Source organism: Homalodisca vitripennis, chromosome 2, assembly GCF_021130785.1.
Source record: "Homalodisca vitripennis isolate AUS2020 chromosome 2, UT_GWSS_2.1, whole genome shotgun sequence".
Classification (NCBI taxonomy): Eukaryota; Metazoa; Arthropoda; class Insecta; order Hemiptera; family Cicadellidae; genus Homalodisca; species Homalodisca vitripennis.
The window spans coordinates 57,565,737-57,637,825 of NC_060208.1; the positions used below are offsets into that span (position 1 = coordinate 57,565,737).

A 72,089-nucleotide genomic window follows, 5' to 3' on the forward strand; every position below is an offset into this window, starting at 1 on the left:
TAATAACAGTCTTTACACTAAGCTACCAAAAGATAATGTACGTGTTAGGATAGTTAGGCTAGGCTTCATGATAATATTTCACATGTTGAAAGCTCATATGATTGAACTTTTGATTGCATTAGTTACATAGAATCAAGAATCAAGAAATCTTTATTGTCTTTAAGCACTTGACAATGCAATGGACAACGTCACTTTTTATTATATCTAAAAGGCTACCTAATCCTATCACACCTTTAAAACCCCATAATACAAGTGTAATGATTAGACTGTAAGTCAAAGTAAATTTTATATGAACATGTGAATAACGCCACAATTTAGTCATTAAAAAGAAAATAAAAGTAAAAATGGTATTAGCAGCATCTCGTTAAATATATATAACATATCTAAAACATTATATACAGAATAAATTAAATAGTAAATAAAACAATAAATATATAACAATAAAACAATAAAAAGTAACAATAAATAAATAAAAATGCAACAAATTAAAATTAACAATGAAATAGATTTAACAACAATAAATAAATAACAAGAGATAACTATCAACAAAATCATAACTATTAAAAAATTAACGTACTAATATCACAGGTTAAGTAGTCATTTAAAGAATAAAATGTGTTATCAACAAGCCAATTACTCACAACATTTTTAAATCTATTAATAGACACATGCCATGCTTTTTCAGGAAGTTTATTAAAAAGTTTAATCTTCATATAAATAAAAGTGCCTTTGGTTTTCTCCAATCGAACATTCATCTGTTCAAGCATATATTTTTTTCTTGTACAGTAGGAGTGTATTTCTTGTCTACTAATAAAACTATCTAATTGTTCCTTGATACTAAGTAAAGTACAATAAATATACAGGGATGGAAGGGTCATAATTCAAAATTTTTTAAAAAGTGGGACACAAGAAACTCTATTGCCAACATTTGCAATAATTCTAATTACTTTCTTTTGCCAAATGAAAGCAGTTTTAGCACTAGTACTGTTTCCCCAAAGTGTTACACCATACCTGAGCTGGGAATGGAAAAGGCATAATATGCTGTGACCAACATTTCAGTACTGATATTATACTTTTAGTTTCCTGATAAGGTATGTAACCCTAGCTAACTTTTTACAAAGAAAACTTACATGTGCATCCCAATTTAATTGATTATCCAAGTATATTCCTAATAGCTTAATAGGTTCTGTGTATTTACTATCAAGGACACAATTTCCATCAAGAGTAAAAATTAAATTTTCTGTTTTGCTATTATTTACTACCAAAAGGTTGGCTTTAAACCACTTAATAGCTTCAGTCATTGCCTGCTCCTGTTCTAAAATTAAAGTTTCCAGATGTTTATTGCTATTTAAAATAGTTGTATCATCTGCATATAGAACAGACCTACAAGGCATATTAAATGAAAAATCATTTATTGCTACTACAAAAAGAAAAGGACCGAGTACTGAGCCTTGTGGTACTCCTAGTAAAACATTTTGGAAACCAGATACATCTTTATTTTGTGAAACCATCTGGCTTCTATTTTGTAAATATGATGAAAAATAAACGTAATTCATTATTTTTTATGCCATAAAAATGTAGCTTTTTTAAAAGCAGGTCATGAGGAATGCAGTCAAAAGCCTTACTTAAGTCAATTAAGGTAGTAGATGTCATTATTTTGTTTTCAAAATTCAGAATAACCTGTTCTGTTACAGTTTCAACCGCTTTTACTGTGTTTAACCGTGGGAGAAAACCAAATTGGTCCGAACAAAAAAGATTATTTACAACAAAAAAGTTATACAATTGTTCTTTGATACAAAACTCAAATATTTTACTAAGAATAGGAACTAATGAGATTGGTCGATAGCTAGAGGGGTCGATAGCTAGTCCTATCTCCTTTTTTAAAAATTGGCACTACTTTTGTTATTTTTAAAGCTTGAGGAAATGTTCCTTGGTCTAGCATCTTATTAAATAAATAAGTAACTGGCTCTAATATTATGTCAATGATGTCTTTCATAATTGCATTGGAAAAACCATAATAATCCTCACTTTTTGAGGTACTCAACCTAGATGTACAATATAAAACATCATTTCTTTCAATATTTTTCCATTTAAAATCATTTTTTAATACACCCTTATTTCTTATGTAATTTTCTAAATATTCAAGAGCAAGGTTATTGTCATTCTGCTGGTCAGAAGTATTAATTATATTAGAAGGTGAAAGTGTAAAGAAGTTATAAAGTCCTAGAATCAATAAAAGTTTCATGATTTTTTTCTTCAACCTTTTTTTCTGTATTAATTATTTTCCAAGCAGCTTTAAATTTATTTTTTGAATTCGTAATATATTTCTCATTAAATAATTTTTTCTGTCTTTTTAATTTCAGATCTATACAGATTTTTTGCTCTGGTGTACACATTTTTACATTGTAGTTCATGAACTGTACCCTTACTGTTTTTAAGCTTATCATACAATGCAACTAATATTTTCCTAATATTTTCCAATTCTTTTGTATACCATTTACTAGACTTAACCTATTAGTATTGTCACTATTGCCTAATTTAATCTCTTTAAAAGGACAGCACACATTAAAAGTGCTTGTCAAGACAAAGTTTAAAATAATCAAATGCTGCATCTACATTAGTAAAACGTTGTAGCTGTAACCAGTCTACATGAGTCAAGTTTTTCCTAAAATTTTGAATAGCGTATGGCGTTAATGTTCTAATGGTTTTAATTGAAATACCTTTTTTTATACCTGAGTTTGGAGCACCAATAGTGTGAAAATTTGCATAAACTGCTGCGTGATCTGATAAATGAGGTTCAATAACATTACAGGTTACAGTACCTTTTTTTACATTAGTAACTATATTATCAAGGCATGCCTCACCCCTGGTGCTTTCTAGATTTAAGCAATGCATGTTATGGAACGCAATAAATTGAAAAAAGAATCTACCTCAACATTACTTTTTTTTATATTGATATTAAAATCACCTGATACGATCAACTTCACATTAGAATATTTTTTATTAATATAACCAAGTAACTCATCAAAAAAACTTATGAAATCATTTATGGGAGAATTTGGTGTTCGATAAATTGTTATAATGATAGCATTCAAACTAACTAAAAATATACCTGAAACCTCAAAAACGAAATCTACACATAAATGTTCTAATTCAATAGTTTTATATATTATATCTCTTTTAACATATATACTACAACCCCCTCTTCTAAGGGGAGGCTTCCGGCAATAAACACTACCTACACAAAAACCTGCTGGCACATATAACAAAGACTCTTCCCCCCCCCCCCCCCACCCCCCCCCCCCCCCACCCCCCCCCCCCCCCACCCCCCCCCCCCCCCACCCCCCCCCCCCCCCACCCCCCCCCCCCCCCACCCATTTAATTAACCTGCATTCTGATTTAATCATCAACTTCTATCTGAAAAACAAGAGGTTGATATTGCAGTCACATTGAAACATGTCTTGAGTAAACACATTTTTATTGAGCTGAGTAATGGTCACAATCTAGTGCAAAGGCTCTATAGTAGTATTTAAATCTATATTCTAACAATAGTAAATTTACTACTCACTCTTGTGTTTTAGAGAGACATTGCCTGAACGCACAAGCGTGGTAAAGTTTCTCAGCACGTGCCACTTCTACATCCAAGCTCTCTGAGAGTCTTGGATGGGATAGGGCTGGGGTGAGTGACATCTGTGGTATACTCTGGTATTTGTTGAGCAAAATCTCATAAACTGCAGGGAGCAGATCGTTTTCATAGCATTGTTCTTTGAATGGAAGGGATGACAGAAGCTCTTTCTCTGCAAAATGACAACATCATTAAAGGAAACAATACAAATTCATTAATAGACAAAAAATTATATAGTGTATATATATATATATATATATATATATATATATATATATATATATATAAAATAAGCAGTAAATAATTATGGTTTCAATTCATTAACAGCAACAAACATTCTTAAGTGTTATGTTATGTAGTGAGTGAATTCAATAAAGGTGTATTTGTTGTATATACGAGTTTTCTAAATTACATCTTCTCCTTGCAGTTTGTATTCTTGTATGAACACAGTCTATTTGAAGACTCCCCCAAGATATTGGTGCAATGTAGGTTTTCCTTTCCTTTATATCTTCAATTTTGTATCATAAGCAGTTTGTTCTATTAATTATTGTTACTAAAATTATAAACTTACTTTTAATACATGAATTTTATTCCACATTCTTGATTTACTCAAAATATTTCTATATAAATGGCTACTAAGTAAGTCTATTGTTCCCTTCTATTTGCCTCAAGTTGCTGGATCAAGGTACTCTTCCATTAGTACCAAAATTTTAAACTTAAAGTAAGGTGTAAACCTTAATAATTTAATTTTTTAACAAACCAGTTATGTGGATTTATGTCAACACTAACAATTTAAAAGATCTTTTTTGCAAATATTATATGTACCTTCTACTGATGTCAACATGTGATGTTGTTCTAGCAAATGGAAGGCTTGGTAGCAGTAAACATCATTTTTAAGAGCAATTCTGAAGTACTCTGCAGCATGAGCTCTGTTCTCGAGTTTCTCGTACACCTGTCCCTTCAGTAGAAGCAAAGCACTCTGCAGCTGCAACCGACATAGATGATCATCAAAGATGTTACACCTATATTTTTTAACAGCTACTATTTTATTGCTCCAAATGAACAATGTTTTTATAAATATTATTATTAAAATTATTCCCAAATAATACATGGAAAAGAGAGGAAAGGAATTTGATTAGATATATTTCAAAGAAATATTACATAGCTTACACTCTGCTGAGTTAACATGATTCATTTGCAAAGTTCAATATGTATAAAAGAAAAAACCTTAAAATTCTTAATTGATATACACGAATTAAATGCAGTTGATAATATAAGTATTTCTAACTAAGTTATTCTGAATGATTGTGGTAATAACATAATCTTGTTAAAAAACCGTGGATTTTTTCAATTGGCATAGTAATGTAAGCAAAATAATAAATTAACAAATACATAAATACACAACAGCAGTAACATATAAAACAATGTATATAAAATAACAACAAAAACAAATTAGAGAAAGAGCAACAATTAGGACATAGCGGGACACTGTAGAGTAGTTTGTTACACTCTAATGATATGAAAGGTATTATTCCAGTAATGGGGATATACAGTGTCTGATGCATTGTGGACCAATTAATGCATTTCAAAGTAAATCTTATTATGAATTTAAAAATTTAACTTACACCTCTGGGTGTGAAGCCCTCCAGAATGCAGTATTCACCGATTGGTGGGATGCTGAAAGATGTCATCGCAACACTCACAGTCTGATTGGTGTCATCTTTAGACAGAATTAACAAAGCATCTTCATATTTTCGAGCCTCCAATAAGCATAAGCCAGCAAGCCACTGACACAGAGGTTGACTCTGGAACGCACAATAGACTGTATTAAAGATCATATTTATTTAATCAATTGTGAAAAGTGGATTAATTTTTAAATTCAAATAACTTAGCAAATATTTATAGTATTTAGTCAACTATCACAAGGCACATTTTTAATGGAAAAGTCATATGGACTAGAAATGAACGTCTGATATCCATATTATATTTTAAGTACAAAGTATTTAAAATTACGAGCTAAAAGAATTGGAACTAGTTTCACCAGAACGTTTCTGAAACCATTGACTTCTTTGGAAGTCCAAATGCCGCCAGAACGATTTAATAAACATGCCAAGGAGTTCTGGTTCTACCTGCTCTGTTAAGTGGAACGACTAAGTTAAGTGAAACAGATTCTTGTAAACCTTTTTTTATAGAGCTAGGCATACTAACGCTGCCAAGTATTTACATTTTGCAAAGCCTGGTTTTTATCAAAGAAAATCTGACTTCGTTTAGCCTAAGAAACTCTGTACATTCTTATAATACCAGATCTGTAAACTTAATTGATGTGAAATATACTAGGCTGAGCAAATCCCAACATAGCTATATCTACATTGGTACAAAACTATTTAATAAGTTACCTCTCAACGCCAAAACAATGAGCACTAAGAACTTTAAGAATATGTTAATTAAGTGGCTAAAAGTGAAAGCCTTTTATTCAGTTGAGGAAGTTTATTTAAGTGATTTTAATAACATTGAATGTTGAATTTTAAACTAGTTTTAAGGAATTTTAATTAGTTGTAAATGTTGAATTTTAAACTGGTTTTAAGGAATTTTAATTAGTTATAAGAAATGTGACAATTGATGTGGCCTAACTCATACCAGCTCTGACATTGTTAATACTTTTAAGTGGGACAACAATAAAGATTCTTGATTTCTTGATTTCTAAGATGCTAAATGTCCCAGTACCAATCTAGGTTACAGGCAATAGCAACATTTCAAGTTGCAACCTGTCACTCTACTGGACTATTTAGAGTAATTTTAAAGGTACTATAATTTTACATTGTCAGTGGTTATTAATCCTTCAAAGTGTTTGTACTTAAGAAATGGATAACCTTTAACATAACAGTTTATTTTACTATATTCAGTTTACTTTCTAAATATTTAATAATGTTTTAGCTTCTGATTTTGAGTTCTATTTGGTGATTTACAGTAATGTAATTTTCAGTACTTCAATAATATTATTTATCCCACTTCTTGTGATGTAAAATATTTGTTTAATTGAATTGTTTAGTTTACTTTAATTACCAATTTTGTCAGTAACACTAAGAGGGGATTTAAAATCTTAATTGATTTGATCAAGATAGGTATCTACAGACTGGATGAAAAGTCCATACACACTGATAAAAGCTTCATCTCCAATGAAATCAACATGTAAACATTCAGCTGCGTTGACATTCCAAGATTCGCAATGAGAGGTTATATTCTAAAGGACTTGTGCTCCAATATTTTCATACAGAAACAAATAAATGTAACGCCTAGTTGTTTCATGAATGTACAGTTTACTGAAGCACCTGTAATCGAAACAAAAATTTGTACTCTTACAAGGAAATCGAGAACAATCCACCACATGTGATGATTTGGACAAGAGTTACAGAATAAAAATCTGTTTAGTATCTGAATAAAACTGTGCATTGAGTATGATGGGATACACACAGACATTTTGGATTCCTAATCTTGTAAGTTGAAAATAATAATAATATTATTTTAATACCAAACAGTTGATTTTTTATTTAACCCCAGCAGTTGTTTTTCATTTATGTGTATCATATTTGTATGCGTAATTATGTAGAAGCACAATAATATTTGACATTATGCCTTATTTATCTTTTCTCTGTTTAAGTAAATAGGGCACTTAATTTCGTTAAAATAAAAAAAATGTTTTTACTATAGAATTTCTATGGTTTAGTGTTAAATTATTATTGTGTATGTATTTTGTTTATGTTTAATCTTTTTTAATGTCACAGAAGCTAAACATAAAAATTCTTCAGATGTGTATATTAAAACTATGAGTAATTTTTAAGTGGCACAGAAGTTTGTCGAGGTTTTTGTTTTGATTTGTTTGTACATTTTGACGGAGACCCCAACACAGGTAATGCCTATGTGGTTCCTACTTTATTTCGTTTTGCAGTTTTTGTTTTGACAATGATGTTATAATTTTGATATAATTTGTAAAAATTTTGAATATTTCTGTAAAACTGTATATGTCTTTGGCGAAATAAAGATTTGTTTAAATTGAATTTGTTTGAATTGTATTTTACCAGAAGTGAGTATGGACTTTTCACCCACCCTGTATATTGAACGAAAACCAATTGTGCAGAGAGAGACATAGCCTCGTAGAAGTCTGCCACCAGACATAAGTTTGACAATAAGTTGCTAAATTATGCATATCCATTCTCTAAGGATGAATATAATTAAAATATACACAAATACATATAAACTGTTATGTTTATGCAATAGTTTTTTTAAGATAATCACATTGAAAAGGTATTCAAAAGACTGAAATATTTAGCGGTAGAGAATATAAAAAAGAATTTATTTACCATCTAAAATATTATTATTTTTAACTTACACATACTTTTGTAAATCATTTGATATGGAATCAGGGGAGTGCTGCTCTCTCAAATGCTATTAGAGTAAAATATTTGTAACAGAAGAGAATCTGTTATACTATATTACAAGATAACCTATAGGAGTAAATGGAAGATCAAGTATAATACACCAACAAACTTTCTATAAAACGTTATTTAAGTATATAATGGATTTTTATTTTGTACATTTTCTTGAATAAATAATATTGCTGTTATGATGGTCAATTATTGCACTGTGGTATTTTAAATAGCCTAGTGAGATTGCATGTGTTATTGGAACTTAGCAGATGAAGATTTAGAGATCAGAAACAATGGAGCAGGCAGCAGCTGCTCATGTACCATTGCAGAGACAATGAGGAGCCAAACTCTGAGGTCTGGCATGGATATAGGTAGGCTGAGTATTGTGTAATGGAATTGAGTATAACTTAATCTGACGGATGCAGGAATCTCTCTTCCTTAGAGGTTAAATATCCCCTATTCGAAGATAAAGTGAGGAGAACTAATAGACATCAGGACTGGTCTTGATAAGAAAAAGAGAGCTCTTCTTATAATTTTGATTCAGTACAATGAAGAGTTAAGAAGAGAAGTCTATAGGGAATTTCTGTGACAATCTAGGAGGATTCTGGAAACTTCACACGGATGGTAGGCTTGATGAGCCAGTGGGAGAGGATATCTTTGATCTTAAGAAGGTGCTGAAACTCACAATAAGAAATAATCCTTCTAAAAGCAAGCCAATCAATCTTAAGGTACAAATTACAAGGGAAAACCAAAAGAATCTGGAATGATTCTTTTTTAAACATATGCATTTCATTTTTGTACAAAAAACAAAACAAACCTTATTCCCTTCAAAACATTCTTTATTCCACTTGATACATTTGTTAAATGTCATTCCATTGTTTAAAAGATTTTTAATGCTCAACTTCAGTAATGGGCGACAGCTTCTTCGTCGGCTTTTTTCTTGATGTCATCAACATTGTCATATCCCTCTTTGAAATGTAAATATTAACATAGAGCTAGGTCACCTAAGTGCAGTGTGTGAGATAGAGGTACCATGTCATTTTAACAAAAAACTGACTAATAGGCTGTATGTGCATGTATGTTGTTATCATAAAAAAACCAGTACATTGATTACCACAAATCTTTTTCACAAACACTATTGCACAATCTTCTTAAAACTTCAATCCGCAAACTTCAATGATCTGTTACCACAATCTCTTGATTGTTTTACTATTCCTGGCTGTTTAGGCAGTTGATGGCCTTCTAGGATGTTTGTCATCAATAAACGTAATATTTTGAAAGAAGAGAAAACCATTTGTTATATTTTAATTTCCTCTGTTAATTAACAGTGTCCTCTTTGTAAGCTGTTTTAATATTATAACTGTTTAAATTGGGGTTTTTAATGAGCGGGAAACAAAATTTAAAAAATGCACATTGTTTACCTTTAACTTGCTATCATACAAAACAAAGAAAAATCAAAATAGTTCAAGGGAAAATAATTACTACAGACATAGGCATATTGAGGGGGGGTTTCAGGGGTACCTCCCCCCCATTAATAAAAATATGCAAGAAAAACTTATGTTAAACTGAAAGTATATTCGTAATCGAACAATGTATTATATAGTTCAGTTTTGTTTTGATACTTTTTACAACAGCTGACATACAGTAAAACACAAGACACATGCTTCGTAATTTGTTGGAATGAAGAGTTTATCTGCAAACCGTGGGGGTTGAAAAATATAATGCAGACCTCACTTCCCACGCTTTAGGCGAGAGAGACAGCGAGCAGTGGCCATGAACACCTAGTCGCCTACAGTCTTAACATAGTCCTCATCACTTTTGTTGTTGACACTAATAGTTTTTTAGTAACTTGTGTTATTAATAAATACAGATAGTGGTAGTTTTTACTAACAAAAATAAAATAAAAGTACAAAAACATTAGATTGCTGATTTTACCATTTAGGAATATTATAATTCTTAGAAGTGAATTAGCGTCAGCTGCGTTTATGCACAATGCACAACCGCTCAGCAGCGATTAAAAAACTCACAATTACTAATTTTATGTCTCAAAATTTATGCAGTTGTATACACAGTAAATATATCCTCTATACAAATACATGTCGATTTATATCCTAATATTTTTTGAAGTAATAAGTATACATGCCTACATTTTCAAGTAAAATATATGTATACTGAAAGCCCATTTTAGAATGTATAAATTCTAGGTAAAAGGTGGAGGATGTGTCTATTAGTTCTTAATGTTTCCATTTTCCGAGCCTGTGTTATTCTCATTAATAAAGCATAATTTTCTTGAAATTCTTTCGTGTTTCCAAAAACGGAAGTTTCCAAAAGGGTAACCTAAGTCAAGTCAGTGACAAGAATGAATTATGCTATACAACCATACCAGGAGAGTTATGTACGATGCAAGTCCTATCTCAGGCACCACTACTCCATTTTATTTTAGGTCAACCTTGTATTTTCATGGTGCTCTTCACACAAACCAATACGAGACTCATCCCAAATATTCTATAATACACTTTACCACAGACTGTTATGTATGAATTTCATTGTATTGTAATTAATATGGCTTTGATTTCAATAATAAAAACAATACAGATTTATTTAAACAATACTTTGTTTTTTAAAATATTTTTAGTGACATAGTCTTACTGCCCTCTGTGAAATTTAGAGGTGGCCCTTAGTGCTATGGTGCACACTAGGGTTCTGGTCCACAAGAAGATATTGATTGATATTCTGTTTCCAACTATGTGTAGAATACGTGTCACATTTCAGCTTGGCTCTGAGTCATACTCCTTCTTTTAGGTGGTTAACAGATGGTCTTTGTCCTAAAGCCTGGATTGGTAATGCAAAGTCATTTCGGCCAATTTCCTTGTTCTCCCTTTTTCAGAAAGGTAAATTCAAGGTATGTGGGCTGGTACAGGAAGTACAAAAAGACCTGTTGAGCATGCCATTGTCATAGTGAAAATCAACGTTCCTTGCTTGCCATTCTCTCTTAAGGCTATACAATAAATCTTTTAGGCTGCAATTCATGACACCAAATCTCTCCATAACTTTTCTCTTAATTCTAGAATGTCAACATTTACATATCATAAAAAGGATTTAAGAGTGTCTTGATAGTTACCTTATCAAGACCTTTGTTCCTGATGAGAGCAGCCGCCCTATGATATTGTCGGGACCGGAACAAACACTGAGCCTGCCAGTACACATCTCGTGCGTCCGCTCCGCTCATGACGGTCACCTTCTCTGCCCAGAACAGTGCAGTCTCATTGTTGTTCTACAATAATAAAACACATATTTCGTATAAAGAATGTTCAACATAATTAATAGTAAAATATAAGATTACGCTTGTACTTTATCTCCGTAATTAGTACGGTCATATATTTCATATTTGCTTTTGTATACTTTAATCTTTTAACAGCTATGACTATTTTTGTTAGTGGTAAAATATTACCAATTCAATTCTACTTTCTGTAATGACAGAATGAGGAGATAATGATCTCCTTGACTGCCACACTTGGGTTACATTCAACTGTCACACCCTTGTTATCATGTTTTCCATTAGCATCTACATGATGCCTGACAGTTGTAAGTTAATATACATGGGCCTCTAGTAGTATTTACTTGAACTACTGCAGCTCCTCGGTAGTGATGTTTCATGGATACGACACTCAACTAAATACATTCAATAATGATAAAGTTTTAACGGGACTTCAGAAACAAAACATTACTGTTTTATACTTTTCAAGTGATTTTTTTTAAGTTACTATTGGAAGTTTTGTATTTATATTTTGATTGTGCTGCAGTCGGTATAGCCAGGAACTAATTGTAATAATGATAAGGATGTTTTATCTATTTAAGATTTGTCTGGATACATTCTGAGTAAGCATTCAGCAGTGTAACGAGCATGATGACAATCGGGGTACAAACCCAATTTATCAACCAAGATCTGACAAATCAGGAGATTCTACAGCATTTTGGTAAATTAATATATCACTGAAGTTGATCATGATGGGCAAGAAACATACTACTTGTGTGCTGACTGTGTAGTAGTAATTTACTGACTACCACTTACTCAAAAACTAATAAGAGGAGTGAATTTTGTTGTAAATAGTGTAGTATAATATGTATTTTATACATTGATCTGACAAGGAAGAGGTCACTTTAAATGCATTTTGTTTTACAATAATTTAGATGTATTTACTTTGATTATCTTTGTATTTTGTTATTTATGTTAGTTTAAGTTTATTATATAATTATTACATTGTTGCTTTGTACAAAACGAATTGCCTTTGGTTCAATGAAGAAATAAATAAAATGGCCAGAGATGTTATTGAAGTATTCTAGCAAAATCTCCAATTTAGTATATTTTTTATTTTACAGAAATTACATAACAAATCACTCACATATGTTTCAAGTTTATCAATAATCGATAATAAAACGTGCTGATAACAGTACCGGCAGTACATAAGGTGGAGTGCTAATAGTAAGGTTATGAATCTACTATCAACACTAAGGTCTAATTTACAACAATAAAATTAAAACTTACTGCATCAAGATAAAATCTAACTTTCTGTCGAAACCTGTCAATATTCACGTAATTGTCTTGTGATGTCATTTTGTAAATAAAACTAAAATAGTATTTAAAACTCCCTCAAATAATTCATATCAAATGGCTTATCTGAATAGAACCAACCAAACCCGAACCACTCAACCCTCTTCTTCGTCAGTGTGGCCACCACATTACTTATTTGTTTACTTTTTCCCTACGTCTTTGGATTGTCCTTACACTTTCAATGTACACTATTATCTGATAACTAAATTAAAAAAAAAGATACTTGTCTTGTAGATCTTAAATTGCCATGTTTAAGCAGAATTGTTTAGTACTTCAGATTGCATTGGACATTTTTATTATGATATTGTGTTAATGGGTTTGTCATATTATGTTTGTGTTATGTTGTCATACGTTTGTGTTTTTAATATAATCATCTTATTAATTTGAAAGAAGTAGATCAAATGGATGAAAAAGGATTTTTGACGTGACAACGTCTTAATTAGGTTGCGGCTCGGAGTCACTCATGAAAAAGTGTAACGCCCGGTAACGTTACGATGCCCGTCAAGTGGGTCCGCCGCACGGGATAAAGCAGATAACGTGGGTCCGCCGCACGGGATAAAGCAGATAACTATGTTTATTCGTGAAAATGTGGAGTGCTTAGATTCGTCATTTACAACAACTACAACAATAAAGGTAAATAATTGTACACTGATATTTCATTATCGTAAACTATGATTGATTGATTAATTGTTAGACTGACACAAAAGTTGAGAAACTGAGTTTATAGGTTATGTCATACTATTGACAAATGTTGATAGTGTTAAGTAAATTATTAGTTTAAATCACTCTGTAATCAATCGTAATTCAGTCGATTGAGAAGAAACAGCGCGTATTGCTAGTCAAACATTTAAAATAACAAATTATAACCTCTAACCTGTCATAACAGTGCGACCAAACAAACGAACTAAACCGACTAATCACCACGCGCGGAGTTAGAATTTAACTGTGTTTAGCAAGAATTTCAAATTCCAATTTTAGTAAATGTTTTATTCAACTTTACCATTTACAATAACAAATTTTAATTAATTTCAAATTATGTACAATGTTTTAGTAAACAAAATATATTTCTATAGTTAAAATTTGTGCAATTCTTATTTTCATTCAATTCCTTGTTCCTATTGTGCAATTTAATAATATTCATATCAATAAATATTCTACCGAGAAAAAGACGTTGTCACGTAAAATCTTCGCCCGTAAAACCGACTTTACAGGCAACCATAATTTTTTATTTCAATAACAACAAAAAAGGCACCGGTTTTTAAACAGATTTTTACAAATAATATCCTCCATATATCCATGAATTTTACGACGCAAAAAAATAAAACAAAGACAACGTAACATATGCGGTTGTGTATTGTTAGCGCCATGTGCTCTGAATTCCTCGGGGACTACCTGGAAGGGTGACAATTATTATCCTTAGCTAATAACAATAAATAGTAGTAGTAGTAGTAGCAATAATAATAATGTTATTCCAGCAGCGAATAACAAGAAATTTATATATTAGTCTTAGGAATTGACAGGATATTTTCACTAGTTGTGTACAGGTTCCAACTTACAAACGGGTGATCTGGCCACTTGCCCAGAGGGCAGTTTTTGAGAAGCGGCGCTCGACGGACGGCGGTTCAGATAGTTGTGGCCTGTGAGTGGGTGCCGGATGGTCAACTGCAGTTGGTGGCTTTGGCCACACGGCCGTATAAGTTTTCTACCAATGTTCTGACTGTCATTTTAGGTCGTGCGTGAGTTTTTTATTGTTTACTTACAAATAAAATCACCTATTCATCTCATTGACTTGTATAATTTTTGTCTGTTTTTGAATATGCTACTACAAGTACAAAGTAAAATGATACTGAATAAAATAAACGCGCTGCTAAAATGTAAAATGGTGAACTTGAGCTTGCCTAAACTAGGAACATTCTTTACTCATTTAACCCTTGACCGTGAATGCCAACATGACTCAACAAGATCATCGACTTCGTCAACGACCTCATCTAATTAATTTTACCCAAAGACTGATCAGCTTTGCGCTAACATTAAAATGAATGATGAGCATGGAGTTATTGAGCTTTGGAACTAGTTTGCGATCACAGGCTAAAGTAACATTACCTAATTCATTTTATGTAGACGATCCTGCTATTAGGAACGTTAAAAACTACTCAGTACTCAGTAGTTGAGAAGTCTAAAGCAATTATAACGGCAGTTTTCTAAATTTCTGCGAACTTACGATGATGGTAAAAGAACATTGACTCAAAATCTGTTGAGAGTGTTTATTTTAAGAAATTAGTCACTATACTAACAGTCAACTGGGAACGTATTTTGTATTCAATGCTGTCTATTTCAACCATATAATACACCGTTAAGCACATTAACGTTCAACCAGATTAAACACAGAGTTTAATGACTGGAAGCACAGCTACGATCTACTCAAACATGAAGGAAACAGGATTTTCCGGACATTTTCCATCGTCAGTGATACAATACAATCAGCAACACTATGTTTCAAGATTTGCGTTTCATTTCTTTCTCAAGTGAATGGCTACCCTAATACATAACTAAAATCTAGGTTAAATTAAAGAAAACATAGCAGAGCGTTGTGACACAACAGCCTTGTTGTATGCATATTCAATGCACAATAATTCCAAAACATGCACTTAATAAAAAATAAGTACTAATTATTAAAACTGAGCTACAGAATAGGGGTCACATTAGGTCTACAGTCAACAGCTAACCAAATAGAATAGTTCGTTGTCCTAGCCTACGTAAAAGGCTGTGAAGAGATGTGAGAATCGTTAAGACAGCTATCCAAAGACTAAAGTGAAAACCTGTTTGTAGACGAGCCAAAAACCTTAAGACCAAGGTTCAGTATTTCTTCTTTTCTTTGTGTGGGAAGACAATTTGGGAAGAGTTCTAAAACTGTTCTAAAACCTTGTAGTGTGAAAATCTTAATCTTGAGATAGGAGAAAAATAATTCAAAACTGGAAGAATTCATTAAATTGAAAAGGGACAAGTTTGACATCTATGAGTAATCTGCTTTGGAAATGGGTGGATGTGATGTTTCTCAAAAGTAAGAAAACGCAAAATATTTGCAGAAGAAACACTATAATTGACGTAGACCAATATCACTCGACAAATTAAACCAATAATTTTAAGATAATGGTTTTACTTCTACTAACTTTACATGGAGGGAAGAAGCACATGGAGTCGTAGCCTCTAGATTTAAAGTGTTACCTACAGTGTAACACCAAAGTGTTTGTTCATCAGAAGTGAAGAACGCTGCTTTGAAACATTATTCGCTGTACCCTCAAGACATTAGTCTAGATCTCGTAAATGAGAGTACACGTATTAAAATGTATGTTGAACTTGAAGGATCTAAGATTTGCATAATGTACGTCCCTATATTAAAGAAAACAATACATACAAACCCTATACAATATATCAAGTACGTTTCGAAATCTTGAGAATTAAAATCTTGCAATTAGGTTGTTTTGACCTTACCTGTAAAAATTGCACCGAAGAAAAGAGTCTTTTTTTTAGTTATAAGCATAGTAATTACCGCTAAGGGAGACTCTCCTAAATCAATAGTTAGCTTCATTAGTCCTACATGTGTACAGCAGAGGATTTAACTTTGAAAACTAAAGTTTCAGATACTGTGCAAGCTAGAAAAAAAAATTAAAACATCTTTTGTGCGTATTAGTATTATTGGAAATGCATAATTATTTATATGTCTATAAAACTATTTACATATATTCAAGTTATCAAACTGAAACAAATATTTATAAAATAAAAAATACAAACAGTATTATTTTATAAGAGAATTAAATTTATTTGCATAATACGCAGTTTTAAAACTGATAATCTAGAACACAGTAATCTTAATTTGTAAACAGTTCTCATGTTTAAGGGAAACAGAAAGGCGAGCGGATGGGACCACCGAGCGTATCCTAGTCTTGATGAGGATCATAATCCGGAGCTTGTGTACTATGATTACGATAACCTCGAGAGCTTGTTTGCGGTAGCGCCTTGCTACTGGCCCTCTTTGCTATAAACGGCTTCGTGAGGTGATAGCCAGACTAAAAAGGATACACTGATACTGATATTTGAGCAATACCGAGCTGGAGATGATGAGATAAATACGATGAAAGGATTCAGCTTCAGATAGCAGGTAGGCGGAGTGGCTGTGTCATGGTACGGCAACCGTACTGCAAAGTAACAAAATTGATATGTTAAAGATTACCATGACAGAAGAAAAGCGATCGGAAGTTGTATCCAAGGTGGGTAGCAGCCTTGGTAAATCCCAACCCTCTCAGCAGGGCCTGTTCGTGCATTCTAGGGAGGGCATAATTCGGCTAGGTTCACAGGAGTGCTGTGAAGGCCTCTCTGCTCCTGGTGGAGATCTGGAGGTGGGGTTGAGTGAAGTGGGCATGTTCTGTTGGAGTGGACGTATACAGCGTTCACCTGTCACTAGACATTCTAGCCTGCTCCCTTCAGAGGGAGTCTTAAACTTATTCCACAGTGCTGTAGCTAATGGCTATATTGGACTACAACCTTTATCGAGGAATGCTGAGCTGCTGACAAACACCTTCCTAAACGACACTGGCATGGAGGTAGATAATACCCAGTCGAAGGCATTAGGTCGAGAAGCTCTTGATTATAACTATAATTTTCCGTCTAGGTATAGGAAAGCAGAGATGATACCTGGATTCCCTGGAATGAGTGGATGGAACTCTGGAATCTCAAGCCTAAGATGAGGAGGGAGGTTAAGGAGAGGTTCTTTTTTGAGGAAGGTGGGTTCAAGCACAAGGATAGTTCCTTGTTCAAACGGGCCCGAGCTGATAAGCGGACCCCTAACACTGCTTCCTTCAAGAAGGCCTAGTAGGTGTGACCAGCATCTAGATGTAGTAGAGAGAATGTCTGGTGAAGCCAGGCTCTCTTTTAAGGATCGGGTAGTAAGCTGGTAAATTGTCATTGCTCTAGAGGCCATTCCTGAGACTAGGTTATCTAAGGAGCAATATGAATCTGTGCAGTTCAAGCCGGTGGTGGAAGTATGTGCTGACGATGACACTCAGGATCTGCTTCAGATCCCTGGAAGCTTATCTTGAGAAGAGGACACTTGTTATAATCTGTGGGAATGAAGTGACTAGATCGTGGCTTATGTCGAAGGCATCTGAGTTGGGATTAAGGAGAAGGTCGAATAAGATCCGCCCTGGAACTAACAAGTCTATTGCCGAAAATTATGTTAAATATATAATAGGCCTGATAGAGGAATTGAACCCTGAACTTGTGTTGTTCATTGATGAACTGTCTGCACAGGTTCTGAAGCAAAAGGTATGGATGATCCTCGTAGGAACCACCAGGTTGCAGATCAGAGTGCTTGGTGGTCCAGATGATAACAAAGATCCTCCAAGCTAATCTTCAGCACTTTAATGCTGTTATTGCATTGGAAACAGTTGATTTTGCACTAATTCATAAGCCCCGAGTCAGGAATGATGAATCACTAGGCTCGGTGCCCTAGACGCCCGAATGATTTCAGCTGCTGTTCCAAATCCTATAACGTGTATTTTATTTAATTGCAGACCGAAAGGTGCACCGGATCTAGAGTTTTGTTACAGATATCTAATGACATAGTCCACACATAGTGTACCTATGGAGGGAAGGGTTGATTTAATGTGGTTGTTGAGTTTAGCTCTAGTTCACATTCCTCTTAGTGCAGCGTCTTAAATACAATTCTGTGATAGCGTCAGATTTCAGACGCTGCACTAAGAAGAAGGTTAACTGAAGCTACATTCAACATACACAGTTATAATTTGTTGTGAGGATACCGGAAAACAATTTCTACTGGCATCAGTCTATATGTCGATGGACAATGCCGGGCAGCCACCTTCAGTGAAGATGAGGAAACTGGTTGAATACGCAGCCAATCAAGGTCTGTAGTAGTTCTTGGCTGTAATTCCAACTCTCACAACATCACCTGGGGCAGCAGGGACATCGATAACTTATTGATTGCAATTGTGAGAAATACTCCCACCTTGAAAATCGCACATATAGCTCCGTTATAGTTATTCACACATATCCTCTTCAGGGTAGCTGAATTCTCACCTGATGTGTCCATCTGTACCCAAGAAGAGTAGATTGGGGACTGTATGGGATCACATTAAGGAATAAAATCGGTTTATAATAAGATTCATTCCACACGGAACGCAGACGTATTGTCTGATAACGGCACAGTGCTATAGTCTCCTCCTTTTATGATAGCTTCCCTTATCAGTAACTAAACGCGGGAGTGTGAGCTGGTGGTCTGCTCAAAGGGGAAAAGGGTCATGACCCTCTTCTGGAGAGCCAACGTATGTGGTACTGGGGCTCCTATCACAGGGAGGTGGCCCACTATAGCGGCGAGGAGGCTAAATATCTATCATGGAGAAGATCCTGCAATGAGTACTTAGGACATGTAAGAATCCTCCAGGTTTTACAAACTTCTGGCCAGACGCTCAATCGCGATGCTCGATGGCCAGGAGGTTGACTGTCCTGCTCCTGCAAAGTGGGTGGATAAGGTGCAGATCTCACGTGCAACAAACCCATGTTCATTTTCGAACTCACGTGATGTATCTTGGGGTAACTCTGGACCAAATACTTCATTGGGACTCTACCTTACTAGATGGTAAGTGAGCTCTGCTAACCTGCAGGCGTCTTGTGGGATTCACCTGGTGGCTGAGGCCTAAGCAGCTGATTTAACTTTTCACCTCTATCGTTAGACCGGCTATGACGTATGGAGCTTTAGTGTGGTGATCCAAAACGGAGAACAGCTGGTAAGTAGTGAATTTGCCAGTCTGCAATGACTTGCATATCTATTCATAAAGGATGCTGTTAGTAGTACTTCCGGAACTGCCGTGGTCTGTCTGTTGGATCTTTTGCAAAGAGGCCTCCAAGTAAAGTTGGTGGCTAGGGAGACTACATATCATCTCCAATGTGAGAAGCTCTGGTGTGCTACAGGTGCTCGAGCTCAGACCAGAACCAATCTTGGTAAGTAGTATTGGTATCCTTGAGGTGCTATCGGGTCACATGAGAATCCTTCTGTAAACCATTTGAGGTTAGAATTCTCTCTAGCGATGATTGGCTCAGTGAAAGGTGTACCTTTCGTCACTTCGATCTGGAATTATATACAGACGAATCCAATACTGAACCGAGACTGGTGCAGTGATTCAGGAAGATAGCTCTGGTGTGTATTCCTATCTTCCCCCACTTTACTTCAGGCGGAAGTCACAGCTGTAATGGAGCACGTCTGTGGGAATCTGAAGAGAGGTTTTAAGAACATGAAAATTGGCTTCTCACATCTAGGCAGTCATTAAGACACTGTCCTCCAGTGAGTTCAGGTCAAAAACCGTCTGGGATTATTACACACAGGTACCAATCAGGGTAAGCTCACAAGTTTCTCTCTGCAATGGGTCCTAGGACACACACAAATGATAGGTAATTAGACCGCTGATGCATTGCCATCCGGTGCTGGCATCATTGACGAAGTTCATTAGGCCTCAGACGTTCTTTAAGATATCCAGGAGAATTGCATGTCAGGTAGTCAATTCCTGGGCAAACAACGAGCATCATAGATTTGCCACCATGCTGAAATTAAGGTGAGCAAGCTTGTTTTGCTCTCTACTTTCAGAGAGGTTGACTTAGAAGCATCAAAGTTGGATAAAGATGTTTTGCGATGGATAACAGGACTTGTTCAGGGCACTGTCTTCTGAGAGAGCAACTTCGACAGATGTGCGTCACCCTGTCTTTACGATGAGACGGCTGAGTACTTATCTTTGACTGTGATGAGTTGGTGGGGTGTGTTAACTTTATTTCTAATAACAATGTTACAAAAGTAAAACCTACAGAATCTACAGAATCTTTTCAAAAACACAAAATTAAAAAATAATGTTATAAAAAAGGATAAAAATTAGCTTTCAAAATTTCTAATAACCTCAACCTCATAATACAAAATAGAAGTATTTCGACAAAACAAAATCCAAATTAAAAATTTAACAATAGTGGAGTTTACAAATTAAAATGCAACGATTGTCAAAACCACTACATTGGACAAACCAGCCGATCCTTCAAAATTTGATTTAATGTACATATAGAAGCATTGAAAATATTAATCTCTGATAATTTCTAAGACCCCTTCAGTGTGCATTCAATTTTGAACACCCGGTATACTCATTTATATGTTTCTGATTCATTTCATTACATTCATTCTTTCCTGGTTAATACAAAATATATATACCAAGGAGTAAATACTTATAAGTGCGAGAAAAAATTGTTCTATTTCATATAACACATGATTTGGAAACAACACAAAACTACATCAAAACTTATTTGAGAGGAATAAAATAACAAGCCAGTAAAATGAATTATCACCTTTTAACTAATGAATAAGTAAAAAGGCTACAATGTAATTTTTTTAATAAAATCTCAATCACGTGTAAAAGATACAATGAAACACTAATATAGAAACTACACTATTAGTGAATTAAACGTAATATGAATTATGTTTATTGAAATCAAAACACTATAATCATTTTATCAGTACATAAAAAATATGAATACTAATACAGATTATACGTCATTAACATTGATATTCCATAATAATAATGTTAGACTAAAATGAATATATTAATTAAAAGCGATTTTATTTACAAAAGAAGTGCAAGTTTGTTAAAACTAATAGTATAGTATGTATCAATATAAGATTTTTATTAACAGTTTCCCAAAGAATTTCTAGTATTACTTAGTTCTGAGTTATTACAAATATTATAATTGAAAGAAAAAATAGAGTTGTAACAACAAAAGTATAATTTATATTAATTTAATGATGCTTCTGTAATATAAAGAATATAATTGTACAAATAAACCAGAAAATTTGAAACATCTACTTAATAGTTATGCTAATCTTTGAACTCTGCAAATTGTACACGGTTACCATGATAAAGAATTCAATGAAAAAATAAAAAAGCTTACTGTATTATAGTAAATTGAAAATACACAATAATTTTATCATGTAATAAAAGTCTAACACTTCTAGATATAGAATTACTAGATGTGTGTCTTCCTCATTCTCCAGTTCCTTAACACAACTGATCACTGCAACGGGATTTTCAAGTTCAGGAAATGTACAGTTGAGACCTCTATGGGGATGTGTGATATCTTAACTGGAACCTTGTACTTTTGTGTTCGTATTTTTGGCATAATTCTTGCTGGGCTTTCTTTCCTATAGGTCTTCTACTCTAATGAATGCAGTTCAATACATTTATATTTAGGTAGGACTTCAATACCTGCAGGAGTATTATAAGTACAGGAAGAAAGGTCACTTTTCTGTGTGTAGGTTTTCAATTGTGACATTATGTCTCCGCTTTTCAGTCTTCATGCAAATCAGGTCAGAGCTATCACTTTCTCCATTTCCTGCCACTGAAAGGCTGATGTCTCCTACCTCCTGCCCTGTCAAGATCTTAGTCACTAGCACTTCTTTAAACAAGTGGTCAGTATTGAGCGTGCAGAATCAGATGTGTTTCAGGAAAGGTAGAATAGTCAGACGCAGATTCTCCGCTGAGATTACTCTCTCAACAGGCTGGGCTGAAACATGGAAATGGCTGTGAGATTTGGTTTAAAAATATTTTTTAATTTAAATTGTTTTATTGACCATTACAGTATTATAAACAGGCAACAAAGGAATGAAAATAAATTTATAACAAATACAAAATATAGTTTTATAATTATAAAAAGTTATATGATAGTTTTATTTAAAAAGGAATTACCTTTCTATAAAACCTTAGACCTTCGTTAAAATTAAACTTGATTTAAAAAGCTCAGTATGAAACTTTCTCTATGCCTATAATTAAAAATGAAAAATACCAATATTGATTATCCATTAATACAGGTTATTAACTCTTCTTATGTAAGTGGTGTTTTCCAAATAGACTAAACATTTTTTTCCATAACAAGGGTTTGAAGAAAGGAGTAACAAATGATCATTCTAATTATCGTTCATTGTCTATATTGCCAAATTTCTCTAAATATATGAATGTGCGATGAATACAGATTAGTGGGTAATTTGTTGATGAGTAGCATGGAATTATATTGGGAAAATCTGTTATCACTGAAGGAAACAAGTTATATGGTAAATTTTTGGATGCTACAGACCAAGGTACTATCTTGAGTATTATAATGGACCTCAACAAGGAATTTGACATTGTCTGTTATGGTACCCTGTGGTATTAAAACACTGGAAGCTTTAAGGATTGTGGGAGTTTCGCTGAACTGGTTTACATCATACCTTGCAGACACAAAACAATAAGTATAACCCCCCAATATAGACATTGGAGAACCAATCTCTGCCATATTAATAATGAAATCAATTAAATATGGAGTCCCTCAGGGCTGTATTCTTGTCCCATGTGTTTTCTGTGCTGTATAAAGGGATGCTGAAAATGTACCAAATTTAAACAGTAAAATGCTGATGAGTACTTCCAGGATTCACTTCTGGCTAGTTTATACTTTCCAGTTGAACCTACACTAAGTACAGAAAAATCGAAGTGTCACGTAAATCTGGGCAATCCTATGGATGTACAACTTACTCTAGGCCCGTGCAAAGAATGGTTTTCCAGATTATTTTACCGGTGCTCGGGCCAAGCCCCGCCACACGTCTGCGAGGTGACGGGGAAGTGGTGGCAGAACATGATCGTGTTGTCAGTGAATTTAATGTTGGCCCAATGAAGTCTTTAGGATATACCTTGTTCTCTTAGGACAAGAAGCTTATAAATTGCACTTAGTCCTGTAAGAACCTATGCGCTGCTTCCGGAGTGACAGGATATTCAGGATGAGTAAGGTTTGAGAGTAGGGTCCGCCTCCTATCGAGATACATGAGGAAGAATTAGGGCACTACATCTCAAAGTCATGTCTCCCCAGAAGAAGGGGAGGTCAGCTCTGAACCAGCCTCTCCAGTCAAAGTAGGCCGGGGGTGGCACACCCTTGTTGTAAAAAACCTAACCATTATCCAAGTTGATTTGAATTTTTATTCTACAAAAAGGATTATTTTAACAGGATTAAAAGTTGTTTATTTAAATTTCAGATTTGTTAAGGAAAAACAGAAAAGAGCTAACAAGATAACTAAAACATTAACATACTTCTACCTCCCATAATCAATTAAATGATGAACATACTTTATAACAATAATAATCAGTTCTGAACTACGCTGGTAAACCCCATGTTGGCTTATGTTATAGACTAAATAAAATACTTACTTTGCTGGAGCTTTAAAACAAATTATTGTCACTTATTACAAATGTGATTTTCATACACAGTAGAACCATATGTTAAAACTCATATGTTTACTCACAATAACGGTACCTATGCTACATTACATTTCACATCAAGGACAATATAACTGTTAAAAGAGTGTCCATGTACTCATGAGACTGATGTGGTTATCCAACAAGGAATATAATTGCAGAAAACCGATAAGCTATAAAAGTGATTTAATTATAGCCTAATTTGATTTATACAATATGTAATAAAAGTTATTTTAGGATCTGACTTAGGTACTCACTACAATGTCAAGTGACTAAACATCCTCTTCAGAAAAATCGTGTATTATAAAAATAATGAAGAGCCCAAGAGATTTTTAAATAGTAGATGTGTAGTTTGAGTTTCACAGGTCAAAATTATATCAAGCATGGCAACAAGATGGTTCAAAAAAATGTTTAATACAAAAAGCAAACTTTTTGTATCAGAAGATATACCTTGTGAGCCCTTGTACAATGAAGAGAATTATCAGAGGGTGTGAAGGTGAGGGTTTCCAATGAATATTTAAAATCTGATTTGTTAACAAACAGCAATGTGACAGAAGGGCTGTCAAAACAAAAGATCAGAGCTTTAATGAGCTTTCTTGAGACAAGTTGGTTAAATTGGGCAAAGGAGATAAATTTCATGACCCATCAATTGTTTCCTACAAAATCACTTGTATTTTTACTTTTATATCATCAATAACATTATATTGATGTCTACTAAATAAGTTAGGCTTATCAAAATATGCATATTTAATTTATATATGAAGTTGCAAAAAGACAACATTAATACTAGTTCTGATCACTCTCCCTACCCCCAAAGCCTTGCAATCCAGACTCTTAGATCTATAATGCTGAGGCAATCACGTTTTTAGCCATAAGAGTATGCCAAATCCAAACCACATCTTACTCCCATTTAGATATTATTCTGTTACTTTGAAGCGTAGATGAGCAACTATGGCCTATATGTATAAGCATGAATAAATAATACAGTATATACGCTTATACATATGTAAAATAGATAGTAAAGTAGTGACTGTATGTTTACAGAGTGATACAGGAAGAATAGACATGATAAATAAAAAAGAATGGCCTGGCATAAACAATTAACTCGCTAATCGCTGAGCTCGAGATAAATTGTGCTACACTAGTTTTATGCACAACACCCAAGTTACCTTGTTTTTCATTTATCATCTGTTTTGCTCTATAAAGTTGGAAATGAATAGTGTTGCTGTCTGAATGGTGCTGCAATCTTGTAGATATTAGTCAAACTACTTGGATGCAATAAGCATTGTCGTTGATCATATCATACACAAGTTTGGGAGGATTTGAATTGTTTCTGCTTGTTCAACAAAATGTTGTTTGATGTTTATTTTTTTACAAATAAGGGAATTATTTAATTATACATTTCTGTTTTCAATCCCTAATTGATACTGAATTACACTTAAGTGATGATATTTCATTGTGAACATGCAACTCGAAACCAACAACTAGCCAGAGACTCAAGGGCACTATCGTTAGTACTATTCCCTGGTCTGTAACTTTACTCTTCCTGCAGATTGCAGAAGTCACCTTGATTCAAATTTAGAGAATTCATCAACTCATTAATTAAAATCTCTCGTTCTTGTATTTTGTATTCTCAAATTGTAAACAAATAAAACTTGAACTCATTATTTACTACGTCTAAGTCAAAAAATTAAACACTTTGTTGTGCGATTATAAAACACAGAATTTTTATTTAGATATGTATACATTTCGTTATAGGAAATCTAACAATAATAGAAAAATAGCCTATATTATTTCGTTAGTAATACAATAAAAATATAAATTTCTACATGGTCAGCTTGGTTACATTTTTAACTAAAATGACAATTTTAGATTAAAAACATCAGCTTAAAATACATTCTTGATTTACTTAAAACAAGTAACATATAACTCTAGAGATTCAAACTAGTACAGTGCAATGCATTAATACTAATATTCTACTTTAAATAAATCTTACATAAAGAAATGAGTTAATAACATTGTGAAAAGAACTAGTGATAAGTACGTTTAAAATTTACTATTCTAATAACACTACTTTCGTTAACATACAATTCAAACAAAAGAACATAAAATAAATTACAGTATACAGCTTATCTTTGAAATTACATTTGAAAAAATGTATATACATTTTTGTATACCATAAAACACTTAGTTGACACATTACTTACAGGTAAAAAACCACAAATAATAACTAGGGTTGTCACAATTGATACCTTAAAAATGATCTACAGTTCCAAGGTCAAATTAACATTTTTAGAATAAAAAAGCAGTAAGCATACTCTATAGTTGGAAGAGTAAAGAGTATGTTTGAATTTACAATTACATTTTTTTAATTGCAAAATGTTTGCTAACTAATTATTGCCAAGTCGGTGACATACTTACACAATGACAAGGATGTTTGAAGATTATCACAACTAGAAGTTTACTGTAAGTCATGCTCTTTGTAATACAAGTTCTTTATAGGACTAAAACAGTTTGTACAGTTGCCAGGGTGCAAGAACTTTATATCAAAACTTTCAGTGACTTGGTAGCTATCACCATTAGTTGCACTGTACCACAATTGAACTTCATTATTACTAGTAAATTCTATTGCGTACAAGTTGTTGGGTTTCAATATAACATTTTTGTAGTCGTGTTCAAGTGGTATAACAAAGTCTGTGTCATACTCTAGCTGCTCGACGTAATTGATCTCTAGAGGGGGGTGCTCAGGTTCAGGATACGTGCTGTTCACACCTTCATGGGGGATATGTTTTATCTTTACTGTTACCTTGTACTCTTGTGTTCGTTTTTTTGGTGTCATCTTCAATGATGGAATCTCACAGGTCCTACATTCAACTGCGCACAATTCAATAGAAGAGTTTTTTGTCAGGATATAAATACCGTCACCTGTCAATTTGCAATTTTGAGCAACAGATAAGCCTTGTTGCGTGAAAGTTTTAATTCTTTTGTCAGAAAGGAGTGAGATTCGTCCCCGTTCTTCAGTCTCCATGCAAATCAGGTCAGAGCTGTCACTCAATTTGATCCCTGCCATTAACAGGCTGATATCTCTCATCTCCTCTGATGTCAAGATTTGTGTCACCTGCACTTCCTTGACAAGATGTTCAGTGCTGAGTGTGCATAGGCGGATGCTTTTTAGGAAAGGAAAAATAGTCAGCCGCAGGTTCTCTGCTGAGATTACCCCTTCCACTGGCTGGGCTGGAACATATAAGAGGGATTCTCAACTTGGCAGCATTAAAGTTAGCACTAAAATAATGGATTACAGGACATTTCCTATAGTTGAAATTTATGTCAATACCGAAATATAATAAATAACTATTTATTAACAATTATAAAAATTAATGAAACTTAAAACTAGTTATGTTAAGTATAATTTCAACTTTCAGTTTACTTCTATATAATAGAACTTTGCTCAGCACCTAACAAATAATCAGTAACAATACATTTATGAAAAATAACTATAATAAAATAACTAAAATGAAAAGTCACTGACAGCAGATACAGAAGAACTATAAAAGGGTTCATTGACTAAAACTAATAAAACTTCAGGTGCGACCCTTCGGACTCTGACTCTAATAAAGTACATTCCAAGAATCCAAAGAGTTTTACTAGACAACCATTATAATCTCATATCAATCTGGTTATGTTGCAGGGAGTTGGTAACTCCTCCTCTGTCGAGAACACAGGCACATGTACTCAATCAGGACATGTTTAACTGTTAGTGTAACACAACACAAAGATGTATGCTAGTGGTTAATTAGAAAATCGTGGGAGAAAAGAGTGTCCTCTCTGGAGGACAGAAAATCACCTGTTCTCTATGGCTGATGTGCTTTGTTGAAGATTTCCATACCACAACTGTTTCTTTAATACCTCACAATTTATTTCCTGTTATTTCCATTCACAATTTTTTTCTACTCTCAGTACCTTCTCAACATTGGTTTTTGCAACTAAAATTTTTTGGTATGGTAAAGAATTGTAGTTCCATCGCATCTCTGCAGCTCTATTAGCTATGTCATTGCCAGGGATTTTAGCACAATACTAATATAGGCCTACAGGGTGGCACATATGTCAGTTTCCTCAGAAGGCACAGGCCAATCGATTGTACCACAGCAACCAATTCATTCATTAAATTTAATGTGTTATCTATAAAATATCGAACATGGGTACCAAAATATGCTGGGGCACCATCTTGTTGCCAGATGAGCGAATGAAAATTGAACACGGATTGTTTCTGAGTTTGGGAACTACTAATACTTGCAGCAACTGTAAGTAACTTTCTGAGTTAACATTTCATTGAAGAAAATAAGGACCAATCAGTGCAGTACTCGAAATACCTCCCAATACCATAACACCAGGCACACTGAGTTCTGCCTGGATTATGTACATCTGACTGGTACACGCAGTTATGCCGATAAACTTGTCCATTTAGTTTGAAACATGCCTCATCACACAAAATTGATTGCAAGAAATTTGGATCAGCCTCTGAGCAGATAATTATTTTCTCACAGAACTCCAATCGCCTATCAGAATCATCCTTGTGAAGTGCTTGAAGTAAAAATGGACTGTGTGGCTTACATTTTAATTGCTTTAACATTGTTTGCACACTTCTTTTTGATATTTCTAGTTCAGCAGATGCCTTACAAGTCGATTTACTGGGACTGACTACAAAAGCTTGAGCAACTGTCTGCAGGTTTTCTTCATTGCAAACTGATTGTGGACTACCACACTTCGGGGCATTTAAAACGCTTCCTGTGTTTTCAAATTTCTTATTTAACTTCCGCATATACTGTCAAGTGGGTATCGTGACACCTGGATATTTACCACTAAATTCTTCAATTATTATAGAAGTATTTTTATTATGCTTCCACCACAACTGAAGGATGTAAACTTGCTGTTGGGTTGTAAATATTTAAAAAACACACGCAAACAAATAACAGATACAAAGAGCGTCACTTTACACTAGCCACTAGAACAGACAACAATGAACTTACTTCGTGTTGCTGTCAACTTAACATTGTTACCAACCTATTGAGACAAAATATCCCAATTTATGGGGAAACTGACATATGCACCACCCTGTATGCTTAAACACCAGGAACAGGCATTTTCTTGGAAAAATTCATCTTCCTTTAGTTTTATAACGCCTTGTGTTACCTTAGATAACCAAGACCGGAGTCTCAGACCACACTGCTCAACTCTGCGAAATAAACCACGCAACATCAGTACCAACCCAAAAGAAGACAATCTGCAGAATACTAAATCAAGAAAACCTAAATCTTCTGAAGGTTCAGCTGGAGCAAGAAGACTGGGAAAATGTACTTAACTCGGACTCAGCGGAAATAGCCTACAACAACTTTCTATCAACCATTATCGGAACCATGAACATGATATGCCCTAGGAAGACCATGAGACAAAAGAAAAGGAAGGCACCAATATATATGGATGAGGAAACCAATCGTCTTAAAGCAACATATCTGACATGGCTCCGAACGTACGAGCTCACAGGTGCACAAACAGATAAAAATGAAATGAGCAAGGCCAAAAAAGAATATGATATCAGGCTAAAATTAAATAAACGGCAAGCAGCAGCAAATCACATAGCTAACTCCGAAAACAAATCAAAAGCCTTATGGCAGGTTATAAATAGTGAGAGAGGAATCAAATGTTTTAAACTATCCCAACCACGACTTAACATTGGAGGAGACGTCATCACCAACCCTCTTCAAATAGCTAACCACCTTAATGAATACTTTGCAAATATAGCAGATCACACCCTAAGTCACCAGCCAAGAATAGGAAAACAGACTGCAAGCCAACCCCAAACCACAAACCACGATTTAACCCAGCTGCCTCTCACTAATGAACATGAAGTCGAGGCCATAATAAAGAGTCTTAAACCTAAAACCTCAGCAGGGATTGATGAAATTTCAGCAAGAATGCTAAAACACTGCAGTAAACCACTGATACAACCTATAGTTAAAATAATAAACCTATCCCTTGCTCATGGCCATTTTCCATCAGCCCTTAAACAAAGTAAAGTATACCCAAAGCTCAAAGGTGGAAGCCACACAGAAGCCACTAACTACAGGCCCATTTCTCTGATCCCAACATGCTCTAAGGTGATCGAGAAAGTAGTTCTGAAAAGACTAATGGACCACTGTGAGCTACACCACCTCTTAACAGACAATCAACACGGCTTTATTAAAGAAAGGTCCATAACATCGGCCATTATTAAACTTGCGGAATTTATCATCGACAACCTAGAAGAGAAAAACATAGTCACAAGTATCATGCTGGACTTCAGCAAGGCATTTGACTGCCTGGGGCACGAGCTGATCCTCTACAAACTCGAACAACTTGGAATTAAAGGACATGCTAAAGAGTGGTTCAAGAGCTACCTGGAGGGGAGAAGCCAGACAGTTGAGATTCAATGCAGACACAAAAATCTCTCACAAACACTGAGATCAAACCCCCTGCCTGTTAAGAGAGGCGTGCCTCAGGGCTCAGTGCTCGGACCAGTCCTATTCATCCTCATGACTAATGACATGCCGCAGTACTTAGGCACACACTGTGCGCCACTGATGTACGCCGACGACACAACACTTTTAATGTCTGAGTCAACACCTAACAATATGGCAGTCAACTCCTATACTGCGCTAAACTTAGCATACCAATACTGCCACGAAAACGATCTGGTTGTCAACACTGAAAAGACCAAACAACTGGCTTTTGGAAGGAGACGAGAGGACGTTCCCGCACTGCCTGATGTATCAATGGAAAGCCAAACCAAATTCCTCGGGATGACCATTGATAACAACCTATCATGGAACAATCACGTTGACACACTCTCAAAAAAACTGAACACATGTTTATACATCTTAAAAAGAGTAAAAAGTGCCAGTGATGACGCAACTACAAGGATCACCTACTATGCTCTGATCGAGTCACACCTGAGATACGGTCTCGTGGTCTGGGGAGGCACAACAGCAGGAAACGTAAAAAGAATCCTACTGTTACAGAAAAGAGCAGTCAGAATTATGTCAGGTCTCGGTCCAAGGGAAAGCTGCAGAGACGCCTTCATTCATGAAGGTGTCTTAACGATCATTAGCCTTTACATTAGAGAGGTCATAATGCATGCTGTCAAAGAGGAGTTACAACGAGGCCACAACCTTCATAACTATAACACGCGCCAAGCTTTAAACTTCCACCTGCCACAACACCGCACTGCTCTGTTTACGAGGAAACCATCCTACATTGGCAGGAGACTATTCAACCACCTTCCGGAGGACATAAAAATGCTACAAGGAAATACATTGAAGACCAAACTAACCAGATGGCTGGCCGGCCGACCATTCTACTCCATGGATGAGTTCATGAACTGGAAAGGAGAAGAACAGGATGGCAGATAAAGAACCAACTTTGTAAAACTTGACGCCATTGCAATTCTTGATGTTTTGTTAATAAAGAGTTTGTCTATTGTCTATTGTCTAATACAGGCATGACTCAGGCTCACACGTAATTGCAGAAACTCCAACATCTCACTGCATACTACATACTAAAGTATGGAAATTGGAATAAAAGATTAGCAATTAAAATGTTTTACTTTTATGAAGAGCGTTCATTCAATAAACAGATATTGCATTTTCTGTCTAATTTTTTGTACGTGTTGATTTAATTAAACATTACCTACTTTTTTAACTTTGTGTTTGTTTATTATTAGCCTATTTTATATTATTTTCATTGGAATTAACCTCTCTTAGTTTTGGTTAAAAAGTTTGCGCGTTTATTACCCATTTACTAAAGTTAATGTACTTGAAATCTAAACAAAGCATGTTTTTCAAGACTGAATTTAGCATATTTTGTCTGATATTTTAGAAATGGGTGGTCTTACAGGTCTGGGACATATTTTATTCAATTTTTCAATTCATTTTACAAAAATTTCAATTAATTTAACAACTATCTTTGTGCCATAAAAACATCAGTTTCGCTTTATTTCCGTCCTTTCCTAGAAAATTGGGTGATATCTTTCACAAGCTGTAGCTCGCTAACTAAGCGTTTCCGAACGAACGTTGTTCATTATTTTGATGAGAGGAAACCACCTGAGAAGTTTGTCGGGTTACTCGTGAAACAATTTGTATAGAGATTAATACAACTTTAAAACTCCAAAAATTTTGAAATAATCCAAGCATGTATAAGAAAATTACACAAGTATTGTGTACAACACATTATTATTCTGTAAATGCATTTTTGCAACTGTCAAATTAACTCTGATTTTGAGGTAATTTAATTTAATTAATTGTAATATTACCCTACTTTTATTATTATTGATTTATACTCTTATTTTCTTTAAATTATGTAAGCTAAAATTACATTGAATGGTTAATTAATTATTATTGCTAGTTATCACTAGAAAGTAATCTTAAGTATTATTAAAATGACAGTTATTAATGTAATTTTCTTTATTAAAAGAGAAATAAAATTTAATTGATTAATTTATGCACATAAATACGAAACAGCTAATGTGAAAATATGCAAAAAGGCAGTAATGCTCTGCCACCTTGAGCTGTAAGATCAATTTTTACAAAGTAGATCTATGATGTACCAAGTTTACATCCATCATCTGAGGGTGAAGATTTATTAAACAATCAAATACAATAATTTAGATGAAACATGCCACTGATCAGGACCTAGGAGATAAGCAAGCGTTTAGCTGAATACCAACTGGGCAATGTGATCACTGTGGTGGAGGAGTGCATATGATGGGCATGGACCAAACAGATTTATTAAATCAGTCACATGTTATCTACCTTACATAACAAATGTGATAATCATCAGGAGGTCTAAAATTAATTATAAAGAAAAGATTTTGTCTAAATTAAAATACAACTATACAAAAAAATTATTAACCCCTTCATACATTACGATAACTTCAATTCTAAATTTGTTTAAACATTACAACATTTTCATAATAGTTATGTTAAATGAATAACAATAACTAATAAGCAAAATCATACCAACAATAATTAGCTGGATTTATCACATTAACACACATTTAAAAATTACGATATTTCAACTAAAAATCATTTAATTACTTTTGAAATTAAAAAAATGAATTAACAAATAACTATAATTACAAATTCATTTTAGATGCAGGCTTTCTTTCCCTAAATCTATAACCTTGACAATTTTGAGATCTGCAGTGTAAGTCTTATTCACTGGATTTTTGGGATGTGTCGTGAAGAAGTGTCAGTCAGATATTGCTAAAAAAACAGGGGTATGTGCATGTGAGGGGTTTTTTTAAACATTAATATCCTTCTGTTCCCTGCATCAAAAGCACATTATGTATGTATATATGTCCATATCTGGCAAAAGAGTTACATTGTGATTGGCCAAGCAATCTACAATGTTTGCTTGTATCAGGATATACAGTATTTACCTTGATGTGTAGCCCGGTTGAGAGCAGCCGTCCAAACATCAATCTCTGGCACACTCAAGCTCTCCTGTTGTACAATATGCAGAAATACTTCCGGGCTGACTGCAGTGAACTGGGTGTGAGAATAGTTCTGTTGTATCAGGATATACAGTATTTACCTTGATGTGTAGCCCAGTTGAGAGCAGCCCTCCATACATCAATCTCTGGCACACTCAAGCTCTCCTGTTGTACAATATGTAGCAGTACTTCCGGACTGACTTTCGGGAATTCAGTGTGGGAGAACACTTGTTCGGTGCGGTACTGAATTATCTGAAATGATAGATTCATAAAATTATTTGGGTAATGTGTAAATAAATGTACTGTGTAATAAAAATGTTGTATTCTTCTCATTTAAATATACCATATTCAATTAAATATTATTTTTGACAATATGAATACAACTATACGAGGTGTGTTCAAAAAGTATTGCGAATTTTGAATTTTCGCGGGTTACGTATATTCGAATTTCGATTATTTTGTGGCGTTATGTTGGTACGTCTCTCACTTATATTGACAATTTCGGCCATTTTGAATGTTCAGTTAATTGTTGACAGCTGCTTTGCTTGCACTTGTTTTGGTTCGTCTTCGATTTTTACCTATTCAAAAAAATGGAACAAAGAACCCGTATCAAATTTTGTGTGAAACACGAAATTAAGTGCACGGATGCATTCCGAATGTTGACTGTGGCATACGGAGAAGCTACTTTGGACAAAAGCAACGTTTATCGGTGGTACAAAATGTTTTCTGAGGGCCAAGAAGATGTGAACGACGAAGAGCGTGCCGGACGCCCGAGCACTTCAACAACAGACAAAAAAATTGATGAAGTGAAGAAAATGGTATTGGCCAATCGTCGAATCACCGTTAGAGAAATTGCCGAGGACCTACGCATATCGATTGGCTTGTGCCATTCGATTTTAATCGATAATTTGGGCATGAGACAGGTCACCGCAAAATTCGTACCAAAATTGCTCAAAAATCAATTTCGATCAAAAACAGCATCGCATGAACATTGCTAATGAGATGTTGGAATCTGTCCGCGACGACCCGAATTTGCTCCAGAGGGTCATAACTGGTGGTGGGTTTATGGTTATGACGTGGAAACCAAAGCTCAATCATCTCAATGGAAGCTGCCGCACGAACCAAGACCGAAAAAAGCACACCAAGTTCAGTCGAATGTGAAAGTTTTGCTTACAGTTTTCTTCGATTGCAGGGGCGTGGTGCATCATAAGTTCTTGCCACAAGGTAGAACGGTGAATAAGGAATATTACCGGCGTCGAAGGAGGAGCTGAACAAGATACAAAAAATTTATTTTTTGAAGTGCTTCGAAGATTCGAAAAAACGTTGGCACAAGTGTAAATATCCCAGGGGGATTACTTTGAAGGGGACAAAATAGATATTAACGAATAAATCAATAATTTTTGAAAATACACAAAATTTGCAATACTTTTTGAACACACCTCGTATATTCTAAAAAAAATCACTTCATGTTAATGAATACAAATATTCAATTTATATAATTGAATGAAATATAGAATTCTCATTTATCATTTCATTTCATTTAATCTTTTATTCCACTAAAGTAACAAACGCTTTATATACTTATACATATACTCAATAGAAATATCTTCCCTCAAAGGCTATCCATATGTATGCGGAGAGTGACTCCATCAGCACCAATATAAAATAAATATGTAAATAATAGAAAACAAAGAGGTATGTTTCTTAAAGAAAAACAAGAAAAAACTGAAAATCGGAATAAGAAAAGACAAACCTAAGTTACATTAAATTAGATTTTAAATGTCATTCAGCAGCAGATCTGGAGCCACAGACATGTTCGAGTACAGCCAGACTTGTAATCATATGTTACTATCTACTGTTAACACTGTTGAGAAACAAACTTTAAAATAGAGAGGGTGCTTTGGCCTGGAAGTTAACGCGTACATTACGGTGTGATTTATTTTGTGAAAAAATAATGAACTACTAAATAAAACAATTTGGATTTTCTATTATTAAATGTAAATGAAGTAAAAATCTATCTATGTGTACAGAGACAAAATTAAACTTTCGGCTTCCACCCAAACCATTTAGAGCAGCTATTCGTCTAACCTACGACGAATAGGTTATAATAATAATATGATACATACCTCATTGACAGTTTCCCACAATTTAGGTGCATTCTCACAGACAAGTGCATTTTGCAGGACAACAAATACATTGTCTACAGTAACTTGGGGCGTGATCACATCGTCCAATCTAGACTTCAGATCTTCCACATCGTACTTCTCTGCAGCACAGAGCAGGGAAACAGCGGCCTCCAACTGGAGTGATGATGTGTTGTCGTGGCCATACAGGAACCTGGACATATGGTATTTTAGGTGTTGATTACAGTAACAAGTGTAATACAATAACTAATTACAGTTAACAGTGTGAGACCACTGTTACACACAAACTGTTACACATACTGGGTACAGTGAAAACCAATATGTCACTTAAATCTGGTCAACCCAACAGATGTCAAGGAGCAGCACATCACTAACTGAAAATATCAAGACAATGGCGTAAAAAGGGCTGGTCGATATATGTAGTTGACTGTAGGAATGGGTAGGGCTCCCTTAACGTTAAAGGAATTTAAAGCTTAAACATTAGGGAATACAGTATCCCCTGCTTAATTTGACTAGATGAGACTGGAACAGAGCTAGCCAACCCTTCTTCCAAGTTGACATGGCTGAGACAGTGTCCACCATTCTTCTTCATGGGATCTTGAAAGGAGACGGCTCCTACCTTGAACCCTACCCATCCTGAATATCCTGTTACTCGAGAAGCAGCAGAAAGGACTAAGTGGAATGAAGGATGTCCTCATTTTCTTGTCCTAAGTAAAAAATGTAATCATATCACTTCAATCTCCCAAGTCATATTTCTCTGCAGTAAAGAAGTAGTGAGACTGCAGCCTCAAACATGGGTGATGATGTGTCCTCGTGGCTATACAGGAACCTGGGTTTAACATGGTCTCTTGAGATATTGTCTATAGTAACAGTGCATGATTACATTCCGTTGTCTAAAGTTCAGTTCTTCCATAACATATTTCTCCATAGCATAGAACTGAGACTACAATCTCCAGCTGGAGTGAGGATATTGTTGGAACCTGGAATCTGAACAAAACCTTGTCTGTGAAGAATTGTCTAATCTTGTGCAAGTAGTAGCAAGATTTTTTAAAATTGGCTATAAATTTACTTTCAATAATAATATTATTAAAAACTGGCCATGGCATAGAACACAAATTGTATGAATTTGGTTATGTTTTCTAGTCTAGAAAAAGAAGAATAGCTTGATGTGACACAATAGGTGATTTGCGAAGTAGTGATATTAGGGCATTTTAATTCGAGGCTTGAACTTATGAGAATTGTTTTTTGAAAATGATGTTTGTACAACACGTTTGAACAACACATTCTCTGGGAAATGAAGTTATGAGATTATACTTTTTTTGTAGAAGACAAAAGAGCTTGATTTAAACTTTTGAACAGCAGAAAATTTGTTTATCATAACTCTTACTGTGGCAATGAAAGTGACTTACACCAGGAAGTTCTTGAAAGTATCAGGTTCCAAGTCAGTGATGCTCATTTCCTTTTCATGTCTCATTTTACTCTTTAGTAGCATCACTCTCAGCACCTTACTGCGAGCTATCAGCATCCATTTGACTGCTCCGATCTTCTCCTGGAAACATATCTCCATTCAAATCTTGTGGCAAGATCTAACCTTACCTGCAGCTGTTGAAAGTTGAGTGAATATTGTAACAGAAACTCACCTGAGTTTTGACGTCAGGATTGCCAACATAGACATGGAAATCTAGAGGAATTTCAGGAGATAATAAGAAGTCGATGTACTCTGGCAGGGTTGTCCCCTGACTGTCCAGAGACATTGTCTGAAACGTTCATTGATTAAAATGTTTACTTTCAAAATCATTACGATAACTAATTACCTTAGTTAAAACAGAACAATGTACTGACTAAAAATGCTATCTCGACTAAAGCTAATGCTATTAATAAGTTACCATGTATATTTAAAATGATATGGAAAAATGTTATAACAATAAAAAAACTAGATTTTATGAATAATTCTATAAATTTGTGTCATTTGAAGACAGTGTTGTATATATATAAAATAAGTTTTTTTGTGAGGGGGAGGGGAGCTGACACACTGGGTTGTTTAGGAAGTATAAAATATCCACCAATTAAAGGGACTCAGGAATCCATACTGGGACATTGTTAAGCTTTAAAACCTCGTAAATGTGTTCTAGCTCTAAACAAATTACGGTGGGGAAGGAATGAGTAGAGCCCCCTCCCCCACCTTATATACACCCATCATTTGAATATTGAATTTTTAGCAAAACTTACCTCTGTAGATCAATAACATGTTATTTTTTTATTAATTAAGGAAAACAGACATGAATCAGTTATTTATTGCAACTATTTATATACTAATATATACTATAAAGAATTAATGTTATGCATATTTAAGATTTTATGTTATTCTAGATAGGTAATTACATGCAAATTGATTGGGGAATATTGTAATTCCACCAAATGAACTAGCCATGGTGGTAGTAATTTACAGTATTTTTCTCTCTTTAGCATTTCAGACCGATTTTGTTTCATGTAATTTCAAAGCATATGAAAAAAGATAGTGGTCCAGTATATCAGACCACAGCAACGTTTACTAGAATAGTGCAGAATAATATCAGACTGTAGAATTAAAATATTTAAACTTGGAGATATAAAACTATAGAGTATTTTTATATAAAGAATGTCCCCTAATATGACATACCTTAAAAGAAATACATAGTTATTCAGATTGAAGGTTCTAAGTAGTAACATTGAGTAATAATACAATGTGGCCAAAGATACCTTAGTATACAGAGACTAACAACAAACTAAAACTGATTTTTGTAAATGTAGCATATACTCAAAATGTATTGAAATTTTTATCTTAAAATAAATACTGTAATAAAATTATAAACAAACAAGTGAAAGACTGATGCACAGTCACACATCTGCAATCTGGCTGTCAGTTTTCCATTCATGCTCAGAATAATAGACTGATGTGTAAAAATAATATGTACTTCAGTGTGACAGTCATCTCCATACACTGGCAGTATTGCTGTTATCATTATTTTGAAAGAATTATAGTTTGCTTGTTCATGGTTTGGCTAATTTAGACGCAGGATTTCTTTTGCCTGCCACATTAAAAATGTATTTTTCAAATGTTATCTTTAGCTGTAGTAAAACAAAGAAATATAGAACAAATATTCAAATCACTTTTCAAAATTACGTTGTTTGTAGAATTCTTTCTGTAGTACACTCATATTGTTAGCACGTCTGAAAATGTACTCAGTAATATTTTGGATAATCTTGATCACAAGATGATGCTCCATTTAAAACTCCATTATGTAGATTTTAGTTTCAAAATATAGCCTAATAAAAGCACCAGATTTTATTTAAGTTATATAGCACCATAAATACAAATCTTAAAATATTTAAAGCCAATTACTTATTTAGTTTGACTGTTTTAGTAAAACTGAGTAGTAAACTTGCTATTTCTAAAACAAGTTTACTACTCCATCTCACTAAGCTTATGTATGCACATATTTTTTTTGATCAGAGTAAAGATCAATATTACTTAGGTACACAAAAACATTGCAGACTGTAAATAAACCAATTTTAATACAGGTTGGATTCCAAAACCCACATTTGTGTTTATTATTTTCTTAGTCAGTGCAACAACACAAACTTAACTGTAGGACCCTACATAAATTGGAGCAGAAAAGGATTTAAACAGTCGTATCTGACTTTTTTGGACCTTAGTAACTTTTCAGTCATACGTAAGTTATATATTTTTGGGGCACAAGTCAAACTCAACTATGGTACTTGAAATACCTTGGATAGAAAATTAAACTAAACAAATGAATATTGACACTTTTTGACCAAATTAGGTTTTTCTGACTTACATGTATATATTTATTCATACAATACAATCTTTAAAAAAAACTAGTCAAATTGTAATTATATTATGAATCTCTCAACCATGGATACTGATGTACCTAATATGTCTCCTTATATTAAAAAAATTGTAAGACTCCATCATATTACATCATAAATGCTTTCACTAAAAAAGTTAAGAAGTCTTCGATTTTGAAAATTGCATGTGATACCATGGGTAAGTGCTACTTTTAAATATAAAGTGATCTGATAAGTTTGAGCTAATTATTGCTTATCTGCATCTCATTAACACAACTTAGTCAAAAAGTTTTGTAAAAAGGGTTTTTAAGGCAAGGTATTTTTTGTATTATGTAAAATTGATTACATTAATAAATACTTTAAGTTGAATATAAAGAAACTAGGCTCACTTGTGAACATGTTTTGTGGTTTTGATTAAAAACATCAAAATATGACCTAACTAAAACTGTACTATATGTATTATCCTTATACAATTAAACTTATCCTTCCCGTATTTTAACATACCAAGACTATATCTTACTTAATTTGTCATACCCATCCTAGCCAGCCGGGGCATACATAATTTGGTCTTGAGGAAAAAAAAACTTACCTAAACTAACTACCTGATTATCATGCACACGTTTCAATCCATCCTACCCAAAGGCCAACCTCCCTACTCAAAGACCAATTTATGTACCAACTTCCCCACCTGAGTGCAAATCCGACTGTCACATTGACGCAACGGATTGTCCTACAGACCTTTACCCATTGGGATAAGATAAATCAACACAACAAGAAAATACTCATTCTTACTCAAAATATGTATAAAGCCTACAGTAAAACCACGTTTATTTGGACTTCATTTATCTGGATCGTTTTTACAGAGTGAAGCGAGTAAAAGTTTTCAAAGAATAAAGGATTTTTGTTGAATTTCCAGTTTGACTATCTTCTGTTAACAGATTTTTGGCATTCATAATTATTTGTACAATAATTAATAATAAATTAACATTGTTGTAGTAGACCTCAAAGAGTATAATTGTAAATTTAGAAAATGTAAATAATTGGTTTCAGGCAACAATAGTGTCAGTGCATGACCAATGAATTTTATTAGCAGATTATTCTTCAACAGTTACAGAGGACAGTGAGAAGTTCTGATGATGAAGAACCAGACAGCATGGCTTTTTCTGATGCCTCAGCACAATTAGACTGGTTGATGGTTTATTTTGAGGGACAGAACAAGACTTTGTCAGTGGAAATGATAGTTTTGAAATGTCTGCTTGATTGTATTACCCTTGTACAAAGCTAAACAATAGGGGTTAGGTTTTTACAAAACAGTAAAACACATTAAAACAAGTTTGTTTTGTTAATAATTAATATTTGTAAAGAAAGTAAGATATTGGCTCTCTTTTATTGTGATATTTGTAACAAATAATTACCTAATTATCTATTATGTTATTGTTATATTCCTAATTTATCCAGATTTTTATTTATACAGACCACATACAGTCCCAATTTTATTAATACAATGTTGTAATTTGTATATACAAAATTATGGTTAGTTAAGTTTTTGTTATTTCTGAAAACATACAAAAAGTAAAATTTCTCGGTTTAATACAAAAATATTACACTTTATCTGCCTTCTTGCATATACTGTTAAATTTGTTTATGGATGTGAAAGCGTAAATTATTTCGGTCCTTACTTTTAGAATCATAAGTAAACTTGTGCCCCGAGTGTAATGATCAAGATCATTCTTGTACAATAAAATAAAACTAACGGTGCAATGTTACTAATATTGTGTATTAAAGAAGGACAATGCAATGAAAAATTGGAATTTAGGCCTAATATCTAGAATTACCTGGATCGAGAATTGCCAGGAACAAAGATTACAACGAATCAATTCACATCATCTCATGACTATCACAGTTCATGTAACTGACAGCGAGGACAGTAAAAGGAAACCTGACTGATAACGTGATAACGAAGTTACGGTACTTACGAAAACAACCGGATGTCCTCTCATTCTTACATAGCTAAAAAAAATTGCATCCCCAATTACTAGTGCCTTTTTAATTAATTCGTTGTCAAGAATTTAACCCTCAGCTATTCATGATTTGATTAGATATTAGATTAGTTGGATATTATTGAGCCATGTACATAATAAACATAAGAATATAATGAATAAATACAAATTACTCGAAAGATAAATATTGTTAAACAAACAAAGGGTACCTATTAAACTATTTTGGAATTTTATTATATCATCTTGAATCTTTCATATAATAACCAAGCCAAGAAATTAAATAATTGTATGATAACAAAGAAACGTGTTAGTTTTATAATACACGTAATTTAGTACCTTACGATTGTAAAATTACATTCAGTTACTTATTTGGAACACTCTTGTTCCCACAATCCAAAGAATTATTTTGTTGAATATTATGATATCTTTTTGGTGCATCAATAAAAACGGAGTTTAAAAGTTGAAACAAAATTAAAGATTTCATATTTTTATTTTGTAACATGTCATTCATACCTTTTTCACATTTTGATATTTAACATAGTGGATTAAACGTTTCTATATATTGTACCTTCGAGTGATGTTCCCGTCCCACTCGGTTCAGCAGGACGTACGTGCAGGACGTTTGGCATTTCGTACGTGGAAGGGTTTTATTCAGTCTTTTTCTCGGTGTCTTTACAATCGGCAGCTGATATAGTTGGCTGTATGGGTCTTACCTCAATTAACACATGTAGGAGTGTTAGTCTTTTTGTAGGAACACTCGAGTCATTATGTTGTCCTGCGCATTTGACACGCCTTTGGCCTAATTTGATAACACATCAAATATACTATTTTATTAAACGAATATGTAAAGGTCTAAAATTATTGTTATACTATCTGTAATAAATTGTACAAAATTAAACAATAAAAAAAATGAAAATGATCAAATGTTACACAATTTGTAGGCTATATTTATAGATTATTTTATATTTATCCAAATAGTATAATCATACTGAAATATTGTTTTCTGTATAAAAATAAATAATATCGATATATCAAGATCTGTGTGTTGTATGTATAATTTATATCATATTATTCAACGACTTATATGGTATAATTTCTTTTGTGCATTATTAATTAATGAAACTGCGTAGTTCTTAGGAAATTATAATTAAAATATGGATGTAATAAATAAATTAGGTATTTTTATAACATTTCAACACATAAAACATTGGGATCCATTTAGTTGCTGTAAACCACCATAAATGAACAATTGCGAGTTGTTTTAACATAATTATAAAAACTGATATTGGAGTAAAACATCTGCACATCATAGTAAGCGAAGTCATTTTTAGTAGAATCAATATCGTATTAGATAATTTGATATTGGTACTATAGATAGGAACGGGAAACTATAATCTCCTGTTTACGGTAAGCTAGTGAGGGAGGAGACAACGGGGAGTCCGTTAAAATATAATCTTGGCACAGACTTTTAACATTAAATTTCGACTCTATACTTTTTCTTTGTACTCAATGGAGGCGGTCTATGATGCTAAAATTCTGAGTGCTTAACCCTCTCCCGCTCCCATTGTTTCCAGGCGCTCACGGTGCTTCTAACCTCAATTAATTCGTTCTGCCGGTCGGGCTCGGTCAAAATACGCGGCGTCTCAACTTACATACGTTCTGTCATTGTAATTAACTATAATTATATATATTAATTATTTTACTATATATTGGTTCAATGAAGTTGATTGTACGAGACCAGGGAGGGGGCACACGAACAGCAGGGCGCCGGGTTGTTTGTTGCGCAGTTACTTGGTGAAGGTCATTGTCTGGCTCGCCGTCACTGCCCCTGCCACTGTGATCACTCCGAACTACATCCTCAATGCCACCAACCACTTCAGAAAGCTTTGGTACATCACTACACTCACTTGAATCGTCGCAATCACTACTAATAACGAGATCGATTTCACTGTCACGAAGTGTACGACTACAACCCGCCATTGTTTCCGCACAACTAATATAAAATAGCAAAATAATGGAATAAATCTACTGTAAGAGTAAAGTAAATGGTCTCCTGATAGCAAACAACCCGTAGTAGTACAAACTATTGCTACTCGAGATCAGCACTTATCGGCTCTAGTAGATAAAGCAGTGCATGCCGATCTGTGCCGTTTAGGCTGCAGTGGCTACGTTTTGTGGCCGTGCCGATTCATGCCCTGCGAGCGGGAGAGGGTTAATAAAAACAACTGACTAAAGACCTTTAATTATAATTAATTTATTTGTTAAACCATACACATAATTGAAACATAAATGACATTGGATAACAAGCAATAATATAAGTACAAAGGCGAAAACAGTTTTAAAGTCATAAAATTCTATCAACAATCAATAAATATAATAACAAAGAAAGGACCAATAAAAATAAAGAAAAGTGTGCTTTCTAACATTATACAGGGTGCGGCAAAATAACCTCCCTATTTTCATTGCTTTATTGCGAGTAGAGGCAGGCACTCAGAATGGTGGGGATAGCCGCAATCGACGCAGGAGAGGGGGAAGTTTAAGTGACGCTCCGCCCGTAGGCACCAGTCGTCAGTCGCCATCATGGTGTGGACGAGTGTAAAGAGAGCTTTTGCCGTCGAAGCGTTCAGTCGTAGCAATGAATCAGTTATTATGGCTCAACGTGAATTCCGAACGCGGTTTCAAATTCCTCCTCGTGATTCAGTACCGGACCGCAAGTCTATTGTGCTGTGGGTGAAAAACTTCAGAGAAACTGGTTCTGTTGTGAAAAAACGAGGTAGAAGACCTCGTAGTGCTCGTACACCAGAAAACATTAATGCGGTTAGGCAATCAGTTTTGCAGTCTCCTCAACGATCAGCTCGCAAACATACAGCCGCCCTTCGAATGTCCGAACGTAGTGTTCGTCGAATCCTACACATGGATCTTCATTTCCATCCTTACAAGATGGTTGTTGTCCAAGAGCTGTCTCAACGTGATTGGCAGAGTCCTATGGAAGCGTGTCAAATAATTTTGGAAAGTCTCCCACCAGACGCTGTTGTTTTTTTTCAGTGACGAAGCGCATTTCCATCTGTCTGTAAGTGTGAATAAACAGAATTTTCGCTATTGGAGTGAAAACAACCCGAAGGAAATCCATGAGAGGCCTCTTCATAGTGAACGTGTGACTGTTTGGTGCGCGTTCTCACGATGTGGAATCATTGGTCCTCATTTTTTTGAAAAGGATGGCAATGTTGTTACTGTGAACTCAAACAGGTATGCCAACATGATAGCAGAATTTTTTAAACCTGCCCTACAACAGAGGGCTTTCGAGAATGTGTGGTTCCAGCAGGACGGTGCCACAGCACATACTACCCGAATAGCAATCAACATTTTGAGGCAAATGTTTCCTGGCCAATTGATTTCTCGGCGAGGGGATATTGTGTGGCCAGCGCGATCACCCGATTTAACCCCATGTGAATTTTTTCTGTGGGGTTACTTAAAGGCCGAGGTGTTCAAACATCGCCCCAGAAACCTGCAAGATCTGAAGCAAACTATACGGGAGGAAGTTCTGCGCATACCTCAATCCATGCTCGAGAGTGTCCATGACAGTTTCAGAATTCGCTTGCAATAGTGTATTGATAACCACGGCCACCACTTATCTGATATTCTTTTTAAAGGAAAGTAGAAAAACTTCCCATGTCATAGAATAAGTTAAAATGAATAAATTCGATTTTTGGAAAAAAACTGTGGTTCTTATTAGCATTTAAAAATAGGGAGGTTATTTTGCTGCACCCTGTACTACCCTTAAGGAGCAATTCAAGGAGCACTACTTAAAATGGTCAGCTATGAAGTTTAATTTATAATTAAATCTCTCCAATGAGCATTTAACAGAGTCCTCCCGCCAGTTGATGGCGAAAGCAAATTTCTGTACTCTATAGCTTTCGAGTTGGTTTACTAAGTTGGGTAAAATTTGATGTAAAACTTCAACCTCTATTACTTCCATGTCGAAGTTGAAAATGGTAAACATCGATACATTAGTAGTCTGCTGTGGGATGAACGCGAAGCTCCCACACTGATCCCAAGTTTTACGTGTGGTTCACATCATAATAACTTTTATACGAGCACCGGCAGACAATCTCGTTAGACCAAGCGTCCTGATGTTGATCTTAAATACTGAGGTACGGTAATTAATTTGACCATAAAGTAACCTTTGAGAGAACCTTAAGTCTATAAGTCGTCTTCTACTGTGAAGAGACTCAAAACCTAAATATCTTTCAATCCAGTTGTAGCAGGACAGCACCGTAATCAAAACGTATCGTTATTCCAATAGCCTGCAGAAATCCTTCCTGGATCTTCCTGAAGTCGCTGAATGAGCCCTTGCTACTACGGAGACTATAACCAGATACCACCAAACCCCAACAGGATCTCACAAGATTTCTGTACAGAGTTCTCATTGATTAAAAACGTATGCGTTAAACCTATTGTTCGTATCATCTTTAATATAATTTTATAAATGTGGTCGTCAAGCAAGGCCGTAGCTAAAAAGAGATGTGGTGGGAGACGGTTAGTTAGCTATGGTATTGGTCTTATGAAACCCCAGACTAATATCAACATTACTATCATCCATTTCTCGTGAATGGTGGGGATGGGTGGGTTAACTTTCATTAATTAAATTCAAATTTGAAAGACAACATTTTTTTCTTTGGCTTTACGAAATTTATATTCTCCGAGGTAGAAGATTTGATAGCTGATTTAGGTGGTGTTATAGTTTTCTTCTCGTTTAGAGATCGACTAATTTCATTCGATAGAAATCGAAGTAACTCCGAGACGAGAAGAGTCGAATTTTCATTCGATTGGATAGGATTTGGTTTTGGGACGGGGAGGGTGTTGTTGGGTTTGAGCAGGTGTGCTTATGCGGTGGAAAGTGAGAGTGATTTCATTTTATGGAAAAATAAAAAAATAATTGTGGCTTAGAAATGGTAAGTCAAATAATTAGCCTTTATTAAATAGCAAACAGTAACAGTTGAGGTATTGTATAACCGTGGTTATAAGTATAGTTTTCCCATCGTTCAACCCCACTTTAGACAATTTGACGCTTCCAAACCTCCTAAATAAATAATAAACCTTGAGTGAGTTACTCGTAAAAACCTATCAGAAATCGCTTAGCGTAATATTTAAAATTATTGTACTATATTTATTATAGCGTATTCTGCTTTACTGCATAAAATATTACATGATGATTCACACTGTCTGTTATTGATCTTTTAAGCCTAATTTGAACTCGCCTGAATTTAATTAAATAATGGACAATCTATCGAATTCTCCGATGTGAACAAAACCTTTGTTTTCAGTTTAAATATCCAGTTCTGTGTAACTGAGGAATGTAATTAGAAAGTCACATTTTATCAGTTAAATAGAAAGATTGTCAGAAAGAGGTTAAGTTATGGTAAAATATAGTTTGAGGTTATGACATATTTTTGTTATGTTCTTAGGCCTAAGAACGCTTAAGTTACTGACAGTAACAAACTACAAACATTACTAAGTAAGCTTAATTATTGAATACTTGATTGGTTTATTTATTGCTGTTTAGTTTTTTCTAAACTCTTTGGTAAATTACCAAATATTGTATAACCTTATTTAGTCTTTAATCAAAATAGACAAAATCTTCCATGTAAAAATACGGTATTTATTTACAATAGCGTGACCATGGAATTGACTTTTTTTTCATGGGTTGGGCATTTATAGCCAAGTATTATTATCACAGGTGCATATAAACTGGGGGGAAAGTATATTATTGTATTATATTGATGCCTTTCGGGCATTATTCTGTTAAGGAGCAGAGGCATCACGTGATCTGGGATTCGACTTTTGCAAGGTCGAGTTAATTTTTTTTCTAAAAGAGCAAGCAGTGCGCAGCACTGCGCAGCGGGCAGGCATCGTTGACAGGATTAACGTACTAGTCAGCATCATTTCAGTAACTTATCACTTACCTTAATGAACATGCAACACAAAGGTGCGCCATTACCACTACTGAACTAGGAGGTTAAGAATAGACAAGGAGGAACAAAATAGTTCAAAATGGCGTCCCTTCTTTATTTGAGAGAGCCACGGAGTAATACCAAACTGTTAAATATGGATAGTGTTGTCAGAGGTACTGTCAAAAACAGAGTTTTCAGAGGATTTCAAAAAATCGTAACTCCTTTGATTTTCGTTGCCGACGAATTTTTTCTTCACTATTGTTTTCAGGAAAAATTGTAGTTTTCAGGAATAAAAATGAACATACCTTTCCATGGTCACGTTATTGTAAATTGATACCAAAAATACTAATTATTTTAGGCAGTTTTATTGCAACATGTATAAACTTAGTTTATACTTATTTACATATTTTTTTTACTGCACTATGAGATATAGTAGGCCTGCTGCAGCCACTCTTTTATTATGAACATGACAGCATCACGTATTATCATGAAAATAAACTAATTAATAGAGAGGCTATTTAATTTATATTTTTTACCAACGGCATCCACCAGTATGAAAATGTAACAAAAATGATGGTCAATATATGAAGAACAATAACAAATAATGGGCAGGGTACGATAAGCGGACCCGTTTTTTTTATATTGAAATTTGCAAACGATATTATCTTATCATAACCATCAACGTAATCAATTGATACTGATTAATGATTTTGAACAATTAATTTAAATAATCTATATCAACAGCTGTAAACACTTTCAAATAATACATGTAAGTTAATATTTCAATTTTACATAAGTAACATTTGATTATTAAAAATGTCAGTAAATTTTAGAAAACTGCATTGCTTTGAAAGATGATAAGACATGTTTTTTGTGGCTTCAACATGTTGGACTCGTACCGAAAAACCCATTATGTGACATTTGTGGGAAAGAAACAACTGTAACTGTAAGAAGAGCAAATATGGTCGTCTTAGGTTTCCTAATTTTGGTTATAATAATTTGTTTGATCACTGTAAATATTATATTTATATTTTAATTTAAAACATATGATTGTTATTGAGGATTACAGATACTTTTATATCGATTGATAGTCTAGGATTTTTTACGCGAATATTAGGTATCAATTACTACAATGATACAAACATTCTTTTTGTTGTATAAATATGCGAAAATGATTGTCGAAATACAGGAAAATTAACTGTCTGAGTTTGGAAAAAATGACTCCTCTAAATCTTTTTTTGAATTAACAGTTATCAGTGTGTTTTACATATTACCTGATGATATATTCAGGGAGCTTATCTTTTGTGTTTAGCAGGGAGGCTGCACAGTCTGCATTGATGTCTGGAGCGATTTGGGTTAGACCCTCTAGATTAGACCCACTTGGTATATATGAGATACCTGGAATGTTGAGTTCAGCTCAATTTCATTTCTGCATAATGCAGTGTCGGAAATTTGATACTGTAACAGACTTGACTCCTGTAATCTGGAGTCCACATCTGTCTGAAGTGATAAAGAAAACAAAAAAATAGTAGGCGACGAAGTTGTTCAAAACAAACTCTTTACATAGTTTTGAAATTAGAGACAAGTGGACCACAAAATCAAGTACAAGAAAAGGTCAAGTATCAAGCAGTATAGAAAAGGTGTTCTTATTGTCTCATCAGGAAAACAATTGAAGGAAAGATGTTGGACAATCTGTTATGTGATCTGAAATCAGGAAAGTACTGATTGGAAATATCCCTGACTATTAGTGCAAGCTTTGGCACCACCCTGCACTTGTAATGAAAAAAGGAAAACATTCTTCAAGATAGTACCTATATTCAAATTCAGATCCTTCCGACTTTGGACGATCATTCTTCCCATACTTAGATAACAAAAACAGTAAAACTGTGTCTAAGCCAAAAAAAGTGTTAATTAAAATCGTTTATAAAAACAGTCACTTAGTTATTACGAATGCCTTCGGCCATCGGTGTTGATGTTGCGGCTCTAAGAACTTTTGATTTTATCTCTCGATGCCATCTTCAAAAGATAACAGTATGTTATGAATGTTATAAGATGCAAAATAAAACTCTCACTTGCATTGCATTTATTTTATTACAAAATAAAGTAAATAATTGTTTTTAATGGTAAAGTATGCAATTTAAGTTAAATTACAATTATAAATCAAAATAAAGATTACCTCGACTAATTATTGAAGGCTGCTAAGGTATTTACTTTTATTTATACAAGGTGTGTCCAAAAAGTATCCGACCTTGACGTCTGGCATGAACTGACGTTACTTGGTGGCAACGGCAATCTGGTCCCCTTCAAAGTACTTCCCTCCACATGCCACTACCTTATTCCAACGCTCCTCCCACTTCTGGAAACACTCCTTAAATTCATTTTGCGGAATGGCTAACAGGTCCTTCGTTGCATTTTGTTTTATTTGTTCAACATCGTCAAATCTTTTTCCTTTCAAAGGAATTTTTAATTTCGGAAATAGCCAGAAGTCACAAGGAGCTATGTCAGGACTGTAGGGAGGCTGTCGTAGTTGGTTGATGTTGTGTTTGACCAAAAACACGTTGAATAAGATTTGAGGAATGAGCTGGCGCGTTGTCGTGGTGCAGGATCCAGTCACGGCTTATCCACAGTTCAGGTTGTTTCCTTCGCACTGCATCTCGTAGCCGCCTTAGGACCTCAAGATAATACTCCTTATTCACTGTCTGGCCTCCTGGAGCATATTCGTGATGAACAACACCGCCCTGGTCAAAAAAACTGTCAGCATTGTCTTGACATTGCTTCAACTTTGTCTTGCTTTTTTCAGCCCTTGCTCTTCGCGAGTTTTCCACTGTGAAGATTGAGCCTTTGTTTCAGGGTCGTAGCCATAAACCCATGACTCATCAACAGTAATAACTTTTTTAAATAGCCCTGGGCCACTTTTTATCAAATCCAGATTGTCCTGTGCGATTTCAAGTCGACAGCTTCTTTGTGTAAAATGTTACAAACTGACGATTTTGGTATTCCTAAATCTTCTTCCAGCTCTCGGACAGTCAATCAACGGTTTTCATTAATTGCTGCACGAACACGTTCAACATTTTCAGCGTTTCTGGCCGTTGAAGACCTGCCAGATCGGTCATCACTCTCCACTGATATGCGGCCATTTTTAAACCGTCTAAACCACTCTTTTATTTGTGTATCACCCATAGACACGTCACCATAAACTTTCTGTATCATAGTAATCGTCTCTGATGCTGAAAATACAAGTTTTTTTCAACATTTAATGCAAATGCTCTGCTCAACACATTCAGTCATATTGAAATGCGACGCACACACACGGCAGTACTGTACGGAACAGAGCGCTGTGACTCACTGAGTGACCGGATCGTATGCAATACCTAATAGGGGAAGGCATTGACCTCGTACATCGTTCAAGTGAATAAATTTGAAACTGACCATTTATTAATTTAGCCTACAGAAAAAATGCATATAACCAAAAATAACGTAAACATTATATTTGATGTTTTTATTCAATTAATATATAAAACTAGGTATTGTTTACACAAACAAAAACTCTGTGGTTTGGCATCCGTATGACGCAAGCGATCAGTCTATTATGTGGTTCTATCTTACGGTCAAATTCCGAACTATTTCGACCAAGTAATGTGAGAACGTTGTAGATAGAATAAAGAACATGTGTTGCTGTTCTTTTTCTTCTCATAATTTTATTTGTCTGATTATTTACGATATTCAACAGGCTGTTGTCATCAGCTGACTGCAGTAATGACATTGTGAGTAAACAAAGTGGCGTGTCTCGTTTACCAGGGTGTTTTTGCTTGTGTTTTACATTGACTGGTTTAGTTATTTCATAGAAAAGTGTTTGTGATTGTAATATGTGATTTTAATAGTGTAATTAGTTGTAAAAATGACGGCACGGGATAGTGAAATTGACCGCTGGGTGGGCTATGATTCTGATGATAGCGTTAGTGTTGATGTTGATGATGAAATTGTGAGGAAAGTGATGAAAATGACATTGTTGGCTGCTCTTCACTTAGGCCTACAGGTAATCAAGTACCTGTACTTATGGATATTGATGATGGCAATGTTAGTGAACATGAGTTTTTACTACATAGGCCTACTCAAAATGAGTGACCAAGGTAGGCCTATTAGACTTACCTTGGTCAAAAAATAACCGCCATATGGGTTAGCATGTATACTATAAGTACCGCGCCAAAGGGTTAATGCTAGAATTTTAGCTCTTTTTATGAAGATATACAGTCAGGTAAGGGGAAGAAAATGTTCTTGGTAAATATTTTTGTAGTACCGATTCCTAAGTTTATGTTTTTTCCTCTTCTTTGACTAATTACCTTTAATTTCAACTTAATAGCAAATATTTTTGAGTGTGTTATCAAGAAGAACATGCTAAGCTTTTTAATCCTTTTAACGTCATGGTGCTACATCAGACTGTATGTAGCATTGTCTAATATATTGGACTGTTATATGAAACAACTCATTACTTGTAATGATACACAGGACATAAATAATTAGATAGTGGCTGCATTGTGTATGTATTTCATAGCATTTTTTAGATTTCATATGTATTTTTGATGCTTGCTTGTAAGCCCACACTTACATGTCCGTACAGTACAGTTGGAGGAATTGAGCTGTGCTCGTAGGGTCCTACTACTACCCTTTCAACAAGTAAACACTATCTGTGTGGTGGGTTGCGTTTACGTGCCAGCCGCTGAGATGAAGGCGCAACAATCGCTTTAACGACTTTAAACTCACGGTTTTGATTTGCAGATTAGTATTGACAAATACGTTTATTTTCAGAAACACGTTAAACAACACTATAACAACGGAAACACAAGGATAAGTCCTATTATTGCTATTATTTCACACTGTCACAAAACAGACTGATTTTAGCGAGTGTGGTGGGTTATTTGGGCCAATACAATTCCTGAAAGGAGGGTTTTACCCATGAGTCACAGGAAATGTTTTCGGGACACAGCGCATAACGCTACCCCGCCACCCCTCCCGCCTATCACCACACACTCAAGGTCACGTGCGCAGTTAAAGTACTCAAACTGTAAGACATATTTTTTATGCATTTCAAGCCAAAACCTTACAATTTTGCATGCTTGTTTGAATACAATCTAATAACAAAATAAAGGAAACAGGATTTTTCTAGACATTTGCCATCGTTCAGTGAAATAAAAATTCAGTAACACTACGTTTCGAGATCTATAATCTGATCTCTTCTTCAGGCAAATAACTATACAATAAACAAATCATACCAAAGCGTATGCTTATATATTGGATGAAAACTGGTCAGTCTTGAGCATGACATCACTCTGCAACACTGCAACAACACGCTGACTCGGCAGACTCCCTCCTTAATACAACGCTCCACGTTTTTTCTCACAGTATTGTAATATAGAAGAGCGTCAGAAATTCGGATTTCAAAAATCCAGATCGTCAATAATTCGGATTCAATTCTGGCAAAAAATATATTTTTTATACATGTATGAAACAACAAAAACTCGCTGTCCCAGAGTGCGGACTGTATATATTTCGGTTTTATATAATCTAGATGCACTTTACTCAAAATATGACTACTGAATTTTTTTTTGTAAGTCAAACATTTAAAGCTTTTTTTAATACAGTAAATGAATAGTTTTATTTATCCGCTCCACATTCATAAACAACAACGTGATTTATGCTCGATTGCACATAACTTTTCGTTAGCTCTTTGTGACGGCTTCCCTATTGATCCGGATTATTGACGCTCTACTGTAGTATTGTAGTATTTTATACTATTTTTGTTACATTGAATACCGTTTTTAATGTTATGATTTTTATCATGTTAGTCTTTTGCAATAAAATTCGTAAGTAAAGTATACTCTATTTTCGTGTACTTCTTATATATACTAAATCTAAAATGATGATGAGCATTTTATTCAATCCCTTTTATTAAGACAAATAATATTACTGTTGTACTATTATTTACCGTTTATTTATAATAAATAGATAAAATTTGTAATTAATTGATTTGATAAATAATACAAAAAGAATTTAAAAAATAATTTATATTCCTAATAGCTTCCTGTTGGTTTCTAACAGCTTATAAATGTTTTCAAAACCACTCTCCTTTAAAAAACGTATTTATTAATCTTGATATTTTAAGTGAATAGGAAGTTTTTTTGTCATTCTAATAATTAATACATCTTTCAATTAACTATAGGATAATCTGAAACAAGGACATATTAACAATAATACCTATTATATTGTATAATGAAGCAAAAATCAGTTGTAGTGTATCTTCTTTTAATATGTTCCAAAATCAACCCACTTGTTCTTGGATTGATACCTATCAATGGTCTTGGATAGTACGAAACCTATCATCGTAAGAAATTCAAACACGACAGTGGGACACTTTAATTCCTTCCATAAATGGACAAGCTTTTATGTTTATAATTTTTAGTACTAGTGGACAACTTATATTTTATAACTCGATTTAGTTCTTTATTCATTTACTCCTTTATATTACCAGAAGAAAGTACGTTGCTCAAAATTTAATTTACACAGACATTTTTTAATTCTTAGTTCATAGAAATAGAAATCTTCCAACTCCAAAATAATTCGTGTATTTAAAAAAATATTCGTATCTCATCTTCATGTTTGTTTTTCATCATCTTCTCGATTTAAAATTTTTTAATATCAATACAACATGTCATCAATGTACATGTGTTGGGTACATGCTAGACTCTAAAACTGTCTGTCAAAACTTTTGCAAGACTACTAAACCACATTTTTTATTGGTCATTTACACCAGAAAAAGTATCAAAAACTTGTTATTTTTATTTTTACCTGGTATAACTCTTGACTGTGCATGTAGTTCTGTTAGCCCCGATCAAGGCCGGCCGCATCGAATGGATTAACGGTCCATGTTTTATGAGAGTTTATTGCAATAAATAGGCCTAGTATAAATGATGGATGGTTGATAAATTATTGGTCTATAAATTGAATTGAAGAATATTCGGCTCTTTCAATATTTTTAATATTTACCTTGCATGTACTCCGACAACTCTGCCTTGTTAAATTTTAATTTTTCAGGAACCGTGTAATCAATTTCTTGGGTAGGCTGTAGAAATTAGTACTAAACACTGCAAATTCAGACATCATAAGTTTAAGTATATATTGTTTTTAGTTAAAAATAATGTAAATTACATCATTAAATCAAAAGAACTAAGTCGGAAAAATATCATAAATATAGACTGTATGGAATGGGATAGTCCCGCACAGTGTAACATTTAGATGTGCAATCTGACTGATATCAACTCGCTGCCAGCGGCTCCGCCTATATGCACAGGAGCACACTCTTTGTCTTCTTACAATATCATGGCAACAAACATAATTCTCCGTGAATAGTGGAGTCAGCTTCAATATTTAGCTACTTTACATAAGCGATGATTACATATGTATAAAGTTGTAATAACTATTTTTACAATTGGAAATGAATTATTAATAGGATTAATTTTTATCTTTTAATTTCTGGTCATGCTGATTAATATATTCCTTCTATTTGTAATTAGTATATTTGAGAAATATTGTAAAGACAAAACAATAATTTTTCAGGTCTGAGTTGGAGCCCGAAAATAATGAATTTTACAACTTTCGGGGGGCACTTCCCCACATCGATTCCTGTACATCAGTTTCCAGGGGGGAAGTTCAGTCATGAAACCAACAATGGGGCAATCAATGGTGTCAGCAGCCAGAACGTCTCTGTGTCAGTGATGACAGAGGAGCCCATGGTCAGTTCAGCGAACAGGTACTCAAACCATTACGGGGGGCACGAACATAACCCAATGCCGGTGAAGTATCAACGGGATAGCAGCACACAGATTGGGAATGGAATGATTCCTGTTTCGTCGCCGGCACCTCAGCAGACCGAGAACATCCACTACACAGTGTACAGCCACAACGCGCAAGAGAGCATCAAGCGGCCACAGTATAATGAAAACGTCCAAGAGGTGAAGAACGAGGAGAAAGAAGAAAATCGGGAGTATACAACGATCATCCAACATCAGCAGCAACCAGGGATGCCTCCCACGTGGCAGAGTATCGCCACTCCCGGGTCAACAGTTGCTGACTATTTATCCCATCTGCCTGCATCTACCCTGCCTATATCACTCCACCATTTTTTGAAGTACTCAACAGAGACAACAACACTTAAGAAAGATGTTGAGACATCCATGGAATCCCCTCCGGACCATTCGCAACATCACGAACACAATCACGAGCATTTGCAACACCATGAGGATAACCATTCAGCACCTCTTTCACCTCTTTCACCTTCAAAGAGGAAGAAGAAGAAGAAGGTTGTGAAAGAGAAGAAGCCAAGGCCCAAACCAGGAGAGATTCGGTTGACAACAGCCCTTGATGGGTCTACCCTCTACTGTTGTCCTGAATGTCACATGGCATATCCAGACAAGGGTTTACTGGAACAGCATCTTTTGGGACACACAATGGAGCGCAGGTATGTACCTAGTAAATATTCAGAAGTGGAAAAGGATGATGGTTTGCTTTGGAAAGACCAACAATTAGGTAAAAATCGGCTATGATGTGAATGCATAATTTTAAATATTTACAATGAAAATTATTTGTCAAGTTTAAAGCACCCTTTTTAAGGAAAAGATGTAATAATGCTTGTTTAGAAAGCTCATATAAGAGCTGGGTATAGGAAAATGACCTTGAGTTTTACCAGATAAACACTCAAACACTTTTACATCCTGTTTTTTTACTTAAAGCTATCAGAGATATCTCATTTAAAAATATTGTTTTTATGTTTTAGTTGTTATTTAAAACGTTACATCTCTCATAATTCTCTAACAGGGACATATAAGGAGTATACCACATCACATGCTGTGTAACAGGCTTGGCTGAGATTTCAAGCAAAATTTCAGGTCTATAGCTAGCTCCATGTCTTGCTATGTGACATATTGACCTGTCCAAGCCCAACCCTATCTCAGTGTATAGCAAAATCCCAAAATTAGTTTTTTTAGCATATTGTTTTTTGATTTGAATTGATTTAGCATTATAATTACAAAGAATATTAACTTTAATGAAAACTAATTATTTTATATAAAAAGTGCTCTGATACCACAGTGGCATATCATCAATACTAATAGTGTAGACACATATTTATTTAACCAAATATTTGCGTTGAAACTCTTGATATAATACATACAGGCATATATGGTGTGTTCCAAATTTTATGCACGCTGAAGGGATCTTAAAAACTATAAGAGATACAGCCAAGATTAAATGGATAAAGTTGTGTGTAATAACAAGACCAACAAATTTAATGTGGTCAAGTTGATTATTGGTTGTGTCATTCACTTGTGGCGTTAAAAAGATTTTTTTAACGTTTTCAAACTGTTACAACTCTGTTATTAGTACCTAAATTAAAACTTTTTTACATGAAATCTGCATGAAATTTCTTCTAGTTTTTAAATATTATAATACAAAGTGTTTCAAGACCAACAGAGTCAGGAAGTGTAGGGTTTGAGTACATTTGTTTAAAACACATCCAATTTTTTACTTAAAAGAAGGTAGATGTTTTACTGATTTAAAAAAAACAATGTACATGTTATATAATCTAGTGTTTTTCATAAAATAAAAAAAAACTTGTTTTGGAATCTGCTGTTAATACTCTTAAATAAAACATAGAAATTGTCAGACAAGGTCAGTCTTAAAATGACTGAATTTTGACATTTTTGTAATGTAATAGCATGTTTTTTTTTTCAAATTGTATCATAATTTATAATTAAAAAAATATCATCATATAAAAATTGTTAAACATCCTAATTACAATTAAACAGCTTATTTTACTCTAACTAAAAATATCAGCTGGCCTACACGTTCTACGCGCAGAGAAACACACAGTTTTGAAATGTTTGTAGGATGTGCGTGATGAAAATGTATTATTACGCACTAAATGCATTAATGCATTATTGAACAAATGTCTTTATGATGTTTAAATTCGTACTACATAAAACAATTAGGTTATTCTTTTTCAGTTAGAATAAACTTAGTTACGAGGGTCGTCCAAAAGTAACCTCCGTTTTGAAATAAAAAATAAACCAGTTGAGATACAAAAAGTTTATTATATCTAAATTTTAACACTACAGCTTTTCTCTACTTTTCTACATATTCACCATACAAATTCAAGCACTTATCATATCTTTTAACAGTTTTGAAATTCCGTCTTTAAAAAAATCTGCCGCCTGAAAACATAGCCAACCTGTCACAGCGTTTTGAAGCTCTTCATCACTCGCAAACCTCTGAGATGCAAGCCACCACTTCATGTACGGGAAAAGATGAAATTACTGGGAGCCAAGTCCGGGCTGTAGGGGGTGGTCAAAAACGTCCCATTTGAACTTTTCCAAAAATTATGTTGTTCTTTGAGCTGTATGAGGGCGGGCGTTGTCATGGACAAACACAAAACCAGATGTCAGAAGACCACGACGCTTGTTTTGAATCGCTCGTCGTAGCCGCTTTAAGGTTTCACAGTAAGCTGCAGCTGTAATGGTCGTACCACGCTCCATAAATTCTGGTTCTCGCGAACTTTCTCATCCACTTTGTTCAACCAATTCATCACTGACGAGAGATGGCCTACCACTCCGGTCTTCATCGTGAACGTTCGTTCTTCCATTTTTAAAAAAACGAACCTATTGACGGACTACACCTTTGCTCATAATGTTTGGGCCATACACCGCACTCTATTTACGATGAATTTTAGCTGCTATGTAACTTTTCGACCACAGAAATCTTATTACACCACGCACTTCACACTTGGCGGGATTTTCTATCACAGCGCTCATGTTTTTACGTTGTAACAAAAGAACGCGTGATCGCACAATGCTCTCCTTTGCACAGCTAGAAGCGTACTGAACGGCTGCGCACGCCGATGTGAGAATGGCGGCGCTACCCCCACTACTTATCGCGCCACGCCCAAACGGTGGTTACTTTATGGACGACCCTCGTACATTAAAATTTATTTAGGTTCTTTAATTGTTTTTGTATGATGATATTTAGTTTTTATAAAATATAATACAACTTTAAAATAATAAGGTATTGTGTCAGTCATTCACAAAATTAAATATTATGTTATGTGTTATTAAATATTTTCTATATTTCACTAAACAGCTGATACCAACACTATGTGTAGTGAAATATCAGTCAAGTTTACCAACTATTTGAATAGTAGAATAAAAATTCCCTTCACACAACCATACAAAAACAAGGTTTTATTTGATAAACAAGGAAAGTGTAATTTATATTGTATTTTTGAAGTCAGTTAAAATCTGAGGTAGAAAGTGGGTCTTTATATTTAAAAAAAATTACTCTAACCCTACACCTCCTGCTTGTTGGTCTTGAAACATTTTTCATTATAATATTTAAAAACTAGAAAAAATTTCATGCAGATTTCATGTCAAAAACGTTTCAATGTAGGTACTAATAAGAGTGCTGTGACAGTTTGAAAATTTTAACCAAAATCAGGTCTTTGAGCATAGCGAGTGAGTGACACAACCAATAATCAACTTGACCACATTAATTTGTTGGTTCTGTTATTATGCACAACTTTGTCCATTTTACTGTACTTTACTGTATCTCTCATAGTTTTTAAGATCCCTTTCAGTGTGTGTAAAATATGGAACACACTGTGTAGTAATAGCATTTCTAAATAATATCAATTTGTAGATGACCATTTTACTTAAAAAATACTATGATGCCACCGTGGCATCATATACATGATAGGCAAATAAATCACTTGTTTATTTACGAACTGAAATTAACAACTCTATATGTGCAATAATAAGGTATTTAAAAAAATTTGCATTTAAGCAGATAAAAATTAAAACACTGGAATCTGATTTTTCACTAAATCTAAAACCTGAAACTGCTTACATAAGTTCTTTTAGGTGACTGGAAGATCATCATGTTTAGGACTTCTACAGAAATATTATATTTTTAAGAAATATCTGGTCACAAAATTATATTTCAAAAGATAGCGGGTGGCAATGCTCTTCTCCTTGACTTAAGTTTTCATTTTCATAATGTACTTTGTTACACTCAATCTCATTGTGCTATACCGAACACAAAGGGGATTTTTTGTTTTATGTGTTGTTTATATTTTTCATGGTTTAAAGTTTTTCTGTATAAACCTACGTGTGGCCTAAAATTTACAAAGGCTAATCTTTAAGAGTTACTTTAGGGTTAATTTCGAAGGATTACTTGAGGCAGAGGTATTTTCTGATTTTATTCTTCAAGAAGGTGATGAGAGCCTAGGGGAAGAAAATGGTAAAGTTCCGAACAATTCCAAACAATCTATGTACACTCATCAAACATGTAACAGTTTTAATGAAAAAAAAAAAAACTATTCCAAATTAAGCATATTAACTCTTTGAGTGTCCAGTTGATGTCATGGACTGGAGTTAACCTAGAATAAGGTGCGGACTCTTGCCCATCAAGAGAAATATGTATTGTGCAAGCACAAACCAGTGCAACACAATTTTGGAAAATTTTTCTATTAACCAAAGTCATTATAAACATAAACAGCATGGTATGTTATGTACTCAGGTTCTTCTGTGATATCTGTGGTGCTGGGCTAAAACGAAAGGACCATCTAACCAGACACAAGCTAAGCCACAATCCTGATCGCCCGTTTGTGTGCACCGTTTGCATGAAAGCATTTAAACGCAAAGAACAGCTGACATTACACTTTGTCATACATTCGGGTGAGAAGCGGCATATATGTCCCGAGTGCGGCAAGGGGTAAGTAATATTGACAAGTATAAGATTAAATGAACCCTTTAAGCTCCTCTGTTCGGTCTATCAAATGTTGGCATTTAGCATAAAAGTCCATAAAAAACCATTCAAAATTTTTATAAATTGTTTCTCTTAAAAGTAATTCTATTAATTTAATTTTGTTATCTTACCTTCCAAAACTTAGCAATATGATTTCTTATTTTAATACTGTAATTTTCATAATGCCAGTATTCACCGGCTAAATTAAATAAATATTCCGGGCTGTTCAGTTGAAAAAATTGTTTTTCATTATGTAGCTTTTAGAATGGTTTAATATTATGGTAACAGGTGAATTTACTTCAAAACAAGTTTAAATGTTATGTGTAAGATATTAGCATAAAAAGGAGATTAAATCCGTTGTTAGACATTTAATATATTGTACAGACATGTGTTTCGGCACAAAGCTATCTTCAGTGTACAATCTGTTAACCTATTAATTTTACACTGAAGATGACTTAATGCTAGAACAGGTGTCTTTAAAGTATAATAAATGTTTACAAAGAGTCTTAGTTTCTTTTTTATACTAGTTATAAAGATAACCCTACATTGTTCATCTCTACAACAATGAAATGAGTGAGGCAAAGCCATCATTCACTAATTCTCCAACTTCTTGATATCTCTGAAAGTTTAAATTCAATGTATAGGAGAATTCTATTTTGTTTTTAATTTCCACATGGCCTAGAACAATGAAATTTTAAATGCACTTGTCCTATGCTATAAAGATTCTATAAAGAAGATCTTGATGTATATATTTTCTTGAAGCAGGCTTCTCATACCCATGTAAGTGTATATTTTTTTAACCGGATCATCAATCTAAAAGCTATTGTGGTACAAAAAAATCTTAGACCAGTTGACGGTTTTTGACTAATGTTGGTTATTTATACAGGGTGGCCATGACCTAGTATTAATATTTTATGGGTGATAGTACAATATAAATGTGACTCAAATACAGAAGTTAAACATTTTTATTACTCACACACTCAGAAAAAAATTAATTAATGTAAAAATATTGAAAATTTCTATGAAATTTCAGTACATTTCTTGAACTTTATTACTGCCATTGTATTCTACATTACATTTGGAATAAATATGTATAACTTTTAATGGGTCCGAATCTCCAGAAATATTAATTAAATTGACTTCAATTTGGAAGTTCTCATTTTTGAAAATATTTAAAGAAAAAGCTGACATTCACAATTTTTTATAAAATGATAGAGACTAGCAAATGTTGTAAAAACTGCTTCAAAACCTAAGCTATCAGAAAATATGATACATTGTTTTATTTTTTATCCTTTAAGTATTGTTAAGCGAGTTTCAATAGTGTAAAAACACAATATGATCTAACTTTTGCTGGCAAAACAGCTGCTTTTAGATCCCTTATTAAATATCGGTAATATAAATTAATAAGTCAGACCTAGATTTTAATACTAGAGCATAAATCATAAATAAAAAAAGAATTTGATGATTATCTTTTTGCCTTTTGTAGATATTTAATTTTTCTTAAAACTGCATTTTGTATACAGAATCTTTAATACAACACTTTAAAACATTTTTTTCTTCCGGTAAATCAATTTGGAAGTACAGTTTGAATTTAGATTTTAGTTTTTCAATAACTTTCTGTAACTTTTCTTTGCCATTTGCTTATTTGCAATGTTCACCAAGTGCATGTAATTTGGCGAACATCCAGTTTCATGAAAGAATGAATTTAGATCATCTAGTATAGTTTCTTTTTATAACTCATAAAGCCTATATCGTCAGTTTCTACGTAATGAGACTCATCATTTCTTTCATTAATAGCAAATGGCTCTACTTTGTTCTACAGTTACAGCACAAAGAATGTTTAAATTTAAGTTTTGTGTTTTTGGAAAGGATTACAACATACATTATGTAACAATTTAATTTTTTTAAACACACTTTGATGGTGAAGGCAAACAGTTTTTAATGAGTTGCATTCAGTTCTTAGTTGTTGCAAAAGATTCAAATCATTATAAAAATAGTTCAATACTTAAATACTTAAGTAAATACTTTGAAAATAAATCCTACTTTCCAACTGTTATTTATTTTTTGTTTATTAATTTTTGTGATAAATGGTTTTTTTACAATTAGAAATAAATGTTTTTGAAATAGTAAACTTTTGGTTTTAAAATTGAAAAAATAAAAAAAGGAGAAAAAAGAACCACTAATTTTAATTAGCAATAAAAATGTAAAACTAAAAAATTTGTCTTGGCTCCAAATGAACAATCAGTAGTTTTATTCGTTTTTTTTATACCATCCCTTATCTTAGCATGTACAAATTTAAAAATATTCATCTAAATTCGTTGGTAAATAAGAAAATTATATATTTTTTCCCATTGGAAAACAAATTTTGTTTCTTGTGGCCTAACAATAAAAATTGTAATATTCCTTAAACTGTAGTGCCCTGAAAAATCTAAACCGTAAAAGATAAAAGAAAAATATTTGGCATGGTTACTTACATAACAAAAAGGAACAGCCATGCCATTTTCATTAAATTCTGAGATGGTAGGTGTCAAAATCCTTTTTTTGTGGTTTATTTGACATGGAATGACCCTGTATATATGTATGTATATATTTTATTGTGACAAGGTGAAGTCTACTGTGACATCTGAAATATTATTCATTCAGACCAGAAGTGTTCTTAGATGCGCAAAACCTGATATAGAAAACAGTTACAACTTTGTTTATCTTTTGAACCTCTTGTCTATGAACACGGAAATAATATAGAATATAAATTTGTTTACTTATAATTCAAAATTAATTATTATAGGGCTCCATCATATTAAATCATTTACATTGCCCTAAAATAATTCAGGTGTTACTGAAATTGTTGGAAGCTATTAAGATATAGGATTTTCCTGCTAAACACTTCGAAGTTGACGATAAATTTCAGTTGGTTTTACATTCCTTGCCTTAAAAAATTTTATTACAGAACGAATCTTACAATTGGCGGGATCACTAATTGTCTTAAGCATTTTAAACGTTCAGAGAAAACTAAAAACACAACTAAAATAACATGAGTAGATAGCCAGTGAACAAGGACGACTGTTGCACAAGCGCGGAACACAGATTGCAGCGCTACGGCAGCAGTAGAATGAAATAGTACTTACTTTCTAAACACGCCTCGTATTGCAAATCTCAACGTTTTAGACTGGCTCTTTCAGCAAGGAATTGCTATAAAGTGCTGCTATAAGTACAATACTCTAAAAGTTAACTGCTAAAAGTTAACTCTAAAAGTTAAGGTTTGAATTTTTGGGATAAAAACACATGATTTAAGGAAACAGTCTCCCTCAGTCTTTGTCTTATTTAGACATCTTTTATGAGTAATGTTTTCTAACCCATATAGTATCCATCTCTACCAAGGCATAATTAAATTTGTGCAGTTCTTTGAACATAAAAAAATGTATTATGTTAATTATGAAATAAAAAGACGGTCTTAACTGAATCAATATTTTTGTTTTACTTAGTTCCAGATTTACATTTCAATACAAATAAAATTTTTGCCAATCATGTATGAATTAGTTATTGATAATTCAGTTTGGTGTGTATAATCAATAGATTTTAATGTATACTTGTTGTGTAGGTTCTACAGGAAAGATCATCTGCGCAAACACACGCGGAGTCACATCGCACGGCGTGTCAAGGCAGAGTTGAGTCAGCACGCGCCAGCTCCTTTGCCAGGGGCTGAGCAATCCTGAGGGCGGGGGCAAGGGGGGTCCCAACCCCCCGCCGATATGATGGCATTTGTGTCTGCAGCTCGTGAGGCCTTCTAGGCTAGTTAAATTGAGGTAGCAGGCCAGGCGAGTAAACAAAATACTCCCCGCAGGTAAAATGGCTTAAAGATATATCACACTAGTGTCTCCTTTTGGAAATTATAATTTTTCAATTACATTTCATTAATTTGAAATGCTGAAAAGTGTACTTAATACAGAAAAATTTCCACCAAAGTTTGAATTTTTTGTCTAAAAATGGCATTTTTACATGATTATTAATTTTTAATTTCTGCAATGAAAAATTAAATCCTTTCAGTTGTTACTTATTTATACAAAAGCATATGCAAATTTTCGAAATTTTTATTTACAATAATTTTGTTTTTCTATTAAATTTTGGTTTACAAATAAAAATTCCAAGTACTGTTAAACTAACTTTAAGTACATTTTAGTTTAATACAAATATATTTGAGTAAAATGAGGTGTGCTTTATTAGAAATTAAAACTTTAGTTTATAGGTGGATATAATTAGTGAGAACTGAAAATATTTTGTCTCATTGACATGAGATCGATACCTGTGAGGCCTAACTTATGTTTATGTTTAGTCGAAGGTTCTAACATTAACCTAATGAACAAATACTCAGGTAGCTTTTAGAACTGTGGATTATAGAACATTATTTGTGTACTGTGATATTTTAAAACGATTTATAAGTTCCTTTTATGCAGGTTTGTAGCTTTTTGATATTTTAAATTTTGGAAGCATTGTGTTGTCTTTTATTTTTTAAATGGTTCTAGTGATGACATATGCTATAGGTAGTGGTCTTAAAATGTTCAACAGTGTGTGTTGGAATAACAATATACATACAATGTTATTGTAAATAAAGCTGGGTTAAACAAGGCTAGATTAAATTATGTGAATTAGGCCTAGTGTAACTATAAAACTAATTGCAGTATTGTGTGTTATTTCGTTATGTATACATATAAGATATGTATGATATTTGGTGCAACAAATACACACATTGCCATTAGTATTTTAATTCCTTTATTTTGAAGTAGATTTTGTAGAACTATACTTATTGCAATCACCCTTGTGGCGGATATATATATATATATCTAAAAAAAACACACATAATATATATATATATATATAAATATATAATATGAAATGTATATAATGATAATTATATAAATTAATATAAAAATGTATAGCAACATGTGTTGCTGAGCTCTAATCTCGAGATTGGCCAGACCAATTCGGTTAATTATTTGTGTAAAATATGCGTTGAAATCTGTGTATAACAAAAGAAAGATAAGAAAAATTACCTGGAATATTTTGGAATTCTGAAAAAATGGTAGTATTTATGTTTTATAATCCAAATTTAAATGACACTAAACAGCTGTTTACATTTTCAGTGAAGTTTGACAAATAGGCTGAAACAACTGTTTACATTAACCCTTATAACGTCAGTATATCTTTTCACTACTTCCAGTAAACGGCACAATATATATAAAAAAAAAATTTTAATGTGTAAAGTTCATTTTTATTTTTACTTTCTATAATTATGGTAAGTATAGAAAAGTAAAAAATTTTAAAATTATAAAGTCACTGTACTCAGGATCGTCAATGTTACGAGACATGTTATTTATCACTAATAATGAATACGGTACTTTGGAATTATACCGACCACACCCAGACATGAATCGTTATTTGACATTTTGCTTCTACTGATTACTAGATTAGCGTTAGAACAATATTTCGTCAATATAAAACAGGAATTGTCTTATCGCAACCCCTCCCCATCCTCAGACAGAGGTCAAAGTCGAGCGGTCTAGTAGATAACGTGATTGCAGAGTCTCGCCGCCCGTTCAGCTGGTGCGTCGCTTTGTTGTACTTCCGTGTTTTACGTCTACATTTCTCCAAACACAAAAATTCAATAAAAACAAACATGATCAAACTAAAACTAAACTCTTTATTGAAAAAACACTCAAAACTTGTTTTTATTCTTGATCATACTCCGTCACCCAAAATGCGAGTGCCATGCCTTCTCGCTGATGTCAACGAAAGAAAAACATCCCTCGAGATAGTACCTATCAGTAAAATATCGAATTCTAGAGGATCTGATCAGAAATATAAATTGAATTGTAATGGAAAGGCAATTATGTACCGCGCAAATCATGTGATGCCGCGTGGCCTGTCGTAATCGGGATTCTCGAGAAAGATAAGATAACAGCGACAACAATACCGATCACAATGCCTGGAAATGCTTGTAATTTTGTAATTAAAGAGTTGTTTTTTCGTTCTATCATGTTTGTTTAGCTATAAATTTATATTTTTGTGTTCTTCATACTGGTGTGGTCGGTATAATCCCAAAGTACCTGAACACTAAATAGGTGACACTAAACACTAAAATGACACTAAAAACACTAAATGAATACTAAAACTAAGATATCAATACTTTTAACAAATAAATAAAAACCATATAAACAGGAAACCGACTCAGCGATGGTTAGACACGCACTACCTGAAGCCAAACTGCAAACAAAAGCGCGCGCTGTACGGCGTCTGTGCCGTGTGGCGGGGAGAGTGTCTAGACACCGCGTCTATTGTTTTAAACAATGTAACACGACAGCTATATTTTGACGCTTGACATAGGTCAATACCCCACACACATGGTTGACGCATACCGTTAGTGACATGATAAATGATAAATGATAAATGAATTTATTCCATCATAATAGTATATTGTACAAAACATAAGACTGACTTGGAATTAACTGACCACTTCTACAAGTAATGTGGTCAGTGGACAACAATACAAAACATGATTGTTATCTGAGTCCAGAAAGACAGTACAAGTTGTTATCAGCCTGGCTGCTCTCCGTGGCGTCTAAACACTTATCACTTGGATATGGTTTCAACAGAAACTTTTCACTGCACACAACTGTTATGCTTAATATTATTTACAAGAGCAAATGGTTAATAAAAAAATTATTATACTTATATATACTAAAGACTACAGAAGCTATATACATATGAATAGTGAAATAAAACATTACCTACATTATTGGAAATTTATATAAATATAGCCTATATCTAATATACATTGATCGGATTTAAAAGGAACTTAAATTTGCTATAGACGCAGTTTTGTGTCGATGCGCCGTACCGCGTCTTTGCCGTTTGGAGATAGTTTGTCTATGCGCCATACGGCGTCTGTGACGTTATAAGGGTTAAAATTTTATAAAATATTAATTTTACAGTGCTTGGTCAGTTGTGCATTGCTAATAGCATAAAATACAATACAAAGTTAATAACTAATTTTTACTCCAGTTTACACCAGTGATGAATTTAAAACATCTAATGCATTCATTGTAAGTGTTATTTAAACGCTGTTATAAAACCAATCTCAATGAACAAAGATCTAAAAGTTTTTACGTGTAGTACTCCAAACTGGTGGGCTTACTTGACATTGTAATGTATCATTTTAACAGTGTCTTAAGGAAAAACAGAGAAGTGAACACTAACATGCATCAACGATCCATTCTTTCCCAGACTACAGTCTGAAAAGCAATAAACATTTACAACACAAAACCTTATAAACTTTTATTTCGGAAAGTTGCACGAACTTAATAAAAATGTCTTCCTTGTATTGGACGTAGATAGGAAGTAGGTAGGATTTCCCCCTAGACTGTAATATGTTTCTCAGTCTTAAGTATGTATGTGTATTTTCTTCATCAGGACACCTAAGTAAACTTAGCTATGCCACTGGAAATACCTTAGATTGAAAGAAGATTATAAGAGCTGCAAGTAGTCGCTTTTTGACTGAAGTAGATTTCCAAGAGTTATATAGTTTTGATCGGGAGAATAAGTCAAAATCAACTGTGGTACTTAAGTGATTTCATATGGTTGGAAGTAGACACCTTTAAACTGAATGAGGCTTCTCAGACCTAAATAGGTACATATTTTCTCTTCGTCGGACAACAAGGCTAACTCTACTGTGGCACTAGAGATATCTTAGACCGGAAGTACATGACAAGGATTGAAGTAAATGAAACGGTTTCTGAGACCTATATATTTGTATTTTTTTATCTGGGCAACAAGGCAGACTCAGCTGTGGTGTTGGAATTATAAGTAATTCAAACCAGAAATTCTTTTACACTTGCAAAACATGATATAAGAGTCAGGTTAAACTCTGATACTCATAAGGATGAACACTGAAATAATATGTACCTGATGTATACCTACTTACACTTAAAAAATTTCATAGGACTCCATCATATTACATCACAATTGCTTATACTAAGTATTATAAGAACTTTGATTTTGAAAATTGCGTGCAAAGCCATGGTTAACAGCTAGTTTTTATATATTAAGATAATTTAATGAGAAATAATAGTTTGATATATATGCAATATAACATGAATTTGTAAACACGATACCTTCTATAATTTTTAGCAGATCCCAACTAAAATTGGTATACAGAGATTATATTCCCTTAGCTCGGCGGTCATTTATTAGCAATAATATGTGCTTTTGTATGTTTTTTGAAATTCCATGTATTCAGGTATTATGTGTGATTCTAAGCTAAAAATAAAGAATAACTTTTTCCCAATTTCAACTTTGTTTAGCCGATAGCCGCCATTTTGTATTTTTTGTTAACAAATTATCTCTAAAACTAGTAAAGCTAAAGAAACCTTATTTTGTACATAGGTTTAAATAGGTAAGGGGGAAAAATGGTGTTATTTTCTTTAATATTAATAAAATGAAGTCTGTTGAGAATTTTTAAAGTCAAATAACAAAAAAAAACCAGTATAGTTATAATAAATGTACTAGACACCAAACATTTGGAAAATTTTATTGCAATTCCAACGATACTAGTTTCAACAAAATCCGTCAAGGCATAAGCAAGCACAATTACTTTAAAGGTATGCTTGCACAAGCCAGAAGCAGCAAACATCTTCTGATAGGTATCAGCTGTATTACATCAGTTGTGAAAGATTTACAAGGTACCATTTACGTCCACTTCATTTCACATCATGAACAATGATGTACCCTATTTCATTCGTATGAGACTGAGTCTTATATATGTTATATAGATATATTATATATGTTAGAGCAAGATTGCCCAAATCAACTTTGAACATTAAATATTCTTTATAATATCCGTTCAAACCAAAGCATGAAGAATTTGCACAGTTGCTCTGTGTGAACAGGTTTTAATCGTTTTATAAGCTTTTTGTGTTCTTTTATGTTTTTCCAACACACACTGTGCTTATAGTTACAAAATATAACCATCAGTGTAGGCCTAACCTAACTAAAAATTTTAAATGCATGCAAAATGTTTGTGTTTTATTAAATATAAGTTTGAGAACTGCTCATTAGTTTTAATTATTATTTCAGCATTCAATTTTAAACTGAGGATATTATTAATATTGTGATAAAATTGAGTTTATTTGATATTTTAACGAGTCTTATTTTAGGGATTTTACCGTTACAAATGCATTTTGTTCAGTTTTTATTGTGAGAGTATTTTTACATTAGGTTAAGTGTCAATTAAATTGTAATATGTGTTGGTTTGTAAATCAATTGATTTTATTGACAAAATTTGCAGTAGCATTCCAATCATCACTTAAATGCCTGTAAAGGTTTAAATAATCAGGTACAAAATAATATATCGAGTGCCGAATTTTATACTGGTGTAAAATCAGAGTATATAATATTAAAGCAATGTATTGTAGTCCAGCGTAGCATGGTGGCTTCCATAGTATTATACATATTTATATATAGAGTGTACATACTATTTATATTAAACGTGTGTCTGTAGCATAAGTTAGGTTAGTTAGCGTGGTCCATGAATTTGCTTGGACAATTGCTTTAACAATCATTAGTAACAGTAGCTTTCTGCAGCTTTATGTTGTCGAGGATCTCTCCACTTTTATGATTTTATTTAGGTCCGCTGAACTCCTATTAAAGTGCCTGAATTATGTGTGGCTATTATTGTGTACTTCAGAGTTACTAGCAATCATTTAAATCTTTTAGTTATTGCACTGTTCCTTTATAAGTTACAAATACACTATGGAAATGTAATGTATGCGGGTCGACACTGTACACTCTATGGGTCGGGAAGAATAATTAGACGATACATTTAGAGTACTATTGCTCTAGGACCGCTCGTAAAGGAACGGACGGGACACGGAGGTTACATAACGGTGTCTGGTGGTGGACTCGGGGTGGACTGCTCGCTGGCCAGCTTGGACCGTTGGTTTTAGGGTAGTGGCGTGATGTGACGTCACAGGAGAGCAGCCTATGAGCATTCTTTATTCATATCAGACCACATCGTATGTTACATCGCCTGACAATACATACTGCCAACATAACTGGTGCATACATTAAATATCACTGTGGGTACATTACCAACTTAGTACTTATCACACTAAATACACTACAGGAAAATTATAAAATTAGTGATATGACTGTCTTTTTGGTATAGGTGTATCATACTAGAGCATGGAGCGTCTGTGAGATACCCACTCTCTAAAGATGTTTCCTTATATATTGATGGCCTGGTTTGGGTGTATAACCCACAATCCAAGCCCCACTATCCCACTGGTCGGGGATAGTGCCATATATCGGAGGAGATAGAAATATCCTCATGGAGAAAAGATAAGATGCCCTACTTTGGGAAAATGAATGAAGAGCAAGGTTACTCATACTTACAACCAAAACCTTGCTATATGTTCCAATGTGATCAGAGTGCATCTTGTTCTAGTTATAAAGGGTAGAGTATTTCACAGAATGTTTGAGGTCCTCTCATGTTTGATTCTGAACTAAGTTTTCCAGTGTATCAGTACTCAAGATCCCCTCATGGTCTGGAACCTAATAAACAGCAACATCATAGAGTAGATAACAAGTAGGGATAGACCTGATTACAATCCCAGACTAGTTTTTAGCTTAATGTCAAAGGAGTCCAATTCCTTCAAAGTTGCTAGTTTATCATTGGAAATATTCATCACCTTGTTCCTATACCGTAGGTAAAGATTCCAACAGCTATATTCCAGCTAGAGCAAAATCCAACAGGGAGCCAGCTCAGCCCTCCAAATCCATCATGTATGGGGTAAACAAACCAAGCTCTACTGCACAACGAATTTAGGTTTGATTTGGAAACAAAAAAATCTGTCACTAAACCATAGAATTAATTAAATTAGTCCTGTAAATAACAAGGTAGAATTATGCTGCACAATGTGTTATATAATACGCTTTACTGAGGTTGCATGCAAAATTTCAAAAGCCTGTTTATTAGCTCATTTCGTTCTTGAGATGTTTTGCTTCAGATAGGCAGACACTCCATTATATAGAAAAGAAATATTCACATCCTATTGGCAGACAGAAAAGACATTTTTCAGCCTACTAAATGCTTTAGAGGCGCTCAGTCAAATTCTGAGGTTGACATGTTCCAAATAGATAATTTCTGGGACATTCTATCTAGTGCAGTCATGGACAAAATAGAGTACACAACTATCACGTTATGAGACAATGAAGTTTATGGCTTGAGTCAACAGATGGCACTACATCATCATCTAGGACTCACAGCTTTTATTAGTAATATAGTCTTCTAGTCTACTTTCCCATCCTGAAGTGCTATAAAAGTTTCTCAGTTAAAATTTATTAATGTTGTTTTCATGTTTTGTACAAGTAGTTATAAGAAGTTAGGCAGCTCAGTTTCTGTGATACCTTCATTGCAGCAAATGACTTAATGATAAGTTGAATGGTTGGGATTAGAAATAGTGCAGTCATCATGTTAATTGGAGTCTTCACTTATCCACAGTAGAATATAACTAAATCCCATGTGTTGGTTAAAAAAAAAAAATGAAAATAATTTTTTTATTTTTATGTTTTCGGACTGACAAAAGTGGTGAGGTCCTCGGAGTACAAAACAATACAACAGTACAAAATTTAGCCTAGGCTCAGAAATGTACAATAATCCAAATGATCAGTTTGTGAAAATACTTACTTGCCCACGGAAATCTGGTGAAGAGGAAACCTTAATACAGGAGTAAAAATTTGA

At 34.0% G+C, this 72,089-nt stretch overlaps 3 protein-coding genes across 4 annotated transcripts; 1 reads left to right on the plus strand and 2 right to left on the minus strand.

Annotated features, from left to right (window-relative positions):
- Window positions 1–3,564: 3,564 nt before the first annotated feature.
- Window positions 3,565–12,755, minus strand: LOC124355640 (cell division cycle protein 16 homolog). The gene is made up of 5 exons (XM_046806803.1): window positions 12,596–12,755; window positions 11,171–11,323; window positions 5,251–5,430; window positions 4,451–4,610; window positions 3,565–3,797 (listed from the first exon to the last, which is right to left on the minus strand). The coding sequence occupies exons 1-5, from the start codon at window positions 12,662–12,664 to the stop codon at window positions 3,565–3,567; spliced, it is 795 nt and encodes a 264-aa protein (XP_046662759.1). The 5' UTR covers window positions 12,665–12,755.
- Window positions 12,756–21,487: 8,732 nt separating this feature from the next.
- LOC124354019 lies at window positions 21,488–41,479 on the minus strand. Of its 2 annotated transcripts, none has more exons than XM_046804146.1 (6): window positions 41,337–41,479; window positions 37,293–37,409; window positions 37,062–37,201; window positions 35,635–35,845; window positions 33,610–33,760; window positions 21,488–22,267 (listed from the first exon to the last, which is right to left on the minus strand). In XM_046804146.1, the coding sequence occupies exons 2-6, from the start codon at window positions 37,404–37,406 to the stop codon at window positions 22,194–22,196; spliced, it is 690 nt and encodes a 229-aa protein (XP_046660102.1). In that variant the 5' UTR covers window positions 37,407–37,409; window positions 41,337–41,479; the 3' UTR covers window positions 21,488–22,193. The 2 variants fall into 2 exon arrangements, with proteins under 2 accessions (XP_046660102.1, XP_046660101.1); XM_046804145.1 differs by lacking the exon at window positions 21,488–22,267 and adding an exon at window positions 25,685–27,216.
- A 4,863-nt stretch (window positions 41,480–46,342) lies between these two features.
- Window positions 46,343–64,570, plus strand: LOC124354020 (protein odd-skipped). Its single transcript, XM_046804147.1, has 4 exons — window positions 46,343–46,453; window positions 55,064–55,964; window positions 60,071–60,265; window positions 63,897–64,570. Exons 2-4 carry the CDS (start codon window positions 55,087–55,089, stop codon window positions 64,009–64,011), a joined length of 1,188 nt encoding a protein of 395 aa, XP_046660103.1. The 5' UTR covers window positions 46,343–46,453; window positions 55,064–55,086; the 3' UTR covers window positions 64,012–64,570.
- The last annotated feature ends 7,519 nt before the right edge of the window (window positions 64,571–72,089 follow it).

What these genes read in the sequence shown, in the direction of transcription:
- LOC124355640 (XM_046806803.1), bottom strand. Translation starts at nt 12,664, where the DNA reads ATGACATCACAAGACAATTACGTGAATATTGACAGGTTTCGACAGAAA. An exon ending in TTAGATTTTATCTTGATGCA is followed by an intron (nt 11,324 to 12,595) that starts GTAAGTTTTAAT and finishes TTATTATTGTAG; the next exon opens with AACAACAATGAGACTGCACT. An exon ending in AGGGCTTCACACCCAGAGGT is followed by an intron (nt 4,611 to 5,250) that starts GTAAGTTAAATT and finishes TGTCGGTTGCAG; the next exon opens with CTGCAGAGTGCTTTGCTTCT.
- LOC124354019 (XM_046804145.1), bottom strand. Translation starts at nt 37,406, where the DNA reads ATGTCTCTGGACAGTCAGGGGACAACCCTGCCAGAGTACATCGACTTC. An exon ending in ATCCTGACGTCAAAACTCAG is followed by an intron (nt 37,202 to 37,292) that starts GTGAGTTTCTGT and finishes ATATGTTTCCAG; the next exon opens with GAGAAGATCGGAGCAGTCAA. An exon ending in TGTGGGAAACTGTCAATGAG is followed by an intron (nt 33,761 to 35,634) that starts GTATGTATCATA and finishes CTATCATTTCAG; the next exon opens with ATAATTCAGTACCGCACCGA.
- LOC124354020 (XM_046804147.1), top strand. Translation starts at nt 55,087, where the DNA reads ATGAATTTTACAACTTTCGGGGGGCACTTCCCCACATCGATTCCTGTA. An exon ending in GGACACACAATGGAGCGCAG is followed by an intron (nt 55,965 to 60,070) that starts GTATGTACCTAG and finishes TTATGTACTCAG; the next exon opens with GTTCTTCTGTGATATCTGTG. An exon ending in TGTCCCGAGTGCGGCAAGGG is followed by an intron (nt 60,266 to 63,896) that starts GTAAGTAATATT and finishes CTTGTTGTGTAG; the next exon opens with GTTCTACAGGAAAGATCATC.